This window comes from Cyprinus carpio, chromosome A6 (assembly GCF_018340385.1).
Source record: "Cyprinus carpio isolate SPL01 chromosome A6, ASM1834038v1, whole genome shotgun sequence".
In the NCBI taxonomy this organism is placed as follows: Eukaryota; Metazoa; Chordata; class Actinopteri; order Cypriniformes; family Cyprinidae; genus Cyprinus; species Cyprinus carpio.
In genome coordinates, this window is record NC_056577.1 from 25,794,167 (window position 1) to 25,866,255 (window position 72,089).

The following is a 72,089-nucleotide window of genomic DNA, read 5'->3' on the forward strand; positions in this document are numbered from 1 at the left end:
TTTTAAATCATCTTGTCTCAGTTACAAATTTGACTGGTAAATGATTAAGAATGATAAACCCTTTTGTATTATATTGCCTTGCATATCAGCGATGACAGATTAATGAAAAAACATAGGCTACTATTTATGACTGGATGTAACTTTTCAGTTAAAGTGGCTCTCCGATTGAAGTTGCCCTATCAGTGCGGCTCCCATGAAAAAAACATAGCGAAGACCACTGATTTACATCATTCTGACAACATCCACTGAAGCGCATTAAAATATTTATAATAATACAATATATATATATATATATATATATATATATATATATATATATATATACACACAAACATATATGAAGAGCTCTTTTCCAAAACGCGATAAACGCCAAATTTAAAAAAAATGAGTTCCGTCATCCCATTGTGCTGTGTACTGAACCTATTCTCTGCTCCATCAATGTTTCATGCCAAATCGCTATATTTCCTTGTTTAAAATGTACTGCAAGATGCAGTTTCTTTCCAAACCGCTATAAGCGCCAAACCTGTTTTTAGCCTAAATGCGATATATCCTCTCGACCAATCAGAATTCGGCGAGCGTTCGACGCAATCTTGGCGGCGCTCTGAAGTGGGATCTTGTTTGTGTTGCTCAGTCTTCAAAATGAGTGCTAATAACACTTTTGATGGCCTGGATGAGCCAGTGAGACAAAAGAAAACGCCGACTGGACAAAGGAAATCACAAAAAACAACAAAAAAAGAAGCTTCGCCACTCAGGTGGCACGTTAATACCCCACTGTGGGATGTCAACACAAGGCTGGTGCGACCGGTTTCTGTCAGGCCGAGAAGCATCTCACACACTATGTGCTTAGTTTTATGTATAGCGGAAAATGGTCCTACTGTTTACGAGTTTGACACTTTACTGAATGCCAGTGTATTACTGAATGACTTGCCTATGAATATCGTCATCATTATTAGTTTTTTTTTTCATGCATATGTAGTGGACAAATTGTTCTACTTGTTACAGGTTTGACACTTTACTTAAAAAAAGACTTTGAATGTATTACTAAATAACTTGCCTATTGAATATTGTTATCATTACTATCATTACTTTTTACTGGTTAGGCACTGAATGACTATTAACCTAAATGTGTTACTAAATGATTTGAATGTAATGTTAACATTGTTGTATTTTTATTTAATTAGTGGTATTTGTATGCGTGTTATTTTTAAATGATTTGTTTTATGTGGTGGACAATATTGAAACAATATTTATTTTATTTTACTATTTAGTTTGTTACTATTTATTTTATTTGGCTGTTATTTATTTCATGCATTTGCATTTATTTGATTTATATTAATTTATAGTATGAGTCCCTGATGTCATATGTTGCATGTTCTTTTGTTGTTGTTGTTGTTATTTTTTTATAAAAAAAGACATAAAACCAACAATTTTTTGAAAAAAAAAAATGGATTTGTAGCATTTTGAAAAAAAAAAAAAAAATGGATTTGTAGCGTTTTGAAAAAAAATAAAATAAACTTTGAATTTATAATTAACAATATTGTTGTTTGATTTAGCAATCATTTTTTAACATGTTCAGACTGAGCCAATAGACCATTTTAACAGGATGAATTAAATATTAACAAAATGTATGGGTGTAGGTAAAAAAATGTCATTTTCATGAAAACTACTAAAATGGATTTATAGCGTTTTGGAAAAGAGCTCCTCATATATATATATATATACTTTCCTCTACAATTAAAGACAATTATAATAAGGGATTGACTGTTTTTTTTTTTTTTTTTTTTTTTTTTTTTTTTTTTTTTTTTTAAAGATAGTTCCCCCCCAAAATAGGGTGACCATATTTTAGTTTTCCAAAAAGAGGAGAGTGGCACCTCTTTTTGGAAAACTAAAATATGGTCACCCTATTCTGAGGTGAACTATCTCTTTAAAAAACAGGGGCGGGGCAGGGGGCTGGGGTGTGGTTGGTGGTGCAGTGTTAATTTCGTAAACGAAGACGACGACGAAAAATATTCGTTAACCATTTTTTCTGTGACTTAAAGACCAGACTTTGACAAGCTAAAACTAATATCTGATGATAAAAAAAACCTGACAAAATTTATGCCGCATCTTCGTTAACAAGAAGAGATGGCGCTATAAATAACATTATAGTCAAAAAGTTGACTATAATGTTATTTGAGACCTATACTGGGCATTCAAAATACATCCTACAGGCTACTGTCTTGTTCTCAAAACGTGCGTCCCTGTTATTGGATTGCAATCTGATAAGGGGCGTTTGCATATCTAGTCTCAGTATGGAAGCGGCAGTGGATGGATAGGCTACCAAAATGCGAACTAGCAATCTGAAACAATGGCCTCAGCACCTGAAAAGGTAGGGATAAGGTGACCAGACATTCCGTTTTTCCCGGGAGTCACAATTCGTTGTCGATTAACTTAAAGCTAGTGATGGCAGGGTTGGGCGGAATCGCGCTGAAACGGTGCTCTCTCCTCGCCCACGCTCCACTACTTTAGTTTTCATATATAGCGCGCGATCAGTTCTCAGTGCTCAAATACACACACAGCAGTCCAAATGTCTATCGTTTAGAGTATCTCACGTAAATACAGTAGATTATGGATTAAGTGAATTTAAACAGGTGGGTGAAAACTGAAGTGTGTCAGCATTACATGCATGCCTTCCATCTTAAAGGGACAGTATTCCTAATGTTAACCAACAAAAGGTGTTAAATAAATATAAGTAAACCTACTTTATCTGAAAAATTAGTTTAATTTTATCTCTTTCGTATTTGAAAAGGGAGCAACTTGTAAAAATTATACATATATATAATGTATAATGAACAACTATAATTTTTACAAGTTGCTCCCTTTTCACTACTGTTAAAGGGATAGTTCACCCAAAAATGAAAATTGTCATAATTTATTCCAAAGTTTTTCCAAATTCAATCCTTGTTTCAAATTTCTTATAAGCTTCATTGATTTGGTCTAAAGAGAGAAGAATAAATGACTATTTTTTTGTTTGTTTGAAGACTACATATAAAATAGCTACCAAAATAAATGCTGGTAACTGCAGTGTGACTAAAAGTAATGACTAAAAGTTGACAAAAATGCAATGACTTTTCGTCGACTAAAACTATGAAAGACTCAAATGACTAAAATGTGACTAAGACTATTAAGCATTTTCGCCTCAAGTTACAACTAAATCAAAACTTCCAGTCAAACTTAACACTGGGTTGGTGGTTAAAGTAATGCCGAAAGTGCCCAAAGTAGCGCAATTTCAAATATCAAAACTCAAAATATGTCATTTCCATACCTAATATACATATTTTACAGTTACCGTTAAGCATATTTATCATAAACGCAGCTAAAAAACTTCCTACCAGTGGCTGTCCTTCACAAAACTTAACATCTAGAACAAGTTTTAACATAATTAATGTAAAATGTTTCATTAAGCAATCAAATGTGATTTCTGCAACATTTCAAACCTTTTACCCACGGGGGAAAATCAAGCCATGGCAACAGTTTAAAAGTAACCCAATCTAAAAAAAAAAAAAAGAAGCGGACTTGACAGCCCTGAATCCTACACAAGCTGCAGGAGTCAGATTTGACTGGTTGAGAGGAGAAATGACTGACAGACCATGCTGGAAGATTTGCTGCTCGACAGATCCTGAGCTCATTGACAAATATCTGATCTTCCAGAGAGCATGCGTGATTGCAAATAGAAAGTGAAAGTGAACAGCGAGTGCTCATTCTAAAGAGATTATATTCTCCACATATTGATAGCGGCCCCCTGATGCGCAAGAATTATATGAAATATTAGAATGTTTGTGGGAGCTGGCGGGACTGGACAGTCTTTTTCAGGGCTCCAATACAAAAACCCAAATAATGAATGGCGACTGTAGAACGCAAAAGCCAAATCCCGGATATTTTGGGCGATTTAGAAATCCCGGCTGGACGCATTTTTCAAGGTCCAAAAAGAGGGCATGTCCGGAAAAAAGAGGACGTATGGTCACCCTACCCAAAAATAAAAATTCTGTCATCATTTACTCACTCTCGAGTATTTCCAAACCTGTATGATTTTCTTTCTTCTGTTGAGCACAAAAGACAATATTTTGAAGAATTTTGGTACCCAAGCAGTTGACGGTAGCTACTGACTTCCATAGTACAAAAAAAAAAAAGTCATTGGCTATCATCAAATGTTTGGTTACCGACATTCTTCTTCAAAATACCTTCTTTTGTGTTGAACAGAAGAAAGAAACTCATACAGGTTTGAAACAACTTGAGGGTGAGTAAATGATGCCAGAATTGTCATTTTTGGGTGAACTATCCCTTTAAGTGGTGTTATTAAGTGGAAATTTAATGAAGATAACAGCAATTAAAAACTAGTTATAAAACAACTGATATTGCGTACAAAATATTCCACAAAAAGAAACACTGATGCCATTAACAACAGCGTTAGACAAGCAAAGACTGGCACTTGTCCCCAGATTCTTCAACAGGCTTTCTGCATACACTTTCTAGAGAAAATAAATGTAAGAAGGATGAATATAGTTTAGCCACACACAGACACATGGTCGTATGGTAAACAAAGGGTACTCCACCTTTTCGAAAATCCACTTTCTTGTGGTTATGAATACAGTGGGCGACTGTACACTTGTGGTACAGGACTCCAGCCAGCAGAAGAATACCAGCGCAAAGAATGACCAGCCCTAAAATGAAATATGCATGAAATCTTAGCAAGAAAGATACAAATTGCAACAGATTACTAAACCTAGAAGCAATAAAGGAAGATTACACAAACTGTAGAGGCTGTTTTTTTGTGTGTTGTTGGAAGAGGAGTCTGTAGTTCTTGAAGTGGCCTTAGAAGAGATTGTGGTTGTCTGGAATGGGGTAGTGTGGGTTTTGGGAGTTTCTGTCACCTCTATCGAGGCATTTTTGCAGACAGCATCAGAAGTGCCTGTGCCTGGGGTCCCAATCCCACTTATACACCTACAGAGCAAAAAAATAAATAAAAAATATTATAAAGGGATAGTTCAGTAAAAAAATTATAATTCAGTCATACTTTACGCATGCCAGTGTCATTATAAACCTGTATGATTTTTCTTCTGCATAACACAAATTCTGATAAATGTCTCAGTATTTTTCTTGCCTATACAATGAAAGTTTTATTTTTTGGACAAAATGGCTGAACCATTCTTCAGAATATCATCTATTGTTCTCCAAAGGGGCAGGGGAGGTTGGGGGTTATACAGTTTGGGAATGACATGAGGAAGAGAAACTGATGACAAAATTAAAATTTTTGGACTTAACTAGCCCTATGTAGTTTCAGTGCTGAGTCATCAGACTTGCACAAGAGGCTGCTTATTATACATCGAAACAAGCTTGAGATCATTAATATGCTTTAGGGTCATTCAACCTTTTTACTGGGGAATTTTTATGCTCCCCCCAAATGAGTCGGCTATAACATTTTAAAAGGGTCCCCTTCGTATCTCTGGGCTCGGGGACATAATTCCTGGTTGCCTCCCCTTGACAACAGCCCTTTGAATTGGCATTTGCATGAGGCTATCAAACTGTATATCCTTTGAAATGAACTTTTTTTGCTATTCATAAAAACTTACTCTCTCCATTTTTGACAAATTGAGTTTTCTTTGTCTGTGAAGAAGCCATCCTCACATTTTTTGCATATTCCTAGAAGAGACATAGTTCAGGTTTCATGAGATGCTCTTTAATTGTTTGATGTGATTCAGTAAGGCAGGATTTAATGTTTACCTGTTTCATCTATTCCAGAACCTTTTTCACAAGAGCAAATCTCTTCCTTTTCCCGATCAATGGGCGTAAAGCCTATTTTACATTTGCATTTAGTGTCACTTGTAAATGTGCAAGAATTGAGCTCGATACTTCCTGAGGGGGGAAAAATTATGTAAGTTATTGTTGACAATTTAGAAATAATTCGTCTCAGATTTTGCCTTCTTTTGTACACATCCTATTGTGTAAGTTAAATGCCACATATTGAGTGGTTTACAATATCTTACAGCATTACATACATTATACACTAACATTCTCAGTTACTAAACCAATCTAAAAAAAAAAAAAAAAAACAGCCACTTACCTGTTTTACATTTGCTGCAGTTCTCACAGTGAAGATATGTTCCACTTGTAGATCTGTATTGGTTTTGTGGACAGAGCTCACATTTTTTCGTAATATAATTTTGTCTATGACCTGCAATTAACAGTGACCGATATCCATTTAAACCCATCAGTAAAATCACAAATCCAGGTATTTAACAATAACCATACATACCTGCTGGACAAGATTCGCTTGCATTTTGGTGAAGTAACAGTATACACAGAAGAGTTGAAAGGACTTTCATGTAGAAGAACATGACATCAGTACGCTGTTACAGAAAGTTGGAACTGCGTGCAACTCTCAAATGAGAGGAAATTACGACTGAAACCTCTACCCATGCAACAGACAGAGAGGTGAGGTTTGAACTTTGTATGAAAGGCAACTTTCCCCACTGTAACTGATTTACGTCACCCACATTGGAAAAAAAAAATTTAGGATTGTGTTTTCTTTAGTTGATAATGTCAAAAGACTTAAGTTGAATGAAAATACATATTTTATAAAAAGCCATTCACTTTATTTGTTGAATTCGATTGCTCTGAATCTGATTGGTGCATGTCAAATGGTTACAAAATGAAACAAGACATCTAAAAATGCTCTAAATTTAAGACATTTAAATTTAAAACTGAAATTTGAAGGACTGCCTCAAAACTGTATCACTTGCTTCTGAAATCCTTGCCACTTATTTCTGTAATGTATGCTTTATTAATACAACAAAATCCATATTTTATCACTCTGACATTAATTTTCTAGAACAGAGCAAACATGGATGTAAATTATGACTTATCAAATTAAATTATGATCTTATTGGACAGCCATTTGATATTTCTAACATTGCAAATTTAGTATAATAACTGTGACTTATCTGATGGTATTAATTCAGTTCTTTTGTTATGTTTTCAAGATAACTGTTTGTTGTCACATTCAATTTTATCTTTTTTACCCAAAATTTTAAATGACAAATCATTCCACAGTTTACATTTGCATCTTGACAACATCAGGTCTGATATGAATTTATTTGACTGACCTTTGAACCAATTAAATTAAATGACACACTCAAGTGTAACATGCGAAGGTGCTCTCTCTATGTATTTTAATGACTCAGATGTTTTGCATAGGAAAAACCAACTCTTATGTGACAGTACTGAAAACAGGTAGGTCTGACACATTTAGGGCAGAATAGATGAGGTTCCTTGGTTTACTGGTTTGCTGTTTACGGGAAAAAACGGTGTCAGATGTGTGGAGAATGAGTTTGTTCTGTTTTACTCTTTATCATCAGTTGAGAAGCAATTAATGATACAGGATAATTTAGTACAGGGAAAAAAAAGATATATACATAAAACAAAATCACTGAAATGTGTTCCTGTAGTTGGAATATAAGTCTGAAAAAAAGAGAAAGATAACTGCAATGCATCTTTCTCTTTGCAGAAAAGAGTGCAGAGCTTCCATTTACCATGACATAGTGCAGATGTTATCAAAGCTTCTTCCGGTCTTCAAACTGAGAAGTCTGTGATCCTGTTTGAGAAAGAGGATTTAAAAAGTCCTTATAAATATGTAGATAGTTATGACAGTGGAAACACACACACACACACACACACACACACACACAAAGAAAGAACTGAAAAGTAGATCAATTTTGACTAAACTTGGTGTTTTCCCAACAAAATGACTGCTGCACTGATGTGCTGTTTATTAGACAGTTTACTCAGCTTTGAAGATAAAAATAGAAAATGAAATTAAGGTGATGGTGGGGAATGGCACAGTAATTGGAATACATTCTCTCAGCTGACCTACTTCTGCTCAGTTTCTTTTTACCTTTCTGTTTACCAGTATATTGTAAAATGTTCCTGTTGTTCCAAACCCATATGACCTTCATTCATTTTTGGAACACAAATTAAATTATTTTTTGATTAAATCTGAGAGCTTTCAGACCCTGCATAGATAGCAACGCAACCACCATGTTCAAGGCCCAGAAAGATAGTAAGGACATCGTTTAAATAGTCCATGTGACATCAGTGGTTCAACTATAATTTTAAGAAGCTATGAGAATACTTTTTGTACGCAAAGAAAACAAAAATAACGTGGTACTCTTGTAAATGTGCATCGAAGACTGACACAGAAGAGAAGAAATTGTTGCATAAAGTTTTTTTTGTTTGTTTGTTTGTTTTTCTTTGCACACAAAAAAAGTATTCTCATCCTTACTTCCTTTCTGGGCCTGTGAACATTTCAGTTGTATTGCTGTCTATGCAGGGTCAGAAAGCTCTTGGATTTTATAAAAAAAATAAAAAATAAATAAATAAATAAATAAAATTGTGTTCCGAAGATGAATGAAGGTCTTACAGGTTTAGAACAACACGAGGGTGAGTAATTAATGACAAACTTTTCATTTTTGTGTGAACTATCCCTTTAAGGGAGCTATTAATTTTTTTAGCTTCAGCGCATTAATATTGGATTACTGAAAACACTCCGGACAATAACAGGTTATATGGTAACTTTTGCCAAACAGATGCCGCCTCATTCTTAAGAGAGTCTATCTGCAAGTGGAATATGCACTTTCACTTACCTATTTTAAAGCCAGGGAAAAACCCGTCTGACCCGTCTAGTTATAGACCAATTGCCTTAACATCGCAGTTGTGTAAAATAATGGAAAGAATAATTACAGATAGAATGACCCATTATTTAGAAAGCAATGACCTTTTTTCCCCATATCAGAGTGGGTTTCGTAAGGGGCGAAGTACAATGGATTCATTATTATGTTTAGAATCCGATATTAGGAAAGTACAGACTAATAGGGAGGTGGTAATAGCAGTTTTCTTTGATGTAGAGAAAGCATATGATATTGGAAAGAAGGGTTATTAATTAAATTACAACGATTAGGAATTGGTGGTAGAGTATACAATTGGATTTTGGATTTTTTGGTTAATAGGAATATTCAGGTAAGAGTAGGTGCAGAATTTTCTGAGGTATATACAGTAGAGAACGGAACTCCACAAGGTAGTGTATGTAGCCCATTATTATTCAATATTATGATTAACGATATATTCTCAAATACTGACCAGCTTCAAAAATGCTGATGATGGAGCAATATGGTTTAGAGGCCGTAATGAATCTTATGTTAAATCAAAAATGCAAGAGGCAATTAAGGAAGTGGAAAAATGGACAAATAAATGGGGATTTAGATTATCAGTGTCAAAAACACAAGTCATATGTTTTTCAAAAAAGCATAAGATCACACCTGTATCCTTAAAACTGTACAGTCAGCCTCTTGAGCAAATGAAGATTATTAGGTTTCTTGGGATGTGGTTTGATGAAAAACTGACATGGAAGATTCATTTGGAAAAAATGGTCAATAAATGTAAAAAGATTGTTAATATCCTACGCTGTTTATCAGGACAAGCATGGGGAGCAAGCAGGGCATCTTTAAAAATATATATATTGGGCACTAATGAGGTCTGTCTTTGATTATGGGGGTATAGCATATATGTCATCAGCAGAGTCTAATATCAAAACATTGGATGTCATGCAAGCTCAGGCTCTAAGGATATGTAGTGGATCTTTTAAAACTGTTAGCATACTGGATTAATGTGAAGGGACAAGTTGATAGCCACCCAGCTAAAGCTATCTTAAAAGATTGCTGGGAACATGGAAAGTCCAATTACAAAAGTTTTGGGTGGATTGGCGATGTGAAAGCTGAGAATATTGGGTTACATAAATTACAGTACTGTTCAACGGTTTCAGTCCCTCCTATTCCAACATGGTTTTTCCCTATACCACATGTAGATTTAGGCATTCATAAGGAAATAAAAAGTAAGTCAAAGGTAGTAGCAGTGAGGGATATTGTTAAATATTATCTGGATATGCATTTCTCTGACTATACATTCATATTTACAGATGGTTCTAAGGATCCAAAGACAGGACACGCTGGGTCAGTATATATTCCAAAGAATGGGGTAATATGTCAGGAAAGAATAACAGATAATTTATCAGTATACACAACAGAGCTGGTTGCAATTTTGTTGGCCTTGAAATGGGTAGAGGGAAATGAGTTAAAAACCTCAGTGATTATATCTGATAGTTATTCAGCTTTAGAAAGCATAAAAACTGGGAAATCTATAAGAAATGATATAATTCATAAAATTTGTATGGTTTTGCATAAGTTAAATGCAAAGGATTTAAAAATCAGGTTTCTCTGGGTACCTGCACATGTTGGAGTGAAAGGTAATGAGGAGGTTGATAAACTTGCAAAAGAAACACTGAAACACAATATAATATTACAAGTTCCATATAGTAAATCTGAAGCTAAAACATTCATTGGGTGGATCAAGATAAAGGGAGGCATTTATATAATATACAACCAGAAGTGGGTATAGGAAGGACAGAGTGTAGGAGTAGAAGAGAAGAAAGTATAATTACACGGTTAAGAATAGGACACACTGGGCTCAATTCTTCATTGAAGATAATAGGGAAACATCCAACAGGGAACTGCCAATATTGCAGTCATTTAGAAACTGTGCATATTTTATTTCAGTGCACAAAGTACAGCCAAGAAAGAAACCAGCTTTTTCAGTCTCTCAGAAGTGTCAATCAGAATAATTTTACAATGCAAGGTTTATTAGGGAAAGCATCCAGTAACATTCATCAATTTGTTATTACGTTTCTTAGAGACACAGACTTAGCCAGTAGGAGGATTTTTTTTTTTTTTTTTTTTTTTTTTTTTTTTTTTTTAAAAGATCCAATATCGCCTGATTCACACTCCAGCCCAGTCGGTGGCGGTAATGCACCGTTAAGTTGGTTTGCCAACCGCCATAAAAAAAAAAACAAAAGAAGAAAAAGAAGAAGAAGAAGAAGAAAGCGGTTCAGCTTTGTTTACTTTAAAGATGAATGCTCAATTACATACATTTTCTGAAAGCACTGGATATCTAGTTTAAAACCAGACACTAGAATGTAAGAGACACACACACAAGACATGGAGGAATCGTGGGATTTTGAGTTCTTGTCTCGGATGGTTGACAGTCTGGTGTCCTTTCTGTCCGAATTTGTGGACGATTGGCTGGCCAACGACATGAGAGTTGCAGTGTTTAAGATACTGTTCACCTGGCTCATCATCAGTCTCGTAGCCATCCACTTTGCCTGGAAAGTGTACGGGAACACTGTCAACGATATGTACTACAGACAGGGTGAGTATTTACAGAGGTGCTCCATTATGTTGCTCCACCTAATAAATAATAATTCCTATAAAACGACAGTTGAAAACAATTTTGTGACAGTATATACCTGTATTGTGTGCCCTTTAAAAGGTAACAGTTAGACTAAATATGACTGTAATAATTCTTCAGGGACTGGAGGACAGAATGGCGGCACTCCTGACACTTTGCCTCACCTGAGCGGATGGTAAGAATTAAGTAACCAGCCTTTTTAGTGTTCATGAACGATTCGTGTCTTGTCACGTGACAAATGAACAAAAGACATGGAATTTAATTTATCGTTGCTTACTGATTTCCTAATTCTTATTCTGAATATGGCCAAATAATGCGTGTGTGGACGAGTTCGGGGAATTTGGCTATTTAAAGAAATAAATCTTTAACGAGTCGGATGTTTCTGAACGATTCACTGACGAATGGAATCGTTTGGAGTGAGTAAACAACTCACTTGTGCATTTTGTAATGAGTCAGTGTCCTGAAAATATGTGTTACTTATTAGTATATAATGCCAACGCTATATTTGCATCATATGAATGTTATGCTGGTAGCACATTCTGATGAGTTTTTTCCGCTGACAAGTAACGTAACCTACATTTTTAACATCTCACACTATGGTACTATTTCTGACGGCTTCTCTTGTGCCTCACAATACATGCTTCCCATTTTCGCTTATATTATGATTGTTTTACCTGCAGGTAGCATATGTTGAGCAGGTAGTACAAAATTTCAGAATACAGGGAAGCACTGAGTGAGATCATAGCATTTGAAGTGTGCAGAGGATAGACAGAAACATGCTTTAATCCAAATGTAATAAAAAGCACTATTAATAAAACATTGAAAAAAAATGCCATGAAGTTCTAAACACATAGGTATTTTGTTTTAAATGTAATTTATGCATAGCCCTGTTGTAAATACTGCTGTTCCACTGTCAAGTCTAATATTTTCCATTTTTCCTAGGGAAAGTGCAGCTGGTGATGCCATGAAAACCCACCGTGAGTGATGTACCTGCAACTGGACTAAGATCACAGACACATAAGATGGAGAAAGGCAATTACATTCCTTCAAAAGACTAAATAATTATAACCTGTGCCACTGAATCAGTTTTACTTGTGAAGATGTCTGTGATGAACTGTGTTGCAAAACTCAAGGTCCAAACACACAAATATATGCTCTAAAATACAAGACAGACTGGTGCTGTGCACGGGAAAGAAAGCATTAAAGGAGCAGGCTGTGATATATACAGTATAGCAGCTCTTTTTTTCAGAATGCTTTAATTTATTTGGATTGTATTGGAAGCTAGTAGATAGCAAAACTTTAACCATTCTCACACAGTATCATTTGACCAAAAACTGACAGGAATACTACTCAGAATGAAGGTCCCAAATGTTCACAAAGTCATCTGGTCTGTATGTAGAAATCCAACATTTAATTTCAGTGTTGTAAGAAAATAGACTTGACTGTACAGAGATAAGACATCAAGTGTGCCTCTACCATGCTTTCAGTCCAAGAGGTTACTGCTGTCTTTTTGCAGTGCAAATAAATACCATTATCTGATTGTGTATTAGTTTTCTGTTATTTATTTCATAAGTAAATTGTATTTCAGTCAGTGTATAACAATACACATTGAAAAGCACCTTACTTTGGTTCAAGTATATATATATATATATATATATATATATCCCTCCATAATTTTGTTGCTTCCAAACACAAAACAACCTGGAGTCAAATCATTGGAAGTCTCTTTGGGGTGATGGTGGCAGTAGCATAGCATGCACATCCATCACATTGGTTCCTGTCAGTCCAGGCTTGAGTAACCATTGTCCTTCAGAGAGCTGTGAGAAAAATGTGAATGAATCATTATTGGTGAGAAAGCCATCGATGTCCAAACCTTGAGACATGGCCTCTTTCATCAATTCCCCGTCAGTGAGGGCACCAGCTGCCTCAGTTGGGCCATCCTGTCCATCGGTTCCTCCACTGAGGAACACCGCACCACTCTTTACTTCATCACTACTGAGCTCAAGCCCCACCCGCAGAGCCAACTCCTGGTTCCTCCCTCCCCTGCCCTTTCCTGTCAGTTGCACAGTGGGTTCCCCTCCAGCCAGAAGACAAGTCACACCCCAGTCTTCCTTCCTCTCCTCTACGAGCATGTTTATGGTGCGACACAAGTCCCAGCTTTCTACCCCAACCTCTGGTCCAAGCTGAAGGATCTCTGCAGCAAGTTCTGGAGGGGTTTCCTTTTCTGGGAAACACGCAAAACGAGAGAGCAGCCCGTATAGTCGTGCAACAGAGTGAACGTCACCACATACCCCTGGAGACAGAATGATGGGTCGAAGTCCTAATTCAACAGCCTTACGGCTGGCACATTCAAGAGCAATAGTGTTTGAGCCAATTACAACGTTTAAAACATGGTCTTGGACTTCTTCTGGCTGTTCTTGCACCTGCGACCCATAATGGGGTCTAGCTTTACTAAGCACCTCATTCATAGAGGAAGGAAGAGAGTAAGAGAGCTTATAACGATCCAAGATAGCCCAGACCTCCTCTGGCTTGAAGTCACTCCTGACTGTTGGACCGCTGGCTATCAAATCCAGAGGATCTCCAATAACATCTGACAGAATCAATGCCACTACCTTAAGGAGAATTCAGTGTCAGAGTAAATATTATGCTCAACTAACATCATGGAGTATTGCTTAAAAAAGTGTGCTGCATGTTTTTTGGGTTTTCTTTTGGTAATGTAATAGTGTTACCTGGGCTGGTTTGGCACATTGGGCAAGACTTCCACCCTTCAACAATGACAGGGCTCGCCTTACTGTATTTAACTCCTGAATAGTGGCCCCTGCTGCTGCGAGTTTTCGTGTCACATCCTGTTTCTCCTGCAAGGACATGGGTGGGGCTGGAGCAGGTAAAAGAGCAGAACCACCACCTGTACATAGATGCATATAAAGAAAAAAACGTAACATTTTAAGATCTTTCAGAAAATACAATTTTTTGGGTCAGTTTTTTTTTTTTTCTGAAAGTAATATTTTATTCAGTAAAGATTGATTAAATTGATCAAAAGTGACAACAAAGACATTTGTAATGTTACAAAAGAATTTTATTTCAAATAAAAAAAAATGTTGGTTTGATGAAATAAATCTTTTCATCAAACAATCCTAAAAAAAAAAAAAAATGCATCACTGTTTCCACTCAAATATTAAGCAGTTTTTAACACTGATAATTTTTCTTGAGTGCCAATTTACAATGATTAGAATGACAGTGACAGTGTCGACTGGAGTAATGTCTGTTGAAAATTAAGCTTTGCCATCATAGGAATGAAATACATTTTAAAATATATTAAAATAGAAAACAGTTATTTTAAATTGCAATAAGTTTTCATAAAATTACAGTTTTACTGTATTTTTGATCAAATAAATGTGCATTGGTGAGCTCACTTCTTTCAAAAACATCGAAACATCCCAATCTGTTGAATCATAGTGCATACTGTCAAAGGAAAACTGATTCTATATGAAGAAAATAAGTTAGAGGACCAGAGATAAGCACGAGCAGCAGATCTTTCTCAGTCAGACCACTGGCCAGTTCTCGAATACACTCTGCTGACTTCTGGGCATCTGCGTCCGGTAAATTGTTCTTTGCTCCTTCCATCACTGTAATTCTGCTGTTATTCTCAAGGAGCATATTCCTGTCCAGATATACAAACAAGATAATTTCAGTAACATCCAGACTGTACTGTGTGCAGCTAAATACAAAATGAAAACCTAGCTGAAAACTCTGAAGCCAGTTTGACATCAGGGCTACATTATATTTTGCATGAAACCTATTTGTAGGCTTAGTGAATTTTTCTTGCATTGTGAAATTTTCATGCCAATTAAGCAATTCCACCCCTAATTCTTATGCAAAAATAAATAAATAAAATTAATAATATGACTGAATGAATACTACAATAAAAGTAAAGAAAATATTCTGGACTTTTTCTTTAAATCAGCATAAAGTATTTAAACCAAATACTTAAAAAAAAAATTACAATTTAAATAATAAATCATTAATTAATAATAAACCAATTTCTTGTCACATTACAGTATAATGAGAATATTTCACATTACAGTAGTGTACTCTTACTACATTTTCTGGGCAACCACTGACCAACTAGTCAACTAGTGAGAATCCCAGTTTATTTCTGTATAAATTGCTCATTAAACAGAAGTACATTACAATATGTAATTTAAAAAAGCACTCAAATACTTACTCTTTTCCATGATTGTGTAGTGTTTTCTGGATACCATGAGGCACACTGATCACCCCTTTAATTAGATGGTCTCCTACAATCCTCTCCACTTCTGCTGCCATCCCCAGCACAGCCTTTCCAAAGCCCACCAGATAAAGGTTATTTGTAAGTGTGAAACTCTGTCCACCTACAAGTAGTTTGTCTCCATGTCGCTCCAGACTCATGTGGACCACTATGTCCGGCTGCACACCTTCAACCGCTGCAGAAAACACAGCCCGGGCACGAGTGTCTAATGACGACATACTGCGAGAGCACAATGATGCTAAGCTCACCCGCAGTGGGTGCTGCAGGTGAAGAAAACGTGAGAGAGCAATAATCTGAGCCATAAACCAATCAAACTATCCACATCAGATGACGAGAACCACTTAAAACCTGAGGGGATAAAGAGATTAAAAAAACAGACAGATCAGTATCACTAAATATAACTGAAAAATATCATTGACCAACAAATGTTTTATGTTTGAATTTTAAGAAACCAGTAATTAAAGCGGTCCTCACATCAGTATAACACACTGACAAAACAGCATGAAAATTATAGCTTTAATGTTACACAAATTCACTCTGGTGATGTCTAATCTCCTCTGTTTTAAACCTCAGAAAGCATTATGGTCTTATGTGAACAGATGTAGATATACAGCAGGGTCACCAAATCCGACAAGGTAACATTAGAGCAGGGATCTCCAACCCTGCTCCTGGAGAGCTACCATCCTGCAGACTTCAGTTCCAGCCCTGCTCCAACACACCTGTCTGTAATTATCAAGTAGCCCTGAACATCTTGATTAGCTGGTTCAGATGTGTTTGATTGGGGTTGGATCTGAAATCTGCAGGCCAGTAGCTCTCCAGGAGCAGGGTTGGAGATCCCTGCATGAGAGGTTACCGAAATATGTTACCCCTACTATTTCACTCACAAAAAAATTTTATGTTTTCAATGTTAACTCAAAACATTGGTACATTTTGGGACTGAGGCAAACAACTTCTGATAATTTCCCAAACTGGGAAGGTGGGACAGTAATAAACCTGATGCAGATTATATCAAAATATTGACTGATATAAATGTCTGTCACTAATTATATCATTAAATGTATATTGTGTTATATAGCGTTATACTGTTATATTTTGTATTATTATGTGACATTTCCTTTATATAATTTATCATATTAATTTAATATTAATAGGATTATACAGATTCAGATTACAGATTAAAATGCATAAATAAGTAAAAAAAAAAAAAAAAAAAAGAAAAGAAAAACATATAAGACAGCCACAACTAAACGACCAGTTGTAGTCAAGAAACAAAGTGAATACATAATACACATTTTCTATCACAAAATCAGTGTCCTTGAGATCCCTTTTCAAACACCAGCCTTAGTTGAGTTTATGAGAATGTACCTGCACACTGTCCCTGGCAATTCTGAAGCTCTTTTAAGAGCTGACAAAATCATTAGAGAACTGCTTATACAGTAGAGCCTGTGTACTGAGTGAGTAATGATTGACTACAGTTGACCAGAGGGCAGAGAGAAGTTTTTGAGCTAGCCAGTTACAAGATGTTTGTGGATTCATCAAGAGTTTATCCCAAAACAGTAGTAGGAGGTACCACATTAGCCTTGTGACATATAAGTTAAAGTCCAGTAATGGGGGTGGTCAGTGTTTACACGTCTCTGTCTGGATGTACCACCCTTGCAGAATGCATTGAAAACACACACAATGTTTCCTCCATACTCCAACATCTGGTCACTTCAGCCAAAGAAAACAACATAAAAAGTCTAAATAACGTTTTAGCGTCATTTTTATTTGTTTATCAGTCATGTCAGGTATACACATTCATAATTCTAACCCTTGTTGTTTTGCTTGCGGTGTTCCTTTCTCTGCTTGTTGTGATCAAGATTGACTCACATGACGAAAGTCCCCTTCTCGATCAACAGGGAAATAGACCATAATTCACGAAATAATATACTACAAAAAGATATACTGCATATGCATATTTTTGCATATACTGCAAACAAACATGCCAGTGCCACTCCAAATCTGTGAATGAATCTTTTAAATGAACGATTCGTCTAAAAGCCAGACACGTTCAGTGAAGTTGGCGAGTTCGTTCGGTAAAGTCTAACCAATGAAAGGCTCTTTCACGAGGAACGAGTCAGTAGAGATTCGTTCGTTTTAAAGATTCATTTACGAACAAACACGACAACAAAGTGACGTATGTTCTGCAGATGCGAAATTATCAACAGAGTAGTTCATTTACCGTATTTTACACGAACACATTTATTATCACGTGGTAACTTTAACTTATTTTGTTTACGATTGACAGTGCCCATCTTCTATGGTTACCATTAACAGTGCGCCTGCGACAAGGTTACCATCTATTACATTAATAGAAAGTTGGAAATTCGAGTTGAATGAAAATCAACATATATGCTACTTTAGCACTACGTTAATTTGCTTTGTGTAAAAACACTGTTCTAAATGAGCAATGGCGTATTTTCTTCAAAAGGTGGCAGTATTCATTAAGTCAGCTAATATAAACCGAAAACTATAACAACATATATTTGTAACATTCGCAACGCGTGAAATTGCACACTAAAGTATGTACAAATTTAGTCATACTTCACAGTTAGCCTATTTTGTGTCACCAAAACAGCGGAGGTGAAAGCGTCATACTGTGTATGACATCATTCTTCCTGTTATCAGTGTCTCCCAGGGAGAAGAGTACAGTACACCACAAGCCCTCATTTACAAGTAGCAAACAACTTCACAATCATTTTCATTGGGCAGGAAATGTGTAAGTGGAATGTGTCCATTTTCATGACTAAAAACCTGCATTCTAGTTCATTGTCTTTCTATATCTCAAATGTTCATGGATGATCCAGGGAACATATGTTCTTTATGAGCCAGAACTTATAGCCTTAAAGGGATAGTCCACCCAAAAATGAAAATTCTGTAATAGTTTCTTTCTCCTCGTGTCATTCCAAACCTGTACTGCATTTCTTTCTTCTGTGAGAACAATTCTTTAAAATATCATTTTGTGTGTGTGTGTGTGTGTGTTCCACAGAAGAAAGCAAGTCAAGCAGGTTTAGAATGACATGAGGAGTATATGATGACAGAATTTTCATTTTTGGGTGGACTATCCATTTAAGAGAAATCAACAGTCATAGCTTCAGTCAGCAAGATATTAATCTTACAAGTGTTTATATTGTTTAAGGTAACTAACTGGCCATATTTATCATCAATGTTTTATAAAATTCACTGGCATATTTGTTTTAAGGCCTATGCAACAGAAATTTGATTGACACAGACAAAACTAGTTGAATGTGCTGTTCTCTTTTGTTTGTTTTGCAGTTCTGTCATGTTTGTTTGTTGTGCTACCTATTGCAGCACTTTTTTTGTGTTGTCATGGATAATTGATGTACAGAAGGCTACATAATTCTCTGGTGGCTGCAAATAGCAGATGGGAAGAGGTCACTCTGCTGGCTGATATTTCCCTTCTGCAGCACCAGTGACCCTCTGCCATTCTCTATGCGTATCCCTCACATCACTTTCATCTCCCGTCTTCATGGCAAGTTGGCAAGTTGGCAACCATGTGCTCCGTTATTTTATAAAGGGCTCATATTTGGCTACTGTGTATAGAATGTATCAAGCCATTGAATGTTTTCCATCAATGATCACTTATTCACCTGAGGCCTGAGAGGAACACAATGAGAGGATGATGGACTGGAACGACAACTGTACAGATATGATAGCAAAGAGCTGGCAGGTGACTTTCAGAGCATACTAAGAGAGTCTGCGATTTATGAATACTCAGCAATAAAAAACATCATTTGCATGGCTAGAGGGTATCTGGCATCAGTACAGGGGACAGGCTCTCTGAGGTCTCCGAACTCTCACTTTGAGTAAGTGACTAAGATGAATCACTTTACTATGTGCAATTAGATTTTCTCACTTTTTCATTAAAGCCAATATGGGGAATAATGGTAAATGGAGAAGATGGAAACAGAATTAGCAGGCTTGAATACTTTATCATATTCCGTTGCACATTCATCGCCAAGGATTTTCCCCGATTACAGCATCACTCTTGTTGTTCCATTAGAACAAAAACAAAAAGAAATCACTCTTTCTTATAACCGTATTTGGCTCATGAGTGGCCATCTTATTGTCTTTGTGCTTTAAATATCCTGAAGCTTCTAGCTGTGATCTACATTCATATATTATGCAGAATATGCTTGAAACAAAGTTCTTTGATGCTTTGTATCTGGGGTTCTAATTGTGAAATACGTTCACTTGAATGACAGTCCATAAAGTCATGGTTTATGTATAGGAATGTGTAGAGATTTTACCATGATGAGATAAAACAAATAAACCTTCAGGTGAGAGAATCATGCATCTATTTTAATATTTTAATAAACAAAACTAAATTGCTACTGAACTTGATGGCCAGTGATCTTCATGCATTTTTGTTGTACAGAAAAGAGTAGATTTTAAATTTTGATTATGATTTTAACTTATTTATTGTTTCATGCGAGGGAAAAAGCTATAATTTTGAGCAACATGATAGTGCAACTCATATGCTACCAAATGTAGACATCCCTGCACAAACAAACAAATAAATAGTTTTAGACACTTTTTCTTTTCTTTTTTTCTTTTTTCAAAATTCACATGACTTGACATGAAAATTTGAGTGTTCACCTTTTTTTTTTCCTCTCTCTCAATGTATTACACATGAACCTACTGCCACGGAATGAAACCCACAAACCATATCATGCTGTTCCCTGTCATTTAGCTGCATGCTTTTGCAGAGCTTCAAAGAACAAAAGGGATTTCACAGACTTCCTGTCTCTCTTCATTACCTTAAAAGGCTGATTATTATCGTGACTATGCCTTTGCCAATTATTCCACATTCTCAGAAAGGCCACCTACAGTGACTCTCCTAAAGTCCATCAAAAGGCCTCAGGTCTTCAGCTTCTGAAGCATGGGGAGTGACAGCTTAGAGTTTTCACAATAAATAGACTCAATTGAAGAACCCATGTGTCTTATAATGAAAAAGACAGATGGACAGAGACAAAAGAGAAATATGTGAATAATTTGCACATGAGAGAAGCTTAAGGAAGAAGGAACGAAAACAAACACTGGTGATCCAACTAAACATTTATTTCAATAAAAAACCTTACAGTTATGGTAAAGATTAGTCTTTCTGGAGGAAATATAACAAATACAATACATTGGGCAATAGGATGCAGGTTACCTCTTCACATGACAACATTTCTTCTGAAGCAATTAGGACAAATTCAGAATGTTCAGCTGTTTTCTAAGTGCCCATTGTTTTTAATCACGAATTTACTATTGCAGACAAAAGGAATTTCAATAGTGTTATTTTCCTTCAGCCTGAACTCGGTTCTGCAATTCCATATGTCCAAATTAAGAATTACAGGCACTGGCTTATGATCTCTGTTATGATGGTAAATAAATAATTTTGGACTTTAAAAAAATAATTTTGTTTTTTTATGCTCACCAACACTGCATTTATTTGATAATAAATAAAGTAAAAACACTAATATTGTGAAAAGTATTTGCAATTGAAAATAATGTGGCCAAGTATGGTGCCGCATACTCGGAATTTGTGCTCTGCATTTAACCCATCCAAGTGCACACAAACAGCAGTGAACACACACACACGTGCACATGGAGCAGTGGGCACTCCCATTGGATTTATTATTGAAGACTGTTAGTTTGTTGACTTCTCCTGCATTGTGTGCTTGATCCTGCACAACACGTTACACCGCAACCTTTGGGTTACAAGTCTGATGGTCTCTTACCATTTTTATGACCCAGAAACATTTCTTATCATTATCAATGTTAAAAAGCTGTGCTGCTCAAACTTTTTGTGCAAACTGTGATCCATTATTTCAGTGATCAGACAGTTCAAAAGAACAGCATGTTTTGAAATCTTTTGTAATATATAAATGTCTTTACTGTCACTTTTGGCTGATTTAATGCATCTTTTCTGAATAAAAGTATTAGTTTATTGTTTAAAAAATATAAGTTGTAAATAAGTTTTTTTTTTTTTTTTTTTTAGCATATAGCCATATTCTTAAATTAAGCTGAATAAGCTCTTTACTTTTTTCATGACTTGTCAGCCAAGTTCAGGAAGCCTCAAATTGATTAATGTACTTTCCTTTTAAACGATGCACAGGTGTTTCAGTTGTCTGCTGTATTTTTACTGTAATTGCAGATAATGTGGTTTTAGCATGCGTGATTTTGAATGCAAAATGACATTTCACAATCATGGCAACAGCGTATTATTTCTTCTTAGCATCAACCACATCCTGTTTACCGTTCACTTTTGTTAAGCAGAACCCTTGTGATCTTCTAAGAATGGACAATTCCATTGCTCTGCACAACTGAGTGACAAAAACAGAGATAAATAGAAAATACCATGCCTGTGAGTGCAGGAAGAGTATTGCCTATTTATGGCCCTTCAGAAGCACAGTGCTAACTTAGCTAGTTTTAAATGATTAAATTTGATTTATATACATCATTTGTTCAAGGGTGGCTGCTACTTCAAAACTGTCAACAAGTTTTGAGGTAAACAAAGAAAGAAAAGTTGATGCTAAAATACTATTTATTATGACTTGAGTCTACCAGTTGTTGCTGCGAAAGATCCTTGAAAAGACAGAAATCACTCAATCTGTTTCCAGCCTTTTCAAGCTAGGGGAAAATTAAAGTGAGCTTCTCATGACTTTTGACCAAGGCAGTTAACCTTAGTGTGATAGAAAATCAGCCCACATACACTCCCCATGGTCTGAACCCAATCACATTCACCCCTGTATTCAGAGATTGTCTCCTCTTTGACAGTTTTATTGTCTCTTAATGATTAAATAGGATCTAAATCTTGTCAAGGCAAACAGAAACTGAAATAACTCAGGCCATAATGATGTTTAAAAGCATCCCCTTCACTTTTAAAGTATCCCCAGAACACACATCTATATTTACAAATAATGCATATGTTATGTCAGTGTGAATATATTGTGATAGCAGTATCATGTGAATGCAAATCAACCTATATCCTAACACTATAAAACAAATAAACTTTGCCAAGTCTAATTTACAGATGCATTATTTAACGAGACTTACCTTTGAATGTATTCTTGATTCTTGTAACTTGATTGTCGTAACTTAATTTTCTGTTCCAGGCCAAAAAATTGTTTGCATTGAGCGCTTGAGAGACAAGAGAAAGTACTGTATTCTCTCTAAAATGTCAACTATGGGTCATTTTAGGTTTTTAAGAATGTTTCCTGTAGTCAGATGTAATAATTCAACATCATCTTCACCAGAGGGGTCCAATGCTGTGACAGCATAATTATCAGGGACCCCAGTCTGGGTCGAGTGAGAAACAAACCCAGGGGTGCACAATCAGCCAGAAAACAAGGATTCATCTGCAACTCACACACATATGTTGCTCTCTAGGGTGCATATCTAGCAAATCATTGGTTAAACTTTCACTGCCTGCCTGTTTTTCTTCATCTTGTTCCTTTTTCTGAACATCTCCCAGAGCTTTATCCCCCTCCATCTTTGAATAACTCTGTGGGATTAACTGTGATAAAACTACAAAGATCTTGAAACATTTCTTCTCTTCTCCTTCTTCTTTCACAAGACTGATGGCTTAATCCATTGTATGAAGCAAGTGAATTCTAAAGATTTTTCTGTCAACATAACACATTTAGGAGAGCTCCAAAATCCAAATAGCCTTGTGTTTTTTAGTGGTTTTGCATTAAAAGATTTTCTGGATCTTATTTACCGGACCAATTTATTAGGCTGGGGCTCATGCACAACAGAATGGATTCCTATATAAGCAACAGTTTCTGTTTTTTTCCTTAATGGAATTAAAAATAAATAAATCTATTCTAGCAGACTTATCAAAATGAGGTGCTGAAAAAATGCAGCAAAATAATATTTTCCTCACCGTTGTGTATTTACTCAGCTGTGGTTCCTCAATTAATGTGATGCCATCAATGAGAGCAGAAGGAACGCAGCTGCAAGATACCAGATGATTCAATGCCTGCCTTATTTCATCTTCTATCATCCTATTACAACCAAACTGTCTAATTGGCAAACCAATATGTGTATAATATAACAATGTACAATATAAAAATGTTTAATTTGCACATACGCATCAGCTGAGCAAAGAATTTATGCATATCACACAGTATATTCTGTTATTTTCTACCCATATTTATTTATGATTATATCATTCATCTTTTTGTCTATTGATTTTAATCAGCGTTATTTTAAAATTATTTATATGCTATTGTAATTTTATTAATATTTTTTATTTGTATAGTAATTTTATTGTGTGCTTTGTTATGTTTATTAATTAATGAATACATTTTTAAATATTACTATTTATGTTACTTTTTTTTTTCTCCAGTTTTTTATTTCCTGTCAGTAAATTTAAGCACTTCAGCTTATTTTTGTTTGTCGCCAAGGCAACATTTCAAATTTTGGTTTAGCTCAGGTGATTTCATGAAAGTAAATGGACATGGGTGCTGTCAAGCTCCAAAAAAGCATCATGAAAGCAGTGTGAGGTCATGTGCTAGATTTATGTGAGGAACAGACTATCATTTGAGTCAGAATCCACTGAAATCTCAAATCTAATTCGCACTTAAGCATTCCACCTTGCCATGTTGTGCTTTATGGTATACAGAAAACCCAATTCTTTTAAGTTCCAAGGAATAAAGAAAACCTTTGAAAATGTATTTAGAACATCAAGTAAATGATACAAACGACTGACAGAACTTCCACATTTGGGGTGAACCAACTCTTTAAATCAGGATTTAGGAGGAAGGGTGGAGTTGGGGCTTGTGAGGGGAGACTAGATTCAAAGTCAATGTAAGGTCACACATACAGTAAATCCTTACAGTGATGTCAGGGAATGCTGATACTGCAAATGTTTCTTCCTTTGAAATATGTGCTACAACACAGATATGGACAGCAGCATTCGCTCTCTTTCTGTAAAACACATTCACACCCTTAATTAGATAATATTTTCATACTCAGGCACAAAAAAAAGGTAAAAGAAGCCAGAAATGTTAAAAGAGAAGAAACAAACTTTCTTCCTTTAAACCGTCTCCATTTCTGCAGAAATTAGGTCAAAAGAAGTATGATGGAGTGGGGCTGCCTTTGATGCTGTCCTTTAACCCATAAATACTGCATTGAGGGTGGGAGCTGATATAGCTACTCGTGGTGGAGAGGGACGACTGGAAGCGAGAGGTGAGGATTGATGGCTTTTCTCTGTAACGTGGCACTTTTATTGTCCAGGGACTCCTGATAAGAGCCAGAGGTTCCCCTCCTAATAATCAAGATACCACAGGAACATCATTGTCTCTTTTGAGCAGGAAGTGAGAATCTGCCATGGTCAAATCATCTGTACTCCTACAGGCTGCATCTATTCAAATGTCAATGCTGAGGGAAAGTTAAGAAGCATCTGTTCCAGCTAAGCAACTCACTTAATGCTTCTTATGTGCAGATCTGGAGTAAAAAATGAAATCTTAAATGTTTAAATATGGCTAGTGACATGATCAAATTCAGCATGAATACATCAAATAAACATGGCTCGAAAAATCTCAAATGCTTATTTTCTCTCATTTGAAATGTAAAAAGGGCTTGAGCTGAATTGGGGTAGAGTACCGACAAATGCCTGGGAAACTAAAAACACACCGCAAGCCAATTGATGCTGTTAATTAGGTCCTAAGAGAAATCTCCTCTAGTGCAAAATCATTTGCATTAATACATTTAACAGATAATTAACGATGCTGGAATATTTTTTTGTTGAAGACATCTGTGAGATTTTGCTTCTCGCATTTCTTTTTTTAACCGATATCACTTCATCCTTGCAGCTAGAAATATTCATAGGAATTCAGGAATAAAATGTTAAAATATTAAAAAATATAGGCTGATAAAATATAAAACATAGGCTGTATTTATTTGACAGTAAAAACAGCAATATGAAATATTATTACAATTTAAATTTGTTGTTTTCTTTTTTAATATTTTTTAAAAATGTAATGTATTCCTGATGATTTTGAGAAATTATTACTCAAGTTTTCAGTCATCCTTCTAATAAGCTGATCTGATGATCAGTAAACATTTCTTATTATCATCTATAGTAAAGCAGTTGTACCGTTTTTTTTATTATTATTATTATTTGATAAATAGACAGTTCAAAAGAACAGCATTTATCTGATTTTTTTTTTTACTATTATATTTACTATTATATTTCATTATAAATGTCTTTATTGTCACGTTGATCAATTTATTGCATCTTTGCTGAATGAAAGTATGAAAAAACTTACCCCATACTTTTGTACAGTTATCTAAATATTTAGAAATGATTAACAGTTAAATAAATAATTAATAAATATAGTCTGTAGAAAATGTAAACATTACATATACTGTAAAATATATAATCATATTATATACATGTAGATAGATAGATGGTAGTTGTGCTGTACTGTTAATATACTCACAACTAAAGTGCATTGTTCGGTACAAAGCACAGATGGACTGTCATGAGACAGAAAGACAGAGAGAGAAGGACAGGTGCACTCTCTGCAGGAAGTCATGGAGGTCCACAGTATGAGTGCGAAGTCCCACTGCAACAGAATAAACATCACTCTGTAAAGATTAAAACTCTCTCAGTCAGTGTCCGCTGTTATACCAAACCTACCCTTTCATCCTCACCCTTTCATCATAGCAGAGGTTAGGTCTGACACATAGAGAAGTCCCTCGCTCCATCTCTCTGTCACTGTCTCCATCTCTCTCTTCTCAGTCTCGCTTTCAAAACAAGATGCTTTAAACAACAAAAACAGAAAGCTCTAGGTCCTTATACAACATTTGGATGCTCAAAGTAAAGCTCTCATAAAAAAGCAAAATTAATTTTAATCAAAGGAAAGATGGCTTCTGAGAAAGTAACTGCAAGGGGAAAAAAAGGAAAATAAGAAACAATTTTACTTTTTTTTTTTTTTAGATATAAATCTAAAAAAGTTAACATTCATTAATATTCCCAAGTGTCACAGCAGACAGGAAAACAGGTGACACAGCTTTTAATGAACATAATACAGTACTGTCTTATAAAATATAGTTTCTTAGAGGTTCCCATTTTGAAGGACATCTTGCTATATTATGCAAATTTCAAGTGCACAAACCTTCTATATACTTCATTATGAATGATATTTCTTTGTCCAACAAAGAGACATACAAGCTCCAGTAATAGGCCACAAAATGAAACCACTTACTATTTATCTTAATGGCACTTAACGGTAATAACCCATTTAAAGTGTTTACAATGCAGGAGCTGCAGTACCTGTAAACTTAAAAGGGAATTGAAAGTGCACTAATTTTCCTCACTCAGAAGCCCTCAAAAAAAAAAAAAAAAAAAAAGATTCACTGAGGTCTAAAAATGGCTGTTGCGACCGTGTGGGTGATTGGCTTGGTAAACAAGCCTGTTTTCAAAGTAGGACAGTTTCATCATTTGGAAAAAAGACAGATTCTATTTAATTTTGAGGACATTGCTTGAGAAAATTCAAACAAATAAGCTATACGGAACTTTAAGTATATTATCAGGCAAAACATTCTTCCAATGATCATTATGTTCCAGCTACATTTACAATGCCACAACATTTTTACCCAAATGACCAGTTTCCATCAAGCTCTAAAGTAGATTCAGGGCTGCTTTCAAGAGTATTTTTATTTTCGTAAGCCAAATGTCAGGCAACGTACAGAGGCTTGGCTTCCCACACACCGTGGGGGAGATTAAATTTTGATTAATTTCTCACAGCTAGAGGTGGTGGCTATGGGCTATAGCTTGATGAGCAATGTTAGTCTTACTCTGATCCATGGCACAAGGGAGGTCACTAAAGCTTTACGCGGCTTTAGGTCATCCCATGGTTCTTGCATTTCTTTAACAGTATCCAGGGCCGTAGCTGGGGTTTGCGGGGCCCCGATGCAGGTTGTACCCGTGGGCCCTGTTTGAAATTGTGTAAATAGCACAAATAAACAAATGTAACAATGTTGAAGTTTTTTTCAAGGTTGTAGGTGTCCAGGTACAGAAACTGAATAATCAAATGTAAATAGCATTGCATAGTCTTCAATGTATAAATTAAACATTATTTAAGATAAATTCTTGTTAAAACTACAAAGTAATTCAGTAAAGAGCAGTAAATGATTTTCTCCCATTTAATTTATTGGATTAACATTAAGGACACTAACAGCAGCTAGTAAATTAGGTGCTGTCACTTTAAGAGATAATACATCCAATATAATACACATCTGATTTCTTTCTCAACTGTTTACTTTCACTTAAGACATAACCGACCCTTTTTGAGAGGATACTCACAAAGACAAGTTGTTGTATGTATGTGTTGTTTCAAGAGCAAGAAGAGACCAAACTCAATTCGGTGTTCAAGGACTGTGAGACGCGGATCTCTGTGCGCGCTGTGTGCACAGAACAGCGCGCGGGTGCTGAATTGAGCTTTTCATGTGTTTTGTGTTTGTAAGTTTAAACTGGTAAGGTGTATTTGTTCATTCAGGCACAGGATAAAGCGAAGAAGAGCCCTCAGCCGTGGGCCCCTATAATCGTCATCACCTTTCACCCCACTAGCGACGGCCCTGACAGTATCTATAAACTGACTTCAAGTTGTGTATAATGGCTGCTTTATAAGAGGAAACAAATTTTCAGTAATGTGATTTCAACTGTTGCCTACTTGAGAAATGTATCATTTATTTCATCATTCTATCTATGTTCTTAGGTGATAACTGGGTGTTGATTACCAACTTTTATGGAACTGACAGATCTAGTGTTTAGACATTGTGGGACAAGAATTGTCTGCAACACCTTCAGAAAGTCTAGCATTTTCCCCCATGTAGTCTAAAAAAAAAAAAAACACAACATGATGCATTTTTCTGGAAGTTGCATTTAAATTCCACTATAGGCTCAAAAAATGTCAGATTCTACTTCGGATACATGCCGAACGGATTACGGCAGATGCTATCATGGTTAATTTGCCATCAATATTCAGTTGCTTCACACTTTTTTTTTTACATCTCTGAGAGGTTACAAGGTGTTTTTTGCAGCTCTTCGCCTGCAGGGAGTTGACCTTGTCAGTGATATTTCTGTCTGAGGGCCCGGAGGCATTTCACAGACGCCACTGCCAGTTTTGGCAGGTAGAGAAATGGCGGGTTGCCACAGAAACAGGACTGTTGGGACTCGAGAGGGGACATACATCAGATTCCTGCAGACTGAAATTTCAGCATGTCTGCAGAATAAAGATTGACTATAAAAGAGCAAATACAGCCATCACTGTAGAATACTGGTCTTTTAATGTTGATCTGATAATCTGATTAAAATATGCTTCAGACACTTCAATTAAATATATTCAGTGATTACCTAATTAAAGGAATCGCTCACCCAAAAATGAATATTTTCTGAAAATTTACCCTCAGGCCATCCAAGATGTATAGTATATGAGTTTGTTTGTTAATCAGAAGAAATTTTGAGAAATTTAGTAATATATCACTTGCTCTCTAAAGGATTTTCTGCAATGCAGTGAATGGGTGCCATCAGAAAGAAAGTTCAAACAGCTGATAAAAACATCACAATAAACTCCAGTCCATCAATTAATGTCTAGTGAAGAGAAAAGATGCATGTTTCTAATAAACAAATCCATCATTATCTTGTTTTGAACTTCAAACCTGCTTCTGGCTATAAATAAGCACTTTATCTATAATACTGTTTTCTCCATTGAGAATACATTTTCAGTAAATGTTCATTTTTATTCCTTTAAATGTGAAAAAAATACAATAAATAAAAATAAATATAAAATAAATAAATAAACTTTTGAAATCTGTATTTGTGTTATTTCCTATTTAATTCGTTGTCTTATTTTAAATATTATCTATTTCAAAACACCTTTTCAATGTACATTTTCTAAAATCAGCATAAATTCTAAATAAAACAAAATCTTATTGTAAATGAAAAGCGTGCATAGTTATAAATTTTAAGTAAACATAGAATTTATAAGCTTTATAAAAGACCAAGACAAAAATCTTGATCTTAAGACTATAAGATCAAGACTTAAAACTCTGATAGAATAATTTATGACTTTCAGTGACATTTCAAGTATATTTTCCTACACTACTCTTTCAAATGTCGACACCATCCATTGCATTAATATTTACAAAATAAGATTATATCCTTCCATCTCATAACTGGGCTCCATTCTAATCTTAGAATCTTAAATAAGTGAACACTTGCAGGTAGCTCCACCTCAAACAACAATGCATTTTATTTGCACACCTCATTCATAATCCCATGCTTGTGATATTATCATCATAATTCAATGTTATTTAATTTTATATAAGTATACATTGATTATTCTGAACACAATCATATAACAGAGGAGATTAGTAAATTGAAGAATTTGTCCCAAACCTGATTTCAACACAACAGTGGTAATCTGAAAAGTGAATATTCAGGATTCAGCTAAAATAATGCTCCACTTGTGTCTCTTCAAACTGGCCTTTTAAAAACAAAATCGATGCAGTTGTGTCAGATCAATAAGGAATTCCCTGGGGAGATTTCACAGCCTCAGCTCAGAAACATCTTCTCTTTTGTCAACACTGAGGAGCAACAGCCTGGATGACCTGTCAATTAGATGTTTTCTGTCTAGACCTGATGATAGTCAACATGATGGTTTAAAAGCCTATGGGTTAACACTTACATTTAAAAAAAATATATATGGTGTAGGTTTTACTTTGAAACAATTTTCACTTAAATAATTACAAAGAAATGACAAGTAAAAAGACTTAAGTAGTATTTTCTTGGATAGCATACTCCAACAGTCTTGGTTTTATTTACATCTTCTAAAAATGTTTTACTGTGTTCTTCAAGACCTATTACTGCTGTGACTCTCCTGATTGTGGTACAAACTAAACAGCTTCAGAATGCAAAATGAAAAAGACCTGGCATTTTATTGCCATTGAATTACTTATGATTAATACAAGTCTACAGTAAAATAAATCCAATATAATATGTTATATATAAATTTTATATGACCTTGTATCACACTTTGGCCAATTTTGCTGGCAATGATCACCCCCCACCCCCCCGCCCAAAGTCTATTGAATTGCATTACATCCTGTCAGTATGAGAGCACTTGGCATGATGTCAGGGGTAGCTGACAGAAAGCAATTAAATACCTGAACAGCCCTAGGAGGAACCTCCTCCAGTTTAATTCTTTGGCAAATCCTTACCTCTGTGTGTTGGTGATTCTTAATTATTCCTCAGAGTCCTTTTCACCTGGCTCACCTTATTGAGTCTAGCAATCTTTCAGTCTTGGCCAATGAAAGTGGTATAGGTCCCTTAAGAGGCAAAAGTGCTTCATTAGAAAGACGTAATTTTCTCTCTGAGATTAAATGAAGAGGTAATTGTTGATAAAAGTTTCTTTGGTCACAATTATGAGAAACTGTAAGACATGCATAGCCTCTTCTAAACTTGGCAGTTGAAAAAAGTGACGTGACATACAGCCCATACTCAGAATGCTCTGGATTTAACCCATCCAAAGTGTACGCACACAGCAGTGAATACACACACACCGTGAACACACACCCGGAGCAGTGGGCAGCCATTTATGCTGTGGCGCCCGGGGAGCAGTTGGGGGTTTGGTGCCCTGCTCAAGGGCACCTCAGTCATGGTATTGCCGGCCCGAGATTCGAACCCACAACCTTAGGGTTAGGAGTCAAACTCTGTACATTATTCAGCTTATTGCATAACTACTAGCAAATAAATATGTGGACATTTAATATTGATGAGTTGAAATTATTTTATAATTTCACTAAGAAAGAAAAGTCTAGTGCAGTGTGAACAAAACAACTGTGCTTGCAAAAAGACAACCACTACAATAATATTACAGTAGGCTAATATTAATACAGAAGTCAGATGAGGTAAATTTCACTACAGTTATAACTGAGACACAATATGGTGCCAGTTGCATTTGCATGCAACAAGAGAGTGTGAGTCCATGGTGTGATACAAGAGATGTCGAAGTAGAGCCAGTTTCAGTTGCCTGGAAGAGGGTTTGCTATAGGCAATTATTGCTGGATACTGCGAGTGGCCAATCAGAATCAAGTATTCTTTTCCAGGGACCAGTGTTATTAGCTATTCTATCAAACCAAATTTTTTATAGAGAGTTCATCCATGCCTTAATGTGATACAACATACTGTATGCACTAAGGATCCTTGACACTAAAAGCGAGTGTCTGATTTAAGATATTTCCAGCAATTGCCTTCTCAGTCAGAAATATAGATAAAAGATGGGATTTCCTATCCCAATAATTATATTCATTAGTACATACAATTGATTGCATCAGTTTCTAGTCTTTAGGCTAGATTTGTGAATGTTTTTTTGTTTTTTTTGGCCTGACTATTCACTTTCTAATACATACTCAGTCTCATCTAAGACTATTTTTATTTTTAATTCCAGCAATTTTCACATTTTTCAGATTAGAGATAATAATATCATCAATAATATCGTGTCTTAAAATTCTGTATATGAAATGAAGACATTTTAGCCATGCGCTTATCTGAGCAAATATGAGGCAAACATGCAACATTTTACTAGTCATCTTGACATGAGATGCAAGTAGCATAAGACAAACCAGTATTAGGATTCTGTCAGACAAAGACAAGTATTAAAATGATTGGGTGCAGTCATAATTTCCCACTGGTGGGCTACTGAATGGCAAAGAGGCAATCAAGCAGCAGACATCAGCAATGGTTCAGAGGCTCAATATACCCCTTTTATGTTGTTTTCGGGAATTCTTTGGATTTATGACTCTCCTTAGGTTAAATCAGATAGTTATGCCTCTGAATGTTTGATGTTAGCAAGAGACCTAGCATTTGGCTGATTAAGACCAAGCTGAACACTCTGGGCTGCATGTGCCAATGGAGACTGGTTAATTATCCACATTAGCCCTAATCACAACCTTCTTTTGGTTTTGGTTCATTTACTCTTTTCTTCAAGGATTTTCTGGCTCTGTACTCCAACATGTGGCCAGAAACCTTGCACATAAAATACCAATAAAGTAAAATATTTTTTTTATAATTAACACAAATAATCACACACACACACACACACACACATACACACACACACACACACAACTGCGATTAAATTAGCATCCCAAAATTTTAGGTCATTTAATGGTTACTTTGGGCTTGGTGGCAATAACTGAAGGAAGAAAGACAGACAGACTAATAAAGCAATAAGCCCCAAGAAGCAGTGGTTTACAGTGAATTTATAACAGCTAAGGGACAGTGTTAGGCACGACGCGAAGTGGAGTGCATAAAATCCCCTTAGCTGTTATAAATTCACTGTAAACCACGGCTTCACGGGGCTTATTGCTTTTATAAAACGGTAATTTCATATAGTAAGGTTTCACAGAATAAAACAGAGCAAATAAAGTGTAATGATATAAATAAAAACAGTATTCTTCCACCAAACAATGTAGTTCCTCACCTCAACTTATAACAGCTTCGAATGCGGCTCAACCAATCAGAATCAAGGATCAGAACTATTCGTTTTATAATCATATATTTTAAACCACATTTCTTGATCCTATCGCTATTGGAGATTGGTAATGGAGATCTTTTGTATTTGTATTGCTAAAACTATTACATCATGATCAAAATAAGTCACTAATTTACTTAAAAAGAAGGTGACAGATTGCGGGTAGACAGAATAGGAACGAAAGATAGAATAGGAAACTAGAATAATGACACTCGACTTGAAAATCATTGTATAAAAAATATCTGAACAAAACTGTAATTTATTTTTGTTTGCGCTGTAATATGCAACATATTTTGCATGTGTACTAAATTACAACAAAATTAAGTGATTAACAGATTCTACCCAATTAAAAAAGAAGAATCTGAGTAATTTAAAAAGAAAAAGCATTTTTCTACTTAACTAATTATTTAACATTCACATTTCTATTGCTGGTTTACAATTCTTCAATCTGCAAATTCAACTTCTAAATCAAAAATTACTTTTGAGAAAATCCAAAATGTTCAAATTATAGTTGATACAACATTACAGAACAATTGCTAATGTTTTTCAATAGACAGTCTATCAAGTCTAAACTCACCTTGTCAGCTTACATTGGAGTCCAAAGACAAATTTGTTAATATATTTCAGTGCACAACAGTTAAACTGTCTTACGAAAGAGATAAAGAAACAATGCATTCTCTATGAATACTGCCAGACATATCAATATCGGATCAGATATAGTGCTACAGTATCAATCGACCCAAAGTCAATCCTTGACATTATCTATGCTGTGCTTTCAAAATATAATGAACAAAAAGAAAAAGCACAGCTACTAACATGTCTCGGAAGCTAAACAAAGCTGCCATATTGAAAGTCAAAGAAGAGGAAAAGGCAATACACTCTACTAAAAAGTCATCAGATATCAGTCTGAATAGATGCTTGCAGTAAGCAAAGCAGAAAAAAGAAAATCCATGTCTTTGTTAAGCACAAATAAGCAAAGATGTTTCTTTGTGCTCTAAAGAAGAAAAAATGTCTGGCAAGCTTCACCACATGTAATAACTTCTTGTTGTGTCCACCTGTGTATGCTTAGTGTCTGAAGAACAATCCTTGTCCTTTTCACTGTCTGCCTCCCATAAGTTAATGAGGGGAGGATAGAGTTCGTTTAGGGGGATGGAGGAGGTTTTCTGCATGTACTTCTTTAAGGAGTGGTGGTAGTTCTTCCTCTTCCATCTCTTTGCTATGTATAGCGTGATTGAGCCCAGGCTGATAATGGCCAGTATTGTGCCCATGACTGCCGCCAGAGCCGTATTGGTGCCTTGCTCAGAGATCTCCACCGCAAACGTAGCATGCTTGGTTGTGACGTTAACGCATGACTTCTGGGTCTGTTGGTGGATATTCGAGACCGAGAGACAGACCTCATACTCAGTGGCTGGCTGAAGGTGTGTGAGGTTGTACTCATGAACATCTACAGGAACTTTAGCCGTATAGGTGATGTGAGGGTTGTCAATTTTCATGGTGGCGGATGACCACTTCAGATTGGACGTCATGACGTTGGAGTTAACTTTCCAGGACACCAAAATTGAGTGGGACTCTGTGTGTTTCACGTAGATCTTCATAAGCTGGGTGCTATCCAGAAGAGTCCCGTTGACTCGAATGGCGGTCACCCGAGTGTCCGCTCCTTCTGTATTCTGAGCCACACAGGTGTAGTGGCCAGAGTCGTCCACCTGAATGTGGGATATGCGCAGAGTTCCTGCACTGTTAAGTTGGTATTTATCGGATACTGTATCCATCATGACTTTGTTACCAGAAGGGGTCACCCAGTATATTTCTGGTTCAGGCTCAGCCATAGCACGACAGTCCAGACCTACTGTCATCCCAATATCAAGGTTGAGGTGATTGGGGAATGTGTCGTGAGAGATCATTGGTAGACACTGGCCTGTAGATTCACGAGAAACTACGTCTCTCACACGCTGACCTCTAACCTCAAGTGGCATTGCACAGAACATGGAAAGAGGCTCCATAAATCTAATATTTGTCTTGTTTGAGCTCATCCACTGAATTACACAGTCACAGCGCAGTGGGTTGCTATGGATACTGATCTCCCTCAGGTTGGGCAGGGAATCCGCCGTTGCTTGGTAGAGGGAGTTTAGAGCGTTGTTATTGAGCATTAGACTCTCAAGTGATGGCAAGTCACGGAATGCTAAACGACTAATGTAGGAAAACTTGGGGTTGTTGGTGGCTTCGAGTTTGGTCAACTCTGGGAGGTTATCCAGGGCAAAGCGATCAATGGACACAAGTTCTCCCATGTTGTTAATGCCAAGTTCTTTCAGCCTCAGCATGTTCTTAAAGTCCCCCTCTTGAATTTTATGTATTGGATTCTTGTTCAAATCCAGAAATTTCAGGTTTGGAAGCTTCTGCAGAGCAGTCTGTGGCACCCGAACTAGTTTATTATCATAGAAGGAGAGACTCTCTAGGTTGTCTAGTCCAATAAACGCATTGCCTGGGATATCAGTGAGCTCCATTCCTGCCAGGACCAGGCTTCTCAAGTTGGTGAGAGGTTTGAAGTTCAAATCCAGGATGCCGACCACAGGATTTTCCCCAATCATCAGGATCTCCAGGTTGGGGGTTGATTCAAACCAGTGACTGTCAATGGCCTTGAGTCTGTTGGAGTTCAGGTGGAGTCTCAGAAGGTTACGCAGTCCGGTGAAGGCATTGGGTGCAATGGAGCTGATCTGATTGTGATTAATGTATAGCTCCTGTAGATTGGTGAGATCTTGCAAACTGAAGTCAGGCATCTCGACTATTTGGTTCTCCTCCAGGTGAAGCGTTGTGAGTTGTGACATGTTGGTCAAGCCAATATCCTGGATGTTGCTGAAGTTGTTCTGGGACAGATCAAGTTCTGTGAGATTTAATAACTGCTCCAGTTCCTCACTAGTTCTGGCAATGTAGTTACTTTGCAGAAGCAACACCTGCGTGTCAGCTGACAGGTTCCCAGGGATGCGTGTGAGGTGAAGGTCATTGCAATCAACAGTAGTTGCTTCTCTGTAGGTGGACTGGGGTGTGAACCAAGGCCGGATCTCACACACACAAAGCTGCGGACATTCTGTACTCTGAACTGAAGAGAGGCCAAGTAAAGCCAGAAGCAGGAAGAAACAAATCTGGCCCTGCACAACAAAAAAGAAAGTCCCTCTTGCCATTCTGACTGTAAGTGTTAATCTTCTCAGATCTGAGCTGAAATTCCTATTGCGTCAAAAAGATGGTGAGGTGAGATTCTCATTCAACAGAAGTGTTGCAGAATAGCCCTTTTATCTATCTGAAAGCTTGAACAGTGGAGTCAAAAGTGCTTCTGAAAGATTTAAAAGGGTGTAGTTCCCATGGGCTCACATAGGTTTGAAACTTCCTCACAGGTTTGACACTTTCTCACAGCATGAACCTTGGACTGAAGAGTTGGCCTAGAAAGAAAACAAACAAAAAAACAGAGAAAAGCTTATTGCAACAGTCAAAGTCCCATGACATGAAAAAGTATATAAGTATATTCTAATAAACATGTAAGTGATATGAAATGAAAGCAGAAAGTGTGGATTCAAACAATGGAAACAACATTTCTACACATGGATGAAGCAAAAAATTACAGTGAAAGAAAACTTAAATATTCAAGTATTTTCCAGATAAAATATCCCCAAAATACTGAAACAAGATAAATGTAATTATACTGGCAGATTTTTTATTTACCACTATAAATGTTAACTACATTAAAAAAAAAAATATATATAAATTGAGCTAAGCTTTATGCATAAGAAATATGAAAGGAGTAGGTAAGCTTGGAAATAGATTTGTCACATTACAAACACCTATATTAAGTTTCATAATTGTTAGATATCCTTGTTTCAAATACATTAAACCAGTATACGAATATAATGATAATGTGACGACCAGAGGCACAGGCTTTTGTTCACTGCAATCTGACATGCTTGAAGAGGTGGATCAAAGAGGAAAGAAACGGTGACCGAAGGAAGGAAAGGAAGGAAATATTATTCCTCAGGTGATCAAACAATAGCTATTGAAAACAAAGACTGAACATTTGTGAGGTGTAGAAATGTCTCACATTTATTTATAGTCTTTCCTGTCAAGATATTACCATACCCTGATTCAAAATGGTTTTCCATCTAGATAACTATTATTAATTAAGTACACTATTACCTCTCTTTGCAGCAGTTATGTAAAACAAAAAAACATAAAAATGAGATATTACACAAATGCGAACCATATCAAATCAATCGAAATAAAATCAGGTAAGCTTGACTTGATTCTGCATACTCAGTGTTGTCCTAGATTACTGAGGATTATTTAACACCAGAAGGGGTTTTGAAGTTTGGAATGAAATAACCAAGGATATTAAGCATCTATCGCAAGCAAAAGGCACACAAAGGTGGCATGTTATTGTATCTTTGACAGAGCAGTGAACGGGGCATCTGCTATCCCATATGGTGCTAATGCTGACTCAATCACACAAACAGCAAGCGAGAGGGATTTAGTCCATGCCAAATACCACCTACATTAAGAACAGATACTCCTCCATAAAAGTTGCTCATCCTTGTTAATGTTTCTTAACAGCAAGATTCAAAACAACTGAACTGCACTGAAAAAAATCCACCTACATGTTATGTAGATTACATAACATTAACTTCAGCAATATATTCATTTCAGAGATTTGGAGCCTCTTGTGAAGTTGAATCGACCAATAAATACAAGCTTGGACAGCTTGAACAGTTTTATGCCTCATACTCCCAAGAAAATGAATGAAGGAAACATGGTACAGCTGGTGTAAATGAGTCCTTTAATGTGAGAGTGGAAATCAATAAGAGGCCTGATCTCCCCCCTGTGGCCAAAGGAGCATCAGGGTAATTTAGAATGAGAGCTGACTGTAACTGTCAGTCTCAGCAATTTTCACAAAAGAGTGCAGTACACAGATGGGACCCGGAATGTGTTATCAGAACGTTTCGTAATACAATACAGAATGACATCTCACACTGAAAATGGCACTAAGCGAGTAAAGATGGGAGTCAAATCAATCAAATATTTTAAGGGGTGACTTTGGCAATTTACTATTTTAACATTGAAAAAATCAGTCAGTGGGAGAAGTTCATTTATCTTACAGGTTTGAACAAGAAAAATGATACAATGATTCAAATATTACATTATCTAATTATCTAGGTTGTTATACAATATATCACACAATGATGTGAAATATCTTAATAAGGTCATTAAGATAAAATTAAACTTATCTGTAAAATTTAAAGAGGGGTAGATAAATGAAAAAAAGGGTTCCATCATTTTCCAGGAATAGCAACTAATTAACTAAGAATTTTTACCAGAACAAGATCCTAGCATTATCCATGGCATTCAATTTGCATTATGTCTGAAAGGGACAGTTCACCCAAAATAAAAATTCTGTCATAATTTTAACCCACCATACCTGTTTGACATTTTTTCTGTATTACAACAGAACATATATTCAATAATGTTTTGCCCATTTAACATATAAGTCGATGGAGTCCAAAACAAGACTGGATTCCACTGATCTGATTTTTATTGTATTAGAGTGGGTAATGATGACAGAATTTTCACTTTTGTGTGAACTGTTATATACGCTGCTACTGTTAAAGTATTTTCCTCTGTTTAAAATGAGTAAATAATGGGTCAGATGCAACCATTATATTCTGCCATTTTCAAATGAATTATGTTTCATTTTTACTAATATTGAGGTCAATCTCAGATTCAGCTCTTAATAGCAGTATTTACCCAAGTGGAGGCCAAAACCTTTCCAGTAAGTAGGATAAAGTAATCCAGAGATCACAATTTCATTTAAGACTGTATTCTGTGGCTTAAAATTAAGCCACAATTTCAGCTCGATGTTTTTAGATTAAGGCCTAGTTTTTTGTCTGTAGTTCAGAGACATCACTTCAGTTTCATTAAGTCTGCTGTGAGCATTCTATTGATCTTTTAGCAGCGAAGTTACCAAACAAAACTAAGTTTGATGCACAGTGTTTTAGAGTTTAAAAAAAGCTTAAGATTAGTCAGGGGATTTACCTTTTTTGTTTAAAGTACTGTATGGACTCATGAATGAGGGTATTGGTTATTTTTTAATGATGGTAAAAAATGAAAACCTCATTAGAAGGTTAATACAAACAAAGAATTACTCTTTTTACATTTCAATAGTGGTATTTAGGAAATACTGTGCAGAGGCTGCAATTATGAATGGAAGAAATATGATGTAACAAAACAAACATATTTGTCACAGTACCATTTGCCTAAAGACCACACAAATAGGACACTCTGATGATACTCATAAATATTCCGTCTTTATAAGTAAACAGGATTTATATCCAAATCGGCTATTAATGGCCATTCCAACCTCATTAGATGAACTTCTGCAACCAGCTTGCTTCCTGTTGCCCAGCCCGTCATCCTGAACTTCCCCTAGTCTTAGATAACAGATGACAGCTGTGAAATTCAATGGAAGCCTATTTGAAACACCTGCCATTTCAGATCACCAACAGATGCAGATCTGTTCTCTGCAGAGAGTGAAGACTTCTGTTTTGAAGACATGGCTGATCTATGGGTCAAAGTACTGCAAGTGTCTGGCAGTTATTTCAAGTTTGAGGAAAATATGCACTTGAAGCCTGCAAGTTTATTTGAATTGTACACTAAGACCTTAACCAAGATTTGAGTGTGATCCTGAGTAGCTCTTTGTTTAGATGCCCCAAATTTTAACTTTAAGTGATTGAAAACATACTAGTCAGTCAATGAAACATCCATAATGGCTGTAAAAACATACCCTAAAGTTATTTAGACAACGAAGATGCATTAAAACTATCTCCTGAATAAGCAACCTCACTACGCTTTCAAAATCTCAATTTGAGCACAGTAAAGTGCAGTTTTTAAATCTCACAGAAAATAAATATTTTAACTACTACCAATAACACTAATGGGGTTATGCTCGTATAAGAAATAAGGGTATTTAGTATATACAAGCCAGACACAAACCACACAACCATTAGAACACGTCATTTGTTGGTCATGATTTGATTCTGTGATTCATCAAGCCATTTATGAATAGCAACAGAAAAAACAAAAAACAAACAAACAAACAACTACAGATTGTTGTTGCTACAGATATAAACAGGGCTGGTTGTTTTTCTGACATACTATGGGACTTAAAATATCCTGAAAATACATTTCCAGGAAACTGTATGCACACAACTTTCTGTGAAGGCAGAGGAAACACTGGAAATACATTCCCAGCATACAATACGAAAGTCCAAATAAACAATTGAAGAAATCCAAAAGGCCTGCTAAAATGGCTTAAAACGTCAACTCCAAAAATGACCATCTTGTCTCTAACTCCAGTCTTTTCTCTGCTAATCTTCTCAAGGGCCTCACTTCCTAAAAACCTTCACAGAAAGTGAGTAAGAAATTAATGGTAATTAAGTTTATTCTTGGATCAAAAAGGCTTTGCAAAGGGCCAAGAGAGCAGATCTTTTCACATCCAACATTCAAGACCGTCTACGCTTGCCAACTCTTAATCTGAGGGGTATTATTAATTGCATGGTGAATCAGAGCTTTGCCCAGGGTTGAACTGTGGGGTAATGGCATGAGCGGTAGAGTGCTGTAGAGCTGGGGACTATTGCAAATGGCATAAAAACATTGATTGCCGATCAAATGGAGTCCTCTGTGTCACTGCACAAGGATGAGTGCTGAGAAGTAACTGCAAGGGAAACCCCAAAGGTCCCATTTCAATTCTTTTCAGCACTGTTTCAAACCATTTTCACTTATAAACTTCACCCAATAGATTCCAGAATTTGGAATATCTAAAACTCCCAATATAAAAAATTCTATATATATTGAAACCTCAATATATGAAATCCTCAATATATAAAATAGCCTCTATAATCATTGCATGTGACCATAAGTTGAATGATCCTGTACAGATGCTGTGAGATTTACCGCAATATGTGCAATAAATAAATAAATAGGTTAAAAATGTTGTGTCCTTGAAACTGCAAAGATATTACAAATGTTGTTTAAAATAAATATCTAAATACGTAACTGTTAAAAAAATGCATTATGTTCATAAAAGTAAATTACGTATTTCCCGAATTTACAAAACAGAATTATTAAAATTCATGCATTTATAAGAGCATTAAGAAATGTCTTTTTTTCCCTCCTTCACCTGTCCAAACAGATATCTTGCCAGAGTGATTCTTAACCAGATTATGGCTGCAGAACAGCTGCTTGGTCTATTCCACTCTTTATTTCTACAAACACAAAAGCCAGACTTATTCTTTTCACCACTATAACACTGGACACAGTGTTACTTCCAGTCCCAACAGACTGATAAATTCATGAAATGCACATTTACAGGAAAAACACAACAGGCCTCTTACAGCTCCAGACCACCTTAAAGGGCACCTATTATGCAAAATTCACATTTACATGGTGTTTGACCATACATGTGTGTTGGCAGTGTGTGAGCAAAACCACCCTAGAATGATAAAAATCCACCTAGTGGTTTTTTTACAATCTCAATAATTCATAAGCACTGTCTCAAAACGCCCTGTTCTAAGACTGCTCTCACTGTGACGTAGAATTGAGCTAAGCCCCACCGACGTGGTTTGATTGACAATCTGGTTTTGGCATAGAGCCCGCCCTCCGTGATCTGTACACCATCCTCCATTGTTTCAAAGACAGCCGGTAATGTCTCCTAAGAAACATAAGTGTTCTGTTGTGGGATGTAATAATGAACATAGTAGTTTTCACTTACTTCCGACATCAGAGCCACTGAAAACGCAGTGGATGGATTTTATTTATGAAGGAAAGGCGCCACTCAAAATTCCAAAATACGTTTATGTTTGCGCGAATCATTTTTTTCTGACTGTTTTTGAGAACGAGGGTCAATTCAAAGCAGGTCTTGCTTCAAAGTTAATCCTCAAGTCTGGATCGTTGCCTACTGTTCGCGATGCAACGTCACCTTCAGAAGAAGTAAGTGTATTTCATGTTTTTTTAGAAAATAGTCATTTCAGTCGATGTCAGCCAGTTCAATAACAAATGCGTCTAAAGTTGTTGTCGTCGTCGTAGAAAATCTGACTGTGTATATAATGTAAACCTTGTTTGTAAAGTGTGTATCCACACGTATATAATTTTTGTAAGATATTGTATTAAAAACCATGTATGTTTTCTGTAAAGACAAGACATCAAAATTGCTATGTTTATACAAAGGCCAGCACATCGACACGAAGCTGTAGAACGAGGGATATTGGCGTGCAGACAGAAACATCAAAGCTATGCAGTGTTGGTACACAACTGTCAATGAGGACGCTTCAAACACACCACAGGAGTGTCTGTATGTTTATGTTTTTAACTATATTTATATTATATAGTATACAATATAATATTATATAATTGTATTAGCTAATTGTATTTTTATATGCACATTTCGAAATTCATTTTCTGTAAAGTTGCTTTAAAACAATGTATTGTGAAAAGTACTATACAAATAAATTTGAATTGAATTGAATAGCCACGATAGAGAAAGTGAATCTTTGCTGAAACTTTGCTGAATTATATATTCCAGGTGTCCAGACAGAGACAACATTGTCAAGTTTTGATGTTAGCACAAAATTAGTTTCTCATACAGCTGTTGCGTCTTCCACGCCCCTCAAGACTTCATCAAAAAGACCTTGTCTGGACCTTGAGGAAGATGAAGATACCCTGCAGGAATGCTCTTCAATACTAACATCACAAGAGACTGATGTCACATTTAATCCTGCAGAGGCAGACACATCAATAACAGAGCCCAAAGACTTGTCGTAAGTTTATATTATATTTTAGAATAATGTTTGTTTTAATTATAGCATATCTAATTTTTCTGTAGTGCTTATGTAAATTAATGTTTTTTTTTTTCAGAGCTCAAGAATCCAGCCCTAATCAAAACATTTGTAAATATATTGTCTATGAGACCTGCATCATGGAACTGTTTGATGTGTGCCCGGTATGTCATAGAAGCTGTCATATAAGATCACAAAGGATTGGAACATTTCTACGTGTTGAACAACTCTGCCACCATTGTCAGTTCTCACGGAAATGGAACAGTCAGCCGATTTTGGGCAGTACTCCAGCTGGAAACCTTCACCTTTCTGCTGCTGTGTATCTCAGTGGTGCTTCATTTTTCACAATTGAAAAGGTATTTGTAAATGAAATAATCCATAGCTTTGCAGTTACATGAGACTAAAAATGTGTAATGTAAAAAAAAATTATGTTTATTCATTTATTAATTTACTGCTTACCAACTCTTCTCTATGTGTTGTCAGATATTTGCAGCTATGAAGTTACATCTTTTCAAGTACGACACCTTTCGTCGTCATGCACGAATGTGCATTGAGCCTGCTATTGTTTACAAATGGAGAAACTGGCAGGATGAGATGCTACAGCTGTTGGCTCAAAGGGAAAAGTCATTGTTGGAGGAGATATGAGGGCTGACTCACCAGGTACATTGTGGGACAAATTTACATTGTTTTTTTATAAAGAAAAAAATATATAGAATTTTATCTTATAGACAGGGCACATTGTGTAATAAGAGATTATGTATTTTTGTTTTTGAGGGCACTCTGCCAAATATGGCAGTTACACAATGATGGACCTGGAGACAAACACCGTTGTTGATGTACAACTCGTCCAGGTAAATGAGCAGAAACCTTTGATGCAACGTCCTGGAAAACTTGAATATTTTATTTTAAACGCAAAAAAATAATTATATTTTAATCGCTTTTCAGAGTAATGAAGTGGGAGGAAGTTACCACATGGAAAAGGAAGGTTTGAAGAGAGGTCTTGACTTTTTGGATGCTCATGGAGTGACTCTGGACTGCATTGTGACTGACCGACATCCGCAAATACAAAAATTCCTCAGGGAACGCAATGTCAACCAATTCTATGATGTCTGGCACATAGAGAAAGGTAAATAACCTTACTACCATCATATCATTTTCTAAATTTTTTACGGACTAATAATTGCGCTGAAACTGTTTTAGCGGATCATTATGTGTTAGCGGATTATTTATATATATATATATACTGTGTGTATATATATATATACTGTGTATATATATATATATATATATAAACACCACCATTACATTATATGTAATGACACATTGCTCTACTTATTGTGTGTTGTCATGTTTGTATTTAATTGAAATCTCCAGGAATTTCAAAGCAGCTGGAAAAAGTGTGCAAGCTAAAGGGTTGTGAGAAAATACGTAAATGGTTGCATAGTATAAAAACCACATCTATTGGACTGCTGCATCATCAAGCAGTGGACCTGAAAGAGTGGCTAAATGGATGTCTATGCTAAACCACATGCAAAATAAGCACACACATGAAGACAGCAATTTTCCAGCATGTCTACATGGAACAAGGAGAAGTCGAGACACAAAAAAAGTGGCTAGCTGCTGGTATGTAGGCTAAAGAAGCAATAGTTACTTTTAAAAAATGTATACAGGTCATATAGCTTGCCTTTTTTTATTTAAAATTACATCATACTATAGTAACACTTCCAATAATTTAGGAACACTGCCATATCTCAAGTTGGAGAAAGTTCTCTCCAACAAGAGAATTGTGAAGGATGTTGCCAAGCTAAGTCCACACTATCAGACTTCTTCTATCGAGGTTTTCCACAGTGTAATACTACGGTTTACACCAAAAAATGTGGTTTTTCCATTTCTGGGAATGTTGTGCAGGTAATGTTATTGTTGTAAAAATAAATTTACTTTTACATACACTGTAGACATTGAATGTTGAAAATGTATTTATTGCTTACAGACTATACCTGGCTGCACTACATTACAATGAGAATGCCGGGCGTACTCAAGCTACGACAGCAGCTGGTCGACCGGTGTTCAAAGTGACCTTTCCAAAGGCCAAGAAGGGAGAATACCGGGTCAGAGAAGTTAAGACACAAGCAACATTCAGTATGTATAAAATGAGTTTACTTAACAAATTTACTACAAATGTACATATCTTTTTTGCATAATTTCTTACAAGCTATTTGAAAACTCAATATTTGACTAATTTAAAATAAAATAAAATGTTATATTGCACAGGATATGTGGATGACCTGCTGGACCTCATATTTGATAAAGTCTTTGTGGATCCTGCACCATATGTGGATGATGTTTTGAGGATACCAATACCACCAGCATTGTGTGCAGAGTATGACCGGCCAGAGAAGGAGGAGGCCATCTCTAGTAGGGTATCTCGGTTTAATCAATAGGTGGTCGAAAACCTACATAACTACCCTGGGTATCAGGAAACTCTCTTCGAATCCTCAGGACCACACAGGATGGAATCACAACTCGAACTTTTCGTCCAAGGAAACCCCAGCACCAGCTCACAAAACTCCGATAAGCTAAAAATCTGTAACGACTAAGGCACACACACATAGCCACAGTCTCAAAACAGGGTTCAAGGATTTTTCTGTGTTTTTTTTCTTTCAAATATCTATCATTTGTTGTCTGGAGTTGAAATATTTGATATTTAATTGATCATGGTTAAAATTTTTTTTGGAGGAATGTCCTTTTATTAAAATTATTTAATTTCTAAACTTATTTGTACAGTTCAGTGTCTTTATACATAATGTAAATAAAAAAATGTATATGCAAGTTGTTGTGAAATTATTTAAAGCTATAATATGTTTTGTTTTCACTATAATTTCCTTATAACCCGGGAAAATATTAGACTAAAAATTAATTCATCAAAAATTCATAAAAACATTTGTAATATTTAGAAGAAATTGACATTTTTTCTTAAATGTGCTAATCATTAACACTCACTTTTGTACTCCACGAAGTCGCAGGGGACCATAGTCAGCCCTGTAAATGTTAAAAGCGTTTTGTAACGAAAACACATTTAAACAAACTGGATCCATTCCGGGATGGTCTACCATACATGATGGAGTGACTTGAAGTTGTTGCATCCGTCTTGTAACCTTTGATACAACAAATAGCGTATGACAGTTTTATGTCACGTATTATTTTTTGCAACAATTACAAATTAATACCTGTTCTATCTCCCTGCAGCATATATTTTCTGGTTCTGTAGCCATCTTCTCACATTTGCCACATAAACACCTGTATGACAAGTAATGTCAACATAACGCAATCGTTCCCTCGCATAAATATAATTTCGTTTGTACTTAGCAAACGTTATCACAGTATTTGTGTTTGTAGTTTAAAAAAATTGCGCGAACGTTATCACAGTGCGTGCTGCACATCCATAATTGCAAAGGGGACGCGATTAAAAATATAAGTACATAAATGTATCAAACAACCATTCAGAGACGTCCTGCTCCATTCTCATTTGTGTTTCTTCTGCCGGAGTCTCTTCATCATCTGGGTCTGATTCCGGTTCAAACATATACGGCTGAATGCCATACAAAAACACCGGGTCTCCCACTCTCAGCCATTCTGCTTCTAACCGATCGCTCATTGTAATAGGTGTGCCAGTTACGCCCTCATCCAAAGGCAGGGCGGGGATATGCAGCTCATTTATATTTAAGGTGGTACACACCAAAACAGCTCTTTTTAAAACAGGCCCCAAAAATGACTTTTTCAAATGATTATAATAAATTAACTGTGGGGTATTTTGTGCTGAAACTTCACAAATACATTCTGGGGACACCCAAGACCATTATTATATCTTGTAAAAAGGGGCATAATAGGTGCCCTTTAAGTCTTTGTTTAATATCTAATATCATGGTAAACCACAGTAAGACTAGTGTTTTGGATTGACAGAAAAATTAAAAAAAAAAGAGAGAGCCAAATTCATCAACACATGCCCGACATTTTCTTTACCTTGTTGTTGCTCATGAGGACGCTTCTCTTCAAATGTCAGAAAACAACTTCTGCAACAGACGCAACAGCTGCAACAAGGAACAATACAACCCCCCTCCTCAAACCTCATTATACATCCTTCCCTGACTAAAAGACGTCTTCCCGTGTTTATTGTCTTTCCTAGGGAAGTTGTGGGGTCTTATTTCGAATGAGTAAGCAACGAAACATCTGCTGGAGTGCCTGGACATTGAGATGCAAATCACATTTCTGTATCGCCAACCAGACCCCATGCGCGCGCCTGCGGTAAGCCAGCAGTAACGGGATCTGATCAACGTTTGAGCTCGATTTCTGCCACAATTACAGTGTAAAATAACTCTCATGAGTCTAAATATAACAAACTAATGACTGTGAATAATTTAATTAATGCAAACGGCATGATCAAATAGAATTAGTAGTAAAACTGATATTGCAAACAAATGCTTCATGCGTTTAGTTAGTTTTATCGTTGCATGCATTCAAGTTTGATATAAAGGTTTAAAAAGTCGCCCGTTGCCATCACATTTTGCTGACTCCTGCTTACACACACACATACGTTGTAGCATTATCTTTTACCAGGCGATTGTTCAGAGAAATACAATATAAACTGTGTGAACTCATAAACAAAACATAAATTATAAAAAAAATCACACACGTTTTGCCCTTGAACATCTCAAGAGCAACAGCCGATGCGTCCTTGCAATTAAGTGCAGTAAATCACGCCGTATGGCAGGCCAGTTGAACATTATGCCTTAAAACTATTATTTATTTATTTTTATAATACTAGTACTTATTATTATTTTTTTAGTACTTTTATTATAGTTACTAGTATAGGTTATCTAATGTTGGCTAGTATCACATCAATTATTCTGCACACACTAGTCCTTATTCATTTGCTACTAGTCAGCTATCCAAACAAGTAATTAATCCATTGGTGGTACCAGTCTGCAAAATTTTGTGACTGAATTATATTTATGTACGATTTCCTATTAGGAAAAAAATATTAACTATTTGTGAAAGTTTGTAGCATCTAAATTAGTAGCCTGCTAGTATCTAACAGTTGCTATTGAAATGATATTAAAAGATAACCTCACAACTAGATTGCTTTATAATAATTTCATAACTAAAACACTATTTATTATAGTACTATTTATAAAAGTACTGTTTATAAATAAGTATTGCTTATAAACATATTATTATTATTATCATTATATTAGTTCAATTTTATTATATAATATTTATCAATATTATAGTTGTTAAAAGAAATACATAAACGGCTTGCCATACACCTAATCCAGAAGAGAAGCCTCAAAACCTAAGCAATATAGATATCATCTCTTTTCTTTTTACCTGAAGGAAACACATTTTTGGGTGAGTTACTTTAAAACAACAGCTCATTCTTACAGACAATGGTTTTGCAAGTGGCTGCTGTTTTTAAAATATTGCACTGCGCATGATGGAACCTGTTTAGTTGCTCGTGGTTCTGGTTTAACATGCATAGATGGTAGTGCATAAAGAGAATAGCTAGGTATATGGATGCTTCAAAATCTATCTGAACATACCTCTTTGGTTTGCCAGCCTACACGTTCCGAATGGCATTGAAGTCCTCCCTCCGCGCTGACTGCTTCATGCACTTTCAGTATCTAGAAACAGTGTCTATGTCCTTGCGAATTAGCACTGAAAGAAAATCCATATATAATAAATACCATCACGTAGCTCGTAAGTTCCATATAATAATGAACTGCTTTACAGTGGTATCGTTTCTTTACATCCACTCCGCGAATATTCATGTGCAACCTTCGCCAAGCGCATGGTCAGGTTTTGCATGGATCCTTGCAACGGGAATCCGTTGACTGGCTCCCATCCGCCGTGTCTCCTTGTTAAGGGCCGTACACACCGGGACGAATATCGGCGCGCGTTATTCGCCAGCGTTTTTCAACGCGTTTTTTGTGTTCACACCCAAGCGATTTTCGCTGACGATGAGCCGAGTGAACATGCAAATTCATTCCCTGACATTAGATGGCGCTTAATGTAAAACAGAAATACTCCAAATACTAGTTCTCTTTTATCAAGATTTTTGTAATCGCTGTCGCGTTTGTCATATAGTTCTTTGTGTTCCGACACCAACGAGACCAGCAACTCTACATTCATCTTGCCTTGCATCTTCTTCGTCTTATTTTTTTCCCGGCAGTGTAGACGCTACTTGGCGTATATCTTCTTCGCCGTTACGTATGTGTGTTGAGCAAGACAGTTTTGTGTTTGAGCGCCCCCAAGTTGTGTTTTACTGTAACTTCAGAAGCTCCAGACACGTGTGCAAAAGCGCCATTCTCATTGGTCGTATAGTTTTTGACGCGGTGCGTCAAACCAAAAAAACGAACCCGAGGCGTTTTTTAAAAAATGACGCTTTTACGCGTGGCGTTTTACGCGTCGGTGTGCACACTCACATTGGCGCCCTTTGTTTAGTCACGAGGCGTTAAACGTCGGCGAATATCGCGCGCGAAATTCGTCCCGGTGTGAACAGGCCTTTACTGTGGAGCCCGTGCTGCGTCGCCAAGGAAAATATGATGACAGCACCTGGCGCTGTCCAGGCGAGTCAGCTGATTCCCGAGCAGGCGATTGGTTGCTAGCCGGTGGCTGACACTCGATTCCCAAGCAGAGCACCATCTGTTCTGGGATTGTTGTGATGTGAACAAAGGCGGGCACTGGGGGAGCGCGGTGGGGATAACGCGGGGCGTGGAAGCTAAAATGCTAAGGAGGTGATATTCTCTTATGAGAACGTCTTCCACTGACTCCCTCCTCCTGTTTGACGTAGTGATGGAGGACCCTGCATGGTGTCCCACTCACCAAAGACTCACAACGAGACAATGTCCCTTTGTTCGGTGCCTCACTATGAGGAAATTTAAGTTCTTCCTAATCCATCCATCCTTGTGCATTGTCTTGGCTAGATATTTTCAGACAAAATTTCCTGTTTTAAAACAAAGAATACTGTTTTGTTTAATATATAAATTAAATATACTTAATATTAGCTAATAGCTTATAAATGGAAAACATTTGAAAAATGACAATTCAATTTGTGTGTGTGAATGTGTGTGTGTGTGTGTGTGTGTGTGTGTGTGTTTGTTTATGGAGAACAGGTGTTATGAAACTTTTTGATCTACATAATATGCTAAAATACATAAATAATTTTAAAAAATCTCAGGAGATATGTGGTGAATGAAAATGCATTTCAGAGCTAATTTATTCGCCTGTTAAATATTCTGCTGGCATAAAGCACACACACACTTGATAAGAGGAAAAATATCATAAATTTCCAACTTTTGATAGGTCGTAGAAATATATTTTATTTTATTTTTTTGTAAACCCTTTTGGAAAATGGGTGATCTCTGGACTAACACGTGCAAAAGTACACACACTCACCTACATAAAAAGGTAACACTTTACAGTAAAATGTCTTTTTTAACACTATAACAATGAAAAATACTTCTTAAGCACTTGTGTATTGTAGTTCATTTACTAATACATTAATAAAATCAAAAGTTCTGTCAATATTATTTAAAGGAACTGAGCTAACATTAATTAACAGTTATATTTTAACATTAATTAATAATTATATTTCCTAATGTTAACAAAGAATAAAAATACTTAATAAATAAAAAATGTATTGCTCATTGTTAGTTATTGTTAGTTAATGCATTAATTAATGGGAACTTATTGTAAAGTGTTGCTAAAAATGTTACAGCCTGATTCAAAGGCACGTGTGACGGAACATCTTCTGATCTCTACTGTATTTAGATACAACATTTACCCAGAGGGTCAGTGAGTTTATACCGCTGGATGAATGCGTAGGTGCCTTTTCTGAGTCACCTTCACATATAAGTGGAAAACTGGAGGCAAGCAGAGAATACAGCTTCTGCATTGCCTCCCCCATGGTATGCTTTATCCCCATTGAGAGATACAGACAGATGGAGTGCTGTCAGTGTTTGTGTGTGGGTGGGTGGGTGCAGATAACACAGGGAAACTTTTTGAGGTCACTGCTACCCTCAAGGCCTTAGCTAGCAGGTATGGAAAAGCTATAGGAGCATTGGCTAGATTAGCATTGTGATAAGATGGTGAAGATCAAACACATGCACCCATAACTAAACCTTAATCTTAGAACATTGTAGGAAAAAGTCATACCATGACAAATCTAGGAATAATTAACAAAACAACACCTTTTATGTGGTAGCATCTAAGTAAAAAAGTAAATAAATAAAATTCTCATACGACTTAATGAACCTGACTAGGTTACACCAATGATTGCATTTGATAAGTCTCATCAGGTAGAAATAGCTGCAGACTAAGATCTTAAAAGTAAATAAGACACCACTGACCTTTAACAGCTTTGCTTCAGTTGCAGAAATATTCGGCTCACACACATTTATTAAAGATATTCAATTAAGACAGACAGTAAACAGAGTAAGATATGTCTGGATTGAAAGGATTCTCTTCAGTATTTTAAACCAATGCTTAACACAGGGAGGTTCAGTTAGTTCATGCATGAATATCGACCTCTTAAAACATCAGTCTTGCATTTTTATAAACTGATAAAACAAGACTCAGCAGAACACTACATAATATTCAAAAACATAACTCTGAAATACTGAATCCCATAATGAAAGTGTTATAGAATGATTTATATAGTTTTTCCTTCTGCTAAATGATTCTCATCAATCATATTTGCATTCTACTATAAAAATTGCATGTGCAAAGTAAATGCTAACAAAAATGTGATAAATATTTTCTTCTCTTTGGATAAAATCAAGAATCTGTCAATCAGTACTGCTGGCTTTAGAATGGCCACTGTTTCATTAAAGTCATGAATTTGTTGTGAGAGGGTTCACAGAAGCACTGAGTCATATGGGACCTGTGGATATGGGGTGCTGGCAGAGGTCAGTCTGTCAATAAGGCTGTATTAGAGTCTTGGTGTTCTGTACAGGTGAGACAAGAGGACATGGTCCTGTTCAGCAAACTGAAAAGGGGTTTGGAGTGGAGTTTGGGATTTGTAACTTTGTAGATCTTTTTTATGCCCAAACATATACGCTACTAAAATTCAAAAAGTGAAAAAGCATAATAGGATCCCTTTAATATTTTATTAGAAAAGAGATGAAGTTTAATATGTTCTGTTTTGTATTTTTGTTTTGAAGATCATTGCTGAAGGGTTTACGTACCTCTAAATGGGAGTGAGTAAAGGAAATAATGGGTTCAGTGTGAATCTGTGTAAATATGTAAGCTCATGTTGTGAATCTCTTATGAAGTGATTAGCTTTTAAAATCTTACACACTCACCTAAACACACATACACACACAATACATGATCCAAAGAAGACAGGCTCCCATTGTCCTGTGATTCACAATTTTACAGTATGAACATCATATCTGTAATGTCATAACACAAGCACACACATTTATACACACAAGTACTTATTATATATGCACTCTTCTGTAGACAAGAACAATTTTCTCCATGGCATTCTCATCTCCCCAGCTCACTCCAAGACCTCCTCGATGCATCACTTCTCCTCACAAAACCTCTCAGTCTCTACATACAGAGAATCATCACACTCTCTAGTCTCCAAACCCAGACTCCGTGTCTACCATGTTCTAACCTGAATCAAGAGCTCATGTACAACACATTCAGATGAACGTGGGCAGAAAACTGGCTATTAGAGAGCAGGGAATTAAGACTAAATTGAATAAAACATTGGTTTAAAATAAAAATAATAATTTCATTTGATTTTATCAGTAACTTTAACTGAGGGATAATGGTCATAGGGAACGTGTTTGCTCAAGAATCAGTGAAAGAACAGATTAAACCCCAAATCATGAGAGCACCAGCTGTATTTGCTATTTCTCATGGGTGGGAGGTGAAAACATCACAGTGGTCTCTCCTCTACAAGGTTATGGTGATTGATTGATTGTAGTAGTTTCTTTTCACTCCAGGAAAAAAAACTATGATTGATTTATTGTTTAATAACACCTAAATATATCTAAACCAATAATTACATTTAGAAATATGATTAACAGTTGAGGTTGTCATGATCAGAAAGAAAAAGTCACATCATTACACTTTATAACTAAGAAAAAAAGTGACAGAATATACCATGGTATCCTTTGAAGAAGCTTGAAGGACTTTGTAAATACCATGGAATGAGAAGAATATAATAATCATTCACTACCATGTTATACAGTATATCAAAGTGGTAAACCATGGTATTGTGTCTGACGAATCTCTCAGAGATGGATGACAGTGCCTTTCTACATCCCCCTACTCCAAAAAAAAAAAAAAAAAAAAACAAAGAGAGAGAGACTTAATGGCAAAACGTTTTGTCTTGGGGTCACAATGGTGACCATATTTTCGGGCAGGGTTATGACCTCTTCCACAGAGAATGGATAAGCAGAAGTGAAAGAGTGGGGGATTTTTTCAGGGCTAGAAATTCTCTCACATACAGCAGAGAGAGCTCATGCCTGCACAGCAACGGTTGCCAGGCAGATTGGATGCCTTGATAGTTCCTCTCTCGATGGCAGAATCTAATCCCCTATAGCAAAGCATATTCACATGTCAACTCACTCTTGCTCTCCCTCAATCTCCCCTTTATATGAACTGCACAGCCAGACTGCAATTTCCCCTATTAGAAACATAATTATACTTTCTACTTCCTTCAAAATCAAGGTTCATAATCATGAAAGTACAAAATGAATTAGTACAACTGGTGTAATGCAGAGCCACAAATCACATGCACACACTTATTGCTATTGTTCATCCACTCAGAAAAATGCAATAACAAAACACTTGAAGCCTGAAGAACACTAGCAGAAATGTTTTGCATTTGTAGATTTAGTAGAATAAAAAAGTAATTGGCTGAATTGGCAAATAACAGTGTCAATAGTCGTTTTTTAAAAGAAAAATGTTTAATATATTGAACAACCTAAAATAGCTGTAATCAAAGATTTTTTTCTTCTTCTTTGTAGCAATCACGTTTTGTTTTAATGTGTTTTAATGGATGCAAAAATTTTTTTTTTAAATTTAAAATTTAAAGCCGAACTATGCAATATTTAATTGTCCAAAAACCATCAACTGAAATCTCCTCCTCTTTGCCACATCACGTCAAAGAGGTGATTAACTTGGCCCACATGTAGTCTAAATATTAAGCAGCTCTGCCTGGTAACCAAACATATAAACATAAATGTAACAACGTAATGAGTCATTTAAATAAATTTAAATATAAATATTTGAATGCAACCATTTAATACAAAAAATTACATTATATTTCATGCTTTTTGCTTTTAATACTTCTTGCTTCTATTTAAATATATTTTAAAGCTGTTTATTCAGTATAAGGAAACTTCTATCTCTAAGTACACTAAAGGTACACTATTCAGGTCTAAGTGAACATTTCATAGAATGTTCTAGAAAGTATGAGGTTGTGAGCAGGTCAGCTTCTAGTGAGGTTTAAATCTATTCCCTATAATCTATTCTATATACATATACATATATATATATATATATATATATATATATATATATATATATATATATATATATATATATATAAACCTTACAAGATATGTATACCTTCAGAATTTGCATTCATTACCTGTTCTTTTCTCGTTCTAAATCAGAGACAGTATATCCCTCAGGATTTCAGCACCATGGATAGTGGTAATAGAGTTCTAAACTACTGTGAGTCTGAAAGAGAGCAAGAAAAGAAAAAGTAAAAAGTGAAGAAGTCAACCATTCCTACAAACTTCGTCTGTTATCATAGTTTTCAAATCAGATTGTTTGCCACTTTGATCCCCCACCACCCGGGAAAACACAAAACTGATGTGCAAACATGAGGTTCATCTGTATAATCCAATGCACTGAGAGATTATATTTAAAGGCTTTTTTTTTTCCAGCTTTTAACTGGGGGGCCTTTGTTCATCTCAACATCAAAAACAAGTCTCTGCCATTCAACACAATAATATACAAGAAAAACAAATATCAGGAAGTGTTGTGAAGGATAAAAAAATAATAATACTATTGACACTGTTCACATACATGCTCAAAATACAATAAAGAATATTTTTGAAAGAAAAGGAGAAACGGAATAAGAACATCTGAATAAAAATCAAATTAAGCACAAATACTACAACTAACACATTAGTAGGACTATAAGGATTATTAAGACATCTGCACAAAAAGCTTTTTATTTTATTTTTTTATTAATTAAATAAACAATCTGTCCATGGTTTAGGAAAAGGATAACCCAGGATCAAGTCTCCTGGAAAACATCATGATCTCTTCATTGCCTTGAATATTTCACATGGCAGAAGAGAGTCAGCTTCCAGTTTATAATATTCCCTATTCTAAAACGACAAAACTGGGAATAAATGTTTTACAACACACCTTAACCTATTTCGAAATGTTGACAGTGGTTGTTTGTAGTTCACTTGGTGCTCACTTTAGGCCGCAAGGACAATACCTTTGCTTCAAAATAGCTACATTTTAAACTTTTTATTGATTTACTTTCTGCCCTTGTTTAGCCAGCAACCATAACATTTCAAAGCATATTACAAAATCATTTCAACCCTTAAGTTTTGTTTTGTCATTTCAAAATATATTGAACAAATAAATACCCATGGCAGTTGCATAAGACATTGAACTGATGCAATCCAACCCCCATTACTGTGCTGCTTTTACATTTTGGGTCATGCTTGGGTGTAACTTTTAAACAATTAAAAATATGAAAGCAGCTCTATAATTTGATGGTAATGAGGAAATGTTTAGGCAGTTAAAGGCTTAATATTGACTTTTCCTTCTGTACTGTACACTTTACACAATATAGAATCAAATTATCACAGAGATTGAGATCCAGACAATCCTTTATCTTGAATCCTTCACATTACTGCTTCCTCTCACTGTGCCTAGTGTTTGTTAATACAATAGAGGGCTACAATTGGAACACAGTGTCTTTCAGCAGATGTGGGACGGCTCGTCGCAAAGCCATTGCAGTTTAGAGATTCCAATAATTTTTTTTATTTTCTACAGCAAAGCGCTGTTAACTAGGCCACCAATGAAGAGTGAAAGGTTGGTAAAACTATGTTAAATTACTACTTGTAAATTTCAGGTAATTCACAAAATGAAGTCACTCCTCTTGACAGAGACAAAGCATAAGATCAAATAGGGATTTTGGGAATTACTACTGTATGTCATGTAACAGATGGTATTCTCTAGTTTCTGCTTTCATTACACTAAAGGTCTGATTTAATTTTAAGCAACATTTCCTTATGATTTTAATACATAAAGAAGGTAGTGAACAACACTATGTACAATATTGAATTTGAATTTGGCTCCTACGCTGTTTTAAATGCCAAAAACATACAGACATATGGGCATTGCTTTGCTATTATTTGTACACGCTCCCTAGTTTAAGATGATTCACTCAACTACAGTACAGGCATACTGTGGATTACACCTGCTAGTTTGAGGCAGAAAGAATCAGGGAACAATAGTCCTCTTTAAACTCTCTAGACTGCCATTCAGTATGCGTGAATTCAACATGCATTCACTCCGCACAGCTGATTGGCATTTCAGACAGAAGGAGCTTAAAGTTGGACCACATGGGGCTTACAAACACTATACCGAACTACCAGCCAATGTTAAAACCCCCCACTGCAAAGCGCTTACGATACTTATAATGGTCACCCGTACAACAGTGCTGTGATTGGCTTCTTCTCAACTTTTAAGCTTATAATCCATTTTGCCCCCTGTGAAATCTTGATTAAAGGGGTCATATGATACAATTTAAAATTTTCCTTTCTCTTTGGAGTGTTACAAGCTCTTGGTGAATAAAGAAGATCTGTGAAGTTGCAAAGACTAAAGTCTCAAATCCAAAGAGATATTCTTTATAAAAGTTAACACTCGTCCACGCCCCCGCGAAACGGCTTGTTCTAACACACCCCCACATATCTACGTCAGTATGTGGGAAGATTTGCAAAACAGATGTTCACGCAAAGAAAGAAGACGTACCTTTTATTCTTGTTGTAGTATTGTTGCCACCACCGCCATGTTGTATAGACGCTGTGTGTTTCACTGTGAAAGCGAAACTACTTTGTTTAGCCTTCCAAAAGAGGACAATATCAGCTTCATCATGCCTGGGGCTGATCCGTGCTGGTCGCTGAGGAAAAACATCAACTTTGCACTGTGGATCGCCGAATCGGCTTTCACCATGGGTGAAGTGGCGTCCAGCCCGGGGTTGTCACATGTGGTTGCTGCAAGACCAAGGTAACATACGCTCCTTCGCAGAATCCGTCTCAAGCTGCCCGCCTCTGCTCACTCAAGCCGGCCGCGGCTCACTCTAGGCCTCTGGCCTCTGCTCACTCAAGGCCACGGAGCATGACGCTGTTTCGTTGACAAAGCGAAACTACTTTGTTTGGAAATCATGCTTATATCACTTTTATAATGGGTTTTGTTTATGTCTCGTCACTCCGGCCGGACAAGGCATCACAATATGTTGAGAGGCCGTAACATTTCCGTCACACGCTTGAGGCGTTCGGCCAATCACAACGTGCTGGATAGCTGGCCAATCACAGCACACCTCATTTTTCAGAGAGATGAGCCTTGTGAAAGTTGACACGCTTCAGAAGGCGGGGCATAGAGGAGAAACAATAATGTACAGTATGTGGAAAATAATGTGTTTTTTGAATCTTAAACCGCATAAACACATTTCATTACACCAAACACACAAAATAATGTTCTTTTTAGCAGCATCATATGACCCCTTTAAGTGCCATCTGCAATCTCTGTCTGGACATGACTCGAATGCTTCTTGTTTGGCTCTTAGTCATTCAATGAATCTTCACTGATTTATATATTACATGATTATCAAACACACTGCCATTGTGGTTTTTAAAATATCATGCAAGCATAGTCTTAATTCAGTGCAATTTTATGACCTTGCTTTATACAAATGTGACATTTGCTGTCCGCTGTGAGACTCCTCTGGGATGCTTATCAGTGTAATACATGAAAGAGGACAAAACCGTAGACATATCAGATGAGTAAATTAAATTTGCAGACAGGCGCAAGCTCCCCCTGAGAGCTGTAAAACGATATAAGCATAAATCTCAGGCACTTTGTTAGGTCTATTTGTGGGTAGGTAACAGACTCCAATTTGGGAATCTCACTCTAGTAATTCTGATTGTGCCGGATATATATTGAATATCAATCTTGTGCCTGTTCAAGAAACAAATTTATATTTTGTCTTATTCCTAAACAAATTTTCTCTTACAATCTTTTCAATATTATGACTGGAACTCACTATAAATACAAGTATGTTGTGAATACACATATGCATATGGACAAATAGTCAGTAAATAGACTAAAAGTTAGGCTCTTAAAGTGTACTTCACAGCACTAGTTCCTAGTTCATTTTGAATCATAAACGAAAAAAATTACTTGCGGTTCAGTGAGGAGGTCAGATGTGAACTGACCTATGAACGATTCACTCACTGAGTATGATTCAAACAACTAACTCACAAGTGAGTTTGATACATCTTTTTGACTGATTCATTGAAAAACCTTGGGCCGGATTCATGAAGTTTGTAACAATGTTCCTAAGTAAAAAAGCTGCTGAATTTAAAATTAATATCTTCCATAATTTTATGCATTGTTTATTTAACAATTGGTAGGTTTGTCTGTTATATTAAGGAAAAACTAAATATTCTTAAAAAAATGTTTTTGGGTATACAAAATATACGTGATTCTAAAGTTAGAAATGAACAAAATAGCAGATAAAAAAATATATAAATTTTTTTGAAACTGGCTTGAGTCATTTGTTGCACTGTGATGATATCTGATAAAACTGCTTTGGTACGCACATAAAGTGATACCCGACTTAAAATTGTCACAAATTTTATTAATTTATTTAATTTATATATTTATTAATTTTTGGTCACATTTTAATAATTTCAGTCATGAGCCCTTTTACATTGAGCTTTACAAGAAGACTTAAAAATTTCACAGTGCCTCTGAAACAAAGCAGACTATTCTTCATGGATGTTTAAATGCACACACATAGACATTGTGATGAGTGGGGCGGGGCCGAGAGCTGTGGGAATGGAGCGAGGCCGGTGGAGTAATTGATAATGAGCGACACCTGCGCCACTCACCGTCTCGAGTCCCACGGAGGAGTTCTGGAAGGATAAAAGGAGGAGTAGTGACAGTGAAGGACGAGAGAGCACCAGGCCTGGACTTTATGTTGTTTTGGTTTTGTTTGTGCTCGGCAGTCGTTCATAAGGGGCTGTTATGCTATTTTCAGTTTTGTGTTTAAAGTTTTGTTTAAATATTTGCCGGTTCCTACCCCACTCGTCACAGACCTATCTAGCAAAGACTGGGATAGTTGTCTCTTTGCTATTGCTTACTGCACAAGAGTCATTTTGTAGGAGCATGTCCCCGCCTCTTATTCACATGCCTGTGTTGGTTTACACGCTGCAGTGGGAGCAGATGGAGCAACCTCATCCATATTCATCGACCTAAGCCTGACACCAGGCTCTTGCCCTGCTCTCTGTGAGGGTTCAGTAGAGCCACTCACGGATGCTGCACAACCCCAGAGTAGGCCCATTATAGCAGAGGCTGAGAAAGATGGAGAAGAAGCCTCTTCCTGCTTCCCCCATGCCTCAAATCTGCATTTCGAAACTCCCGTTCTCAAGGAACGACGTTGAGAATGGAACATCTGCCCAGTAATGGGGGTTTCCTAATTTGATGGATGAAGGAAGGCAAAAGCAGACAATAGTTTGACACAAGGGAGAGCTCAGTGGAGAGTTTAGTGGTTCATCTCAAGGTCTTGATCAGCATAATCAATGGGAAGAACTGGAATAAAGGGTTTGTGAGAGCAGAGAGGCAACAGTGGTCCCACTGCTTGCGATTTGGACTGAGGAACATTTATTTGGATGTCAATGGTCCTCACTGAAGCTTTGCCAAAACATGCAATTATAACCCTGAAGTACCTCTGAGAACAACAGACCCCTTTATGCAGAAGAATGCTGGAGTTTGATGGAGAAAAAAAATCCTCTTGTTGTACTGAATTACAACAATTCAATTCAAATATGACCTTTTGTTTTGCTTTGTTGGGTTTTGTATGGATGACAGAGAAATTTACTCCCTGAATCTGCAGTAAAATATCCTTTACAATGAGACAATTAACCTCTCTGATTACAGAAGTAAGGGGGAGATGACCCATGATGTTCCTGCCAAAATAAATGAATGCGTAGCTATAAACTAAGACAAGTCCATGCTAATTTGCATCAGGTGAACATAATGAAAGCCATAAATCACTGAGCATATAAAACAAACACATAAGAACAGAGATGACACCAGTGAGGAAGGTTGCGTAAACCAAAAATGATTCACAGGCACTGGATATAACAGCAGAAAAAGTACAGTTTCCTCTTGTAATGTTCCATCCAGTTGCTTCTAACCAGGTCAGACCTGCCTAATTAAGTCCAGGACTAAACCCTGGAGATCACACACTACGTAGCGTCAAGGGAGAGGGCTAAAGCATTTATTAGTAAACTTGGAGGTTTCAGTTTATGCGGCAGCATGAACCCCAGGTTTGTATATCCTATGCGTGCTACAGGAAACACATTAGTCACAGTGACTATGAGGTCCCCTTCTGGGAGGCGTCATCTTAATGAACTGTCATGTGAAAGGATGTCTCTCCCTCTTGCGCCATAAATACGTCTTTCACTGTTTCTGCACAACGGAGTGCTCGCCTGTGGGTGCTCGTGAATAGGGCACAGGGAGCACGGTGTCATTGTTACATGCAACATAAAATGAACCTGCCTGGATGCTGCAGAGGACACAACCTTGAAAACTGGCATGTTAAGTGGAGAAATGAGAGCTTAAACAGCAGCCAAAAAAGTTTCTGTCATTTCCCCACAGAGGCATGGACTGGATAAAGCAATGAGCTGCAGTTTCTTCAGATAAGGAGTCTGAGTTTTAGATTTTGCTAATATCTAAAACATATCTATGAAAGAGAAATGACAACTTTAACATAAGCGCATACATATTAGAACTATCAAAAGATTACAGTGATTACAAAAAAATGTCCAGTAAAGAAAACAAGATTATATGTTTTTGTGTGAACAAGACATGTAACAGAACATAAAGACTCCAGACAGTCACAGAATATGCAACAGTGCTCTTTTCTCTGCAACAACACAGTGCTTTCTTCTATTTTTATCTGTACTGAAACTTACAAACTTTGAAAATCATAAGGCTAAAGAATGAAATTGTTCCTCCAAAGGTGACTTCTTTCTGAAACACTTCAAGAAGCCTACAGCATCTCATTGATGAAACTGTGCTGACATCTGTGTCAAAGGCGTATTCAGACAGGGTATTGTTTGCTGAAAGTAGTTTAACAACTTTGCAATGTGAAATAAGGACAACTCGTGTGTCTGCATGTGTCTTTATCGTCAGCACAGTTAAATAAGAACATGAAATGTTACAGATGCTGTATGAATTAATGAACAGTATGAAAAACATCTCTGTTTCTATTCCCTATCCAAAAAGACCAAAAGCCTTTTCTGAGTTCTAGTGCTGTGTGCTTAGATCCTCTTTTTAATCAGTGCTGAATAGCAACTGAAAATAAAATGCAAGTCCAAATGTATTATTAATAGCATACAATAATATCATGTATTACTGACTATATATTTAATATAGCTATTTGGAAATATTACAAATGAATTCTCCTCAGCGTGCATCATCCACGGGAAGCATCTCAATCTTAGGTTAACAATCTTAACCTTTTTCCACGTTATTAAATATTCTGCTTTTTCACCAGTCCATCATTACTGGAAAATCATTGGGCCTAAACTTATTAAAATAAGGAACAAGTCAGAGATGCAAAAATGATTTTCAGTATTTTATTAAAAAAAAAAAAAAAAAAAAAAATTAAATTCTAAATAGTCCTACTCATTTCAGCCCTTCTTAAGCGTCCTAAGAACTAATTTAAGGCCACCTCTTTGCAAAAAATAAAAAATAAAAACTTTTATTGTTATAATTTATTGTTTATAATTTTATTTTATTTTATTTAATAATACAACATTCAACATTATAAAAATATAAATAAAAATGATATATATTATAATGATATGTTCATCATATCATCGTATAATGATAATAAAATCCAATTTAAATATTCCATATTTATACACACATTTAACTATAACTAGCTGGATCAGATTTGTTTGCTCTATAATTGCATGAAATTGCACTTTTTAAAGTTGTCTTGGATGGGAAATGAGTTGATTTGGCTTGTCATGTCAAATAAGACTCATTCAGGAGACAACATATCATTCAGAATGAATTATCCAGCTCTGAAGTCAGTTCTACCATGACGCTTTATTGTGAGTTATAAGAGACGACTGACAGAACGTTAGTGATGTGTTGTGACAGAGGGTTAAAACCATCTCTCTCACTGCAATTTGTCTGTCCATCCTGTCACCAAGAATTTGAAATCTATGAATTCTGATGAGAAGAAATATGATCAGAAGCAGGATATACAGTAAATATTCAGTTGAAGAAAATCACTCATGGAGGGCACAAACAAACATGTTCTGTATAATATATAAAATACTATATAATAATGTATATATTGTGTTTAATAACATAAAAGACATTTTAACATATCTCAACAGCATTTGAGTCTTTACCTCACCTTAAAGGTCACTTTATCATGTTAAAAATACTTTCTCCTATCCACAGAGACAAAACAGCAGCAAAGTACAAATACGTTTGAGCTAAAATAGTCAGCAATGAAAGACTCTTTGGTGAAACAGTAAAAGCACCACCAGTTAAGATGACAGTCTGTTCTTTCCCATCAAAGCCACTTTTCATCAAAAAGTTTTTAAATTGTGATAGTGACAGGCTTTCTAGAGGTCACCTCAAGTAAACTATTGCTTTCTGCAATAACAGAGAATGTCCCAGACACATTCAGCATGGGTTTTATTCTTCTATGCACATACTCGTCATTATTCACATTCATATTAGTACTGGCACATTGCCACTTTTGATACACACCTTCAGGAGAAGGAAAATGCGTTTGCCAGGCCCACTTTAATATTTAAACGCATCCACCCCAGAAGTGCTTACTGCAGCCTACAACAGAGCTGCTACTTTTGATGACATTTTTCTTGTTGACATGCTCTTATTGTTACTGTTGATTATGATGATGCTGTTGTTGATGTTAACTTTCAACTGTAATGCAATATGAATGTCTACACACCTTAACTCAGATTACCTTTAAGCTCTCTTCGTTCTAAAAGATAGTCAGACATTTAACTAACATAAAATATAAGGAAAAAACAAAGGGTGTTGATGATTCAGGGTTGATGAGCTTAAGCAGAACTTAAATTAGGCCAGTCTTCTGCTGCACTAGGCCTAGAGTGTGTCCCATGAGACACAAGCATCCCGCAGTGAATCCTGGGAAGCATCCTGCTACTTCGCCTGATCAAGGGCTTTCACCTTAGCAGTGTATCAGGAAAAATGCTGATCTAACGAGAGTCAAACACACCAGCATACTTTCACCAGTTCTGCTTTCAGTACGTAAAGTCAAGTCAAAAGCTAGATGCATAAACTGCTTAGACTGGTCATTTAGACTAATCAATATTTTAGAATGGGCATAATGTTTTTTAAGTCAGTTCCATAAAAATATTGACTGGTCTATTTTGTACCCGAAAAGTAAGACTGATGACCACTTGGTTAAATGCTAATTTGTCAGAATAGTTCTTAAGACGGTTTTAAAAGTGTCTGGCTGTGTTGAATGACGAAATCAAATCAACAACCATGGCATAAAACGCAACATGGGAAAAGTGCAAATTGAAACAATGTCCAAACTGAGTGATATTGTGACAGGTATGCTGTTCCTGTTTAATCTGTTTGTGGTTTTAACACCTCTATTACCCCCATATACACAATGTAACCGTGTGCCGTGTCTTTGGGTCTCGGTGGATTTTTGTCATAGTCACAAACTCTAGTGACCAATCACCAGTGACTTAGCGTTGACATGGTTACCATCTCCTCACATGTTCTCAGTATTGGAGGGAGGAGGGTTGAGGGGATGAGACGGATGGTAGGGAATAATGGCTAAGAAAGAGTGTGCATTCTACTTGTAGAGGTTATGTTCAGACCACCCTGCTCTGCATACATCTTGTATATGGTGTGTTGGGAATTAAATCACGTGAGACTAATGAATGTGCACTGGCATTGCAGTACTGTTCATAATTTATAGTGGTGACCTGTTTCAATTATGCAACTCACATTATGCTGTATTACTGATCAGCTTCATGTCTACAGTTGAATCACAGCCAAGATTATATTCAATGAAATTATGCATGTGATATTTCATTTTTACAACAGCTCTATAAACAGTATGTTAATACTGAGTAACTTGAGCTTCAGGTAAAACCAGCCAGCTGAATATTTTTTCTCAGCCATGAAAATACTTTCAAAAGAAGCCAAAGCATCAAGCCTGTAGCCAAGCAACAGACAGACTAAAAGCCAGGAAATATTTAATAAACTCTAATATTAAAATGTTTTTTTTTCTTCGCTTGATGCACGCTTGGACACCCGTGCTTGTGAGATGACTAATGTATGTCTGACTGAACAGAAAGGTCATTTAAATTAGCAGTAGTATCAGGCCATTAAGGAACACACGGTTTAATTCCCAGCTGACTGCATAAGATAAAAAATAGATTTTCATTAGCAGTTTTAAACACTGAATAACTGTTTCCTCATTACATGTCTTACCTAATTGGGGAAAGAGAAACAGATGCAGAATGATACAGAAAAAGACTGCAGTACACTGCAAAACCAGCTTTCATAAAGAAATTGCACAGGTTCAATACAAGTTAAGATGTATTGACAGCTCCTGTGACATGCTGTCCATTACAGCATTCATCCATCACACAGAAAATGGAAGGTCAAGATTTGTGCATTGCATTGTGGGATTCAGTACTCCAATTCAGTAATTAGCATACAGGCAAATTGCATTCTTTGGATATATACTGCAGAAATGTTTGGCCCCTTAGACTTTACATTAAGTCCATTACAATAAACAGACTTTTGGTTGTTTTTATAAACTAAGGGACGAGTTGAAATAACATGGTAACTGAAAGCATGCCACATATACGGTCACTAGAGCTTAACCTGCATCACTTTAAGGAGTTAAAGGGAATATCGAGAAGTCCAGAGAGGCAGAGAAGGTGGGAGGTATTTTGGTAAGAAGCTGTCAGAGGGATTGTGGTGATGATGATGACAAAGCATGACGAGGACAGAACTCCAGACAAGAGCTGACAGGATTATGCTTGTGATGGAGAACTCATCTGCAGTCAAATGGTTCCTCCTCCTCTGTTCTGTGCATGATCCCTCATCATTCGCCTACTTAATGTCACAAACACAGCATGTTTTGTTTGTGCACACACTCCTTTCACTTGATGAATGCATAGCTTGCATGTGTTTGCCATGTGAGCATCCTGTGTATGAACTTGAGTGTGTTGTGATTTTCATATGTGTGCCTGAGCAATGGTGCAAAAATCATTGCACTGTCATTAAAGTCTTGACTGATTCCACTCTCTGCGTCACTGAGTGAAATGGAGGTCTTGATCATGCATCACTCCTACAGTGAGGCTTTACTGGGTGTGATTCTGAGGTCTAGGCCCACATACGACTGAATCAGGCCACTAATGATCAACATTTATATCAGCTTTCAGGATGGAGGATTATGGGTGTCAGGGAAAATTATCAGCCTTGGGCATGGCATGCTAGGAAACAAGATAGGGTTCCCCAGTAGTCTTGCACCTAAGATCAGAGTTGTTACTGTTAACTAAAACTATAACTATAAAAAAAAATTGCTGAAATAAAATAAAATATAAATATATATGAAAACATGGGGGAAAATTAAAAGAAATTCAGAAATGTTGCCTAAGCAACTAACTATAATAAAATGAAGTACTAAAATTACTCAAATTAAACCTGAAATAAAAATAAAAAAAACGAAATAGAAATATAAAAACAATGATATCAACGATAAAAAGCACACAACAAAGTTAATAAAACAAATTAAAATTTTAATGAAAACTGTAAATAAATGAAATATTAATAAATACTACAGTAGTATATAAATAATACTAAAATAACACTTTGGATGGTGTACCATGTGATTTATTGTTTTGTGCAAAAAACAAAAAACAAAAATTAAAGACTTTAACAATTATAACCATCGGCAATTGTTTACATTATCTGCCAGCATTAATAGTAGAGAGCCATGATTAATGTCCATAAACAATAAATTATGTATATCGCACACATGTGAGGACCTAAAAGTGAGAAAGACTGAAGGGGTGATGAGCAATCATAAAGCCATTTGTATAGCACTGCTGACTGAATGAGGTCTGGCATCTCTCTATAAAATCCTTATTAAAATCCTTATTATGGAGACGACTGCGAGGCTACTAAATCTTGCCACGGTGATCTACATTAGTAATGGCTAATTATCTTTTAACGAAGTTGGCAACCAAGCGATGTGTACTGAAGGGTCATAGATCACCATGTTCAAGGGCCATTTCTCTCATTTCATCGTATCTTTGGATTCCCTGTGATTAGAATGGATTCTGTGGCATGAATAAAACATAACGTATATATGTAAAGCATGCATAGGTAATCAGCACATAAGTCACAAAATAGGCCTTGTTATAAAGAATATGCCTGGGGCTAGTATCAAAATTCATAAAGATGACCTAAAAACAGCAGAATTGGTTTTACCCCAGTCGCCATTGTTCTATGATAAGGACGACCTTCTGCAAAGACAGGTAAGGCACATCTAAAGCATGCCAGTCTGTGATGACAGCTTCAGAAGGTTTTTGTCAGAGAGGAGGACTCAACCACCCTTGACAATATCAGGTTCTAGTGTCAGTGCTTTGAAATTAAAATGCCGTTTCCCGTTTCATATGCCACCAAAGACGTTTCCATGCTTCAAACAGGAAAATAACTTCTCTGATCTGACTGATATTACAGGGAGGAAAGAGAACGGAAAAAAATATGAAATGTTGCCATTCATCAGAAGTATGGTAATGATAAACATGTTTTTGTGCAATAATGACTATAGACATAGCTCAACGATAGGACCACCTACTGTGAGAGAATAAGATTAGATCTTAACAACTCTTAACAACCGCAACTTCTGGAACATATGCAGTACGGAACACAAATTTATAAACAAGACATGAAGAATAAAACAGAAAAAGGCTTTTTCAGACAAGACAGAAACAATTTTTCTATGCATGATCATCTAGTTTAAGATCAACAAAACTAAGAAACTAAAGAATTAAGGCAAACATATTCTACTGACATTTAGCTAACTCTGTGCATAACAATACACCTTAAAAAATTATTTAAAAAAAAGAAATGCTGGAATATGTTTTATAAGAAAATACTTGTCAAAGTTTTATCAAAATAATTTGATAAACCATCACATAAATTTATATTAATATTGCATTTACATTACATAATATAACATTTACATAAGAAACATGGAATGTAATAAATGTTAGGCAAGCATTGTGCTGCATGAAACATTCTATTGCTGTCTCTCAAAACACAAATGTCTGCAAACGTCTGCAACGTGACTAAAACATTCCTTGAAAAAGACCTAGATTTATCATTCATAGGGCTTATCATGTGTTTGCCTTTAAATGAAGTGAAGTGAAGTGACGTGTGGCCAAGTATGGTGACCCATACTCGGAATAAGTGCTCTGCATTTAACCCATACAAGTTCACACATACAGTAGTGAACACACACACACCGTGAACACACACACTGAGTAGTAGGAAGCCATACTGCTGCGGTGCCCAGGGAGCAGTTGGAAGTTTGGTGCCTTGCTCAAGGGTCTCACCTCAGTCGTGGCACTGAGGGTGGAAGAGAGTGCTGGTTATTCATTACTTATGTTTAAACATAAGAAAATAGAAAGTAGCTTGTTCATTTTAAGTTTTAGTGTGTTTAAGCATCTCTAAAACACAATCAACACTATCATTTAAAATGTATTTATTAAAGGGGTGGTTGATTGCGTTTTTAACTTTTTTAACATTAGTTAGATATCTGCAAAGTTACGACACTGAAAGTTCTATGCAAACTGAGATATCGTCTTTTAAAATTCTGGCAGTTTAATGCCTACAAAAATGGCTTGCAGGGACTACAACGAGTTACTTCCCGGGTTTGTTACGTCACAAACCCAGAAATTTACATAAACCCCTCCCCCAGGAACATGCAGCAAAGGGGGCGGGACCATGTTTTGCAGCTTTAGAGAAGAGGAAGAGTTGTAGCCATGCCGTTGAAACTGTTATTTTCACCCCGCTAACAGGTTTTCTGTGTTCGGCCTTCCTACGGATGCTGTACTTTGTGAACAATGGTTAAAATTTATTGTATGTAACTGTCTGTGCTGCACATTTTATGGAAGACAGCTTCCAAAATCAATGCCAGATTCAAACAAAGGCTATTAATGAAACATGGAGCAGTTCCCACTTTAAAAGCAGAGGTAGCTATTGTTGGACCCCAACCTTTATGTTTTATTATTTAGAAATGTATTTTCCATGTATAGTTTCTGTCGTTATTTTTTGGTTATATCAAGGACATAAACAAAGGCCAACGTCTCTTAAGAGCAGTTCTTGCAGAGGTTCTGCTTGATCCTCTTCATTACTGCTATCTGGGTCTGATTCTGGCTCAAATTTTACGGCAATATTGACACCATTATTCACATTCCACCGGAGCACATGCAACTATTGCCTGTAATGGTAATGGGCGTGAAGTTTCCGGACAACGTGTAGTACGTGGTTAACGAATCACAACACACTGGGCCAGCTAACCAATCTGAGCTCATTGCATATTTCTGAGGGAGTGGTATCATAGAAACAGGAAGTCAACCGGCCGTTCAAATGACAATGGAGACAGCGGCTTACAATAAAGGTAAAATATATGAAAAATAAGGCTTTTTTTTTTTTTAAATAAATGAAGACATGTTACACTGCACCCCATAAACAGAATCAAGCCAAGAAAAAAGCAGTCAATCACCCCTTTAACATTCATTTATAACCTAATGATACCAATTCTTTAATGACAAGAAAAGCCTGAATAAAATAAGACAGATTAGGCATCATTGCCTGATTACAGTATATGTGTGGCAGTGACCTTCTGAATGCTGTGTGAAACTCAATTTATAATCCCTGTTTGACAGAGCTGAGATGAAGAGGATTTTGGGATGAAAGAAATGCACTCATCCACAGGGCCATCAGAGGGTGGTTGTGCACAGGGTGCTAGATTCAGTTTTATCACACAGACAGCAGAAACACACACCACCGATGTGACACACACTCATACATTTGTTTTAACACACACATATATATATATATATATATATATATATATATATATATATATATATATATATATATATATATATATATATATATATATATATATATATATATATATATACGGTCAAACCAAAATTTATCCAGACACCTTCAACAGTGCACACATCAGTTTATTCGCTATTGTTTAGAAAATGGTAATAAAATATGACAAGAACACAGAGTTAATCTGTGTCAGAACAAATTCATCTTGATATTGTCAGATAACAGTTAAGCAAAACATGGTCAGGTCAAAGTGTCTGAACAATTTGTGGTCCCAAATGTTTATCAATTTTGCTGGTAGTCCATGATGAAGAAGTTTTGGGTATAAAATGTCACAGTTTACTTTATTTTGCTATCCTCACTTACATAAATGAACTAAAGTGTCCTGCACCCACTAATAATATTTATTTATATATATATATATATATATATATATATATATATATATATATATATATATATATATATATATATATATATATATATATATATATATATATATATATATATATATCTGGTGTCTGAATAAATTTTAAGTTGACTGTAAATATATATTTTATCGCAAAATAGAGGTTTTCCACAGAGGAAATTCAGTCTAAAAAGGTTTGGCATGACAGAAAAGCTATTTTTATTCAAGGTTGAACTGTTCCTGCACAAATACAAGATTTTTTCAACATAATTGCTTCCAATCTTACACTCATACAAATGCACATCTGCACACAAGCAGAGGCAACAAAGCACAAGTGCATAAACACATATGGCTTTTGACAGCAGAGGATATCCATGCTTATCTGTGTGTGGTTTTCAGGTTGAGGTAAGAATTAGGATTTGGCTTTACATTGTAAGGAGCACCAGTTCCTGTACATGCATAAGAAGTATGCATCTCAATAAATTAGAATGTCGTAGAAAAGTTCATTTATTTCAGTAATTCAACTCTAATTGTGAAACTCGTGTATTAAATAAATTCAGTGCACACAGACTGAAGTAGTTTAAGTCTTTGGTTCTTTTAATTGTGATGATTTTGGCTCACATTTAAAAAAAACCCACTAATTCACTATCTCAGCAAATTAGAATATGGTGACATGGCAATCAGCAACTCAAAACACCTGCAAAGGTTTCCTAAGCCTTCAAAATGGTCTCTCAGTTCACTAGGCTACACAATCATGGGGAAGACTGCTGATCTGACAGTTGTCCAGACGACAATCACTGACACCCTTCACAAAGAGGGTAAGCCAAAAACATGGCTGTTCACAGAGTGCTGCACCAAGCATGTTAACAGAAAGTTGTGGAAGGAAAAAGTGTGGAAGAAAAAGATGCACAACCAACCGAGAGAACCGCACCCTTATGAGGATTGTCAAGTAAAATCGATTCAAGAATTTGAGTGAACTTCACAAGGAATGGACTGAGGCTGGGGTCAAGGCATCAAGAGCCACCACACACAGACATGTCAAGGAATTTGGCTACAGTTGTCGTATTCCTCTTGTTAAGCCACTCCTGTGGTGTCTTACCTGGGCTAAGGAGAAGAAGAACTGGACTGTTGCCCAGTGGTCCAAAGTCCTCTTTTCAGATGAGAGCAAGTTTTGTATTTCATTTGGAAACCAAGATCCTAGAGTCTGGAGCAAGGGTCGAGAAGCTCATAGCCCAAGTTGCTTGAAGTCCAGTGTTAAGTTTCCACAGTCTGTGATGATTTGGGGTGCAATGTCATCTGCTGATGTTGGTCCATTGTGTTTTTTGAAATCCAAAGTCACTGCACCCGTTTACCAAGAAATTTTGGAGCGCTTCATGCTTCCTTCTGCTGACCAGCTTTTTGAAGATGCTGATTTCATTTTCCAGCAGGATTTGGCACCTGCCCACACTGCCAAAAGCACCAAAAGTTGGTTAAATGACCATGGTGTTGGTGTCCTTGACTGGCCAGCAAACTCACCAGACCTGAACCCCACGGGGAATCTATGGGGTATTGGCAAGAGTAAAATGAGAAACAAGAGACCAAAAAATGCAGATGAGCTGAAGGCCACTGTCAAAGAAACCTGGGCTTCCATACCACCTCAGCAGTGCCACAAACTGATCACCTCCATGCCACGCCGAACTGAGGCAGTAATTAAAGCAAAAGGAGCCCCTACCAAGTATTGAGTACTGTACATGTACAGTAAATGAACATACTTTCCAGAAGGTCAACAATTCACTAAAAATGTTTTATTGGTCTTATGAAGTATTCTAATTTGTTGAGATTGTGAATTGGTGGGTTTTTGTTAAATGTGAGCCAAAATCATCACAATTAAAAGAACCAAAGACTTAAACTACTTCAGTCTGTGTGCATTGAATTTATTTAATACACAAGTTTCACAATTTGAGTTGAATTACTGAAATAAATGAACTTTTCCTACGACATTCTAATTTATTAAGATGCACTAATTTATTAAGATGCACCTGTATGTATAATATAAGCCTAAATGGGTCAGTGGCATAACACAATTTTCGTCCAGTGGCTGTATG

General features: G+C 36.3%; 5 protein-coding genes across 12 annotated transcripts; 2 read left to right on the top strand and 3 right to left on the bottom strand.

The window, feature by feature from the left end:
* Positions 1–4,221: 4,221 nt before the first annotated feature.
* LOC109089120 (tumor necrosis factor receptor superfamily member 10C-like) lies at positions 4,222–6,452 on the bottom strand. Its single transcript, XM_042758720.1, has 7 exons — positions 6,293–6,452; positions 6,101–6,211; positions 5,761–5,892; positions 5,610–5,679; positions 4,787–4,980; positions 4,593–4,700; positions 4,222–4,508 (listed from the first exon to the last, which is right to left on the bottom strand). The coding sequence occupies exons 1-7, from the start codon at positions 6,372–6,374 to the stop codon at positions 4,447–4,449; spliced, it is 759 nt and encodes a 252-aa protein (XP_042614654.1). The 5' UTR covers positions 6,375–6,452; the 3' UTR covers positions 4,222–4,446.
* Positions 6,453–10,933: 4,481 nt separating this feature from the next.
* On the top strand, positions 10,934–12,875 carry LOC109089164 (T-cell leukemia translocation-altered gene protein homolog). Its single transcript, XM_019103308.2, has 3 exons — positions 10,934–11,292; positions 11,452–11,506; positions 12,274–12,875. Exons 1-3 carry the CDS (start codon positions 11,082–11,084, stop codon positions 12,314–12,316), a joined length of 309 nt encoding a protein of 102 aa, XP_018958853.1. The 5' UTR covers positions 10,934–11,081; the 3' UTR covers positions 12,317–12,875.
* LOC109093981 (glycerate kinase-like) lies at positions 12,585–18,510 on the bottom strand. 5 transcript variants are annotated; one of them, XM_042758726.1, is made up of 6 exons: positions 17,430–18,510; positions 15,868–15,967; positions 15,557–15,669; positions 14,841–14,992; positions 14,061–14,236; positions 12,585–13,943 (listed from the first exon to the last, which is right to left on the bottom strand). In XM_042758726.1, the coding sequence occupies exons 2-6, from the start codon at positions 15,919–15,921 to the stop codon at positions 13,044–13,046; spliced, it is 1,395 nt and encodes a 464-aa protein (XP_042614660.1). In that variant the 5' UTR covers positions 15,922–15,967; positions 17,430–18,510; the 3' UTR covers positions 12,585–13,043. The 5 variants fall into 5 exon arrangements, with proteins under 5 accessions (XP_042614660.1, XP_042614659.1, XP_042614658.1 ...); XM_042758725.1 differs by lacking the exon at positions 17,430–18,510 and adding an exon at positions 16,094–16,785; XM_042758724.1 differs by having other exon boundaries at positions 15,557–15,967; positions 17,489–18,506.
* Positions 18,511–21,546: 3,036 nt separating this feature from the next.
* On the bottom strand, positions 21,547–48,997 carry LOC109093984 (leucine-rich repeat neuronal protein 1-like). Of its 3 annotated transcripts, XR_006160290.1 has the most exons (4): positions 48,677–48,991; positions 26,330–26,438; positions 26,116–26,241; positions 21,547–24,938 (listed from the first exon to the last, which is right to left on the bottom strand). XR_006160290.1 is itself a non-coding variant. In XM_042758727.1 (3 exons), the coding sequence occupies exon 3, from the start codon at positions 36,387–36,389 to the stop codon at positions 34,236–34,238; it is 2,154 nt and encodes a 717-aa protein (XP_042614661.1). In that variant the 5' UTR covers positions 36,390–36,644; positions 48,677–48,791; positions 48,884–48,997; the 3' UTR covers positions 32,829–34,235. The 3 variants fall into 3 exon arrangements, 2 of the variants coding, with proteins under 2 accessions (XP_042614661.1, XP_042614662.1); XM_042758727.1 differs by lacking the exons at positions 21,547–24,938; positions 26,116–26,241; positions 26,330–26,438 and adding an exon at positions 32,829–36,644 and having other exon boundaries at positions 48,677–48,791; positions 48,884–48,997; XM_042758728.1 differs by lacking the exons at positions 21,547–24,938; positions 26,116–26,241; positions 26,330–26,438 and adding an exon at positions 32,829–36,644 and having other exon boundaries at positions 48,677–48,791; positions 48,865–48,997.
* Positions 41,775–44,531, top strand: LOC109110689. 2 transcript variants are annotated; one of them, XM_042758731.1, is made up of 8 exons: positions 41,775–42,234; positions 42,472–42,595; positions 42,827–43,061; positions 43,255–43,435; positions 43,563–43,739; positions 43,854–43,930; positions 44,025–44,205; positions 44,454–44,531. In XM_042758731.1, exons 1-5 carry the CDS (start codon positions 41,950–41,952, stop codon positions 43,722–43,724), a joined length of 987 nt encoding a protein of 328 aa, XP_042614665.1. In that variant the 5' UTR covers positions 41,775–41,949; the 3' UTR covers positions 43,725–43,739; positions 43,854–43,930; positions 44,025–44,205; positions 44,454–44,531. The 2 variants fall into 2 exon arrangements, with proteins under 2 accessions (XP_042614665.1, XP_042614664.1); XM_042758730.1 differs by having other exon boundaries at positions 41,777–42,234; positions 43,159–43,435.
* Positions 48,998–72,089: the final 23,092 nt, after the last annotated feature.

Coding starts and splice junctions, on each gene's coding strand:
- LOC109089120 (XM_042758720.1), bottom strand. CDS start 6,374: ATGTTCTTCTACATGAAAGTCCTTTCAACTCTTCTGTGTATACTGTTA. Junction 4,981..5,609: donor ATTTGTCAAAAATGGAGAGA/GTAAGTTTTTAT, acceptor TTTGCTCTGTAG/GTGTATAAGTGGGATTGGGA. Junction 4,701..4,786: donor AAACAGCCTCTACAGTTTGT/GTAATCTTCCTT, acceptor ATTTCATTTTAG/GGCTGGTCATTCTTTGCGCT.
- LOC109089164 (XM_019103308.2), top strand. CDS start 11,082: ATGGAGGAATCGTGGGATTTTGAGTTCTTGTCTCGGATGGTTGACAGT. Junction 11,293..11,451: donor CGATATGTACTACAGACAGG/GTGAGTATTTAC, acceptor ATAATTCTTCAG/GGACTGGAGGACAGAATGGC. Junction 11,507..12,273: donor TTGCCTCACCTGAGCGGATG/GTAAGAATTAAG, acceptor CATTTTTCCTAG/GGAAAGTGCAGCTGGTGATG.
- LOC109093981 (XM_042758724.1), bottom strand. CDS start 15,921: ATGGCTCAGATTATTGCTCTCTCACGTTTTCTTCACCTGCAGCACCCA. Junction 14,237..14,840: donor GCTGCTCGTGCTTATCTCTG/GTCCTCTAACTT, acceptor ATCTATGTACAG/GTGGTGGTTCTGCTCTTTTA. Junction 13,944..14,060: donor AATGTGCCAAACCAGCCCAG/GTAACACTATTA, acceptor ATTCTCCTTAAG/GTAGTGGCATTGATTCTGTC.
- LOC109093984 (XM_042758727.1), bottom strand. CDS start 36,389: ATGGCAAGAGGGACTTTCTTTTTTGTTGTGCAGGGCCAGATTTGTTTC.
- LOC109110689 (XM_042758730.1), top strand. CDS start 41,950: ATGTCTCCTAAGAAACATAAGTGTTCTGTTGTGGGATGTAATAATGAA. Junction 42,596..42,826: donor AACACACCACAGGAGTGTCT/GTATGTTTATGT, acceptor TATATATTCCAG/GTGTCCAGACAGAGACAACA. Junction 43,436..43,562: donor CATTTTTCACAATTGAAAAG/GTATTTGTAAAT, acceptor ATGTGTTGTCAG/ATATTTGCAGCTATGAAGTT.